Raw genomic sequence first — 72089 nt, forward strand, 5'->3', positions numbered from 1 at the left:
AGCACATTACTGCCATCCTGAAGATATATGATTTTGGTCTCAAGGGTACTGGGATAAGAAAGCAAGGATGTAATGACAGACATTTCAAGGAACATAAGACAATTAGATGATAAGGTTAAGAACATGGGGGGTGCGTTTTTTATATCCATGCTTCTACAGAGCACAGCACAGGGTCACATCAGGTTCATTTATAGTTCTGAAAATATATTTGGTTGTAAGATGAATATCTGACTTAAAGGATGGTTAGCATAACACCATTACATTGTCCAGAGTGACTTCGCTACATCTTTTTGGGCAGGGTCATCAGACTTATTATAATTTCGTGTATCTGAAAATATTTTTGTGAGGAGGGAGGTTAAACTTCTTGGGTAAAGGGTTTTAAAATCTTTTCATACAAGGCTATCATATATACTCCTTTGAATTTAGATTATTTATTCTTCTATGATGCCAGAAGGCACCATGAGCCTGAGTGATTTTTGGAAGGCGTAAAAAGTTGGAGTTGTCTCTGTCTTTTTTTTTGCTTTTTCCTGAGGCCCTTGGAAAGCCATGACTAATGAGTAGGGATGGAGTATTAGGAAAATTTTTGGAAGTAGGAGAAATCTCAAAGGCAAGAAGATGAATTAGAATATCGTAAAGAAAATTTCTTTTACTGTATGTCTATTTATTTTCTTATCCAAGATGTTACTTTTTTTTCTAAAATTAGATGCTATTTTTAATACAGCTTTGTGAAACCTGCCTTGTTCTATTTTTGATTCGTTTTCGTTAAATTTAATGTTAAACTTTTTACTTTTTTGAGAAAGCAAGTGGGAAAAAAACACATTTCCAAGACTTGTATTTGTTAACTTTCACAAATTGTGAATTAAGATATTATGTCCAAGAGTTGTGATCATCAGTTATTTCTTCTGTTAGAAGAAGAAAGGTGACATATATTTATTACATATCTAAATAATTATTTTTATATTCAGTTCTCTGTTACAGAAGTAAAACTGTCTGTTTTCATCTTTCTTTAAAGATTATATGTCCTTATCAATTTATTTTTAATTCAATACATGTGCTTTAATAAATGCCATTATTTTTGTTTCTTTTAAAATGGAATTATCATAAAGAGAATTTCTTTTTAACATTTTAAGAAATAAATTTAACTCCTAGAAGTATTTATTTTCAGGGCCTCATTGATGGTTGTTTTCAATACCAGTTCTTCAGAGTATTTATTCACTCCAGAGGAGTTCTTTTGAGAAAATAGACCAAGTCACATAGAAATTTTCTTCCTTCTCTGACTGTAAGCTGCCAGTGACCCTTCAGAACTCTTGGTCTCAGCGAATCATCACTTGAGAGATAGGTAAACTTTCTTCTGGAACTTCATTAAGGCATATTAATTTCATTTGAAGTTTTTATCAGACATTTGAATCTACTATATTCTTTGATTTTCATATCTTATAATTTAGTAAATCATTCAATTTATTGAAAATCTATAATGAACAAGGTCCCAGGGTGATAAAAGGATGAAAGAAACATGGCTTCTGCCCACTTCAGGCTTAATTTGAATAGGGGAGCTACTATAGACTGAATGTGTGTCCCCCCAAATTCATATGTTGAAATCTTAATCCCCATTATGATGGTATTTGGAGATGGGACCTTTGGGATGCAATTAAGTCATGATGGTAGATTCCTCATAATGGGATTAGTGCCCTTATAAGAAGAGACATGTGAGAGCTCTTTCTCTCTTTCTCTTTTGACCATGTGAGGATACAATGAGAAAGTGGCCATCTACAAGCCAGGAAGTGGGCTCTCACCAAACACCAAGTCTGCTAGTGCCTTTATCTTAGATTGCCCAGCCTCCAGAACTGTGAGAAATAAATGTTTGTTGTTTAAACCACCCAATCTATGGTATTTATTATAGTAGCCCAAAATGACTAAGACAGGAGCTAAGACATAAATATGGAGAATGCAGTGTTTTTTGTAGAGATATGGAAACAGCAGAAAGAAGCTTTGGATGGTAGATTGAGCAGAATCCTAATGACAGCAGAGTTTTGATTGACACTTTGGCTGGAAGAACAGTTTGTGAGTTATGGCATTATGAATACAAGCATGCTGGTAGAAATACAGCTCATATTCTAGCAATGGCTCGCAGTTTAGTTCATTTTGGTGATATTAGGTGTCTGAAGTAGAGAAGCAGGGGTTAAAGCTGAAAAGCTGTACTCACAAGGTATTGGTTTCAGAAGGTGATTGCAAGATTATGTAGTCTAACCTAATTTTATAAATGAGGAAAATGAGGGACACAATTGTTTGGTGTCCAGCGTGTAGCTCACATTTTCTTGAATTCCATTTTGCCTCTTCAGAGAGTGCTATCTAGGGGTCATTCTCCAGAGAGCCCTAATCACCTTGCCATGTGTTCACATTTGATTGGGTAAAAAGTGGTAATCACTAAAGATTTTTGAGGAGGAAAGTAACATGATCAGAGTCGTGCTGAGGAAAATTCCTCTGACAGCTCTCCGGAAGATGGATTAGGGTGGAGAGAGCCTGAGGGTGGGAAATAAGTTATGAGTTGATTTAACAGCCCAGAAGAGTGAAAAGAGTCTACACTATAATGATAACAGTAATACAAAAGATGGGAATATATATTTATACAGATACATTCTTTGCTTAGTGTTACCAATTGAATGTTTGTATCCCACTAAAATGAGTGTATTGGAACCCGAATCCCTAATGTGATGGTATTTGGAGGTGGGGCCTTTGGAAGATAATTAGGTCACAAAGGTGGAGTCCTCATGAATGAGGTCAGTTACCTTATATGAATAGACATGAGAGAGATTTTCTTTCTCTACTATGTGAGGTTACAGCAAGAAGACTGATCTCTGCAAATCAGGAAGAGGGCCCTCACTAGACACCAAATTTGCAGGCACCGTGATCTTGGACTTCCCAGTTTCCAGAAGTGTTAGAAATAAATGTTTGTTGTTTAAGCCACCCAGTCTATAGTAATTAATTGTAGCAGCCCAAGCTGACTGAGACACTTAGGGTACAGTTCCTGGATTTATTGTCTCACTGAGTATGGGATACCAGAGTGAAGGACCAGTGGACGATGAATCAGAAATTTGGAGTCATTTTGATTTTAACTAAGGCAGCACTATTAACATAAATAGGCCAATTCACTGACCTAATAAGAATTATGCGCACACACACACACACACACACACACACACACACACACAGAGGCAAACACAAAATCACTCCAAAAAGCTTTATTTCTATTATGGAGAAAGCATCTCTCAAAAAGCTGGATCAAGTAGACAAGCTAGAAATTGTGACATGGAAACATTTCCTCGGAGCCATCACCCATGAGGACTAGCTATGTTGTAGAGATATATCAGACAGTAGGTCAGGCACTCAGAGGTTGAAAGCTTGCCTCTCTCTTCCAGGGTGTAGCACATAACAAAAGGAATGAGTAAAAAAGAACCTAGGATGTATTCCAATCTGCTGGATTATAATTATTTTTAAAAAATTAGAGCTAAAAATACCCATAGCCAAACCTCATATTTTATATAATGGAAAGCAAAACAAACATACATATTTTATGTAAAATGACTGAATTTGGTAAGTTGGTCTATAGGGTGAAAAAACTTGTTCTACAACCTGTGTATCCTGATTCTTTGCCCAATTATCTTTTTATTGTTTTAGGGATTTTGGCTAGAAACACACCAAAGGCAAAATTGTAAAGAAAAATTTTATGAAATGTTAAAAACACATGGCAGGGCTTCCCTGGTGGCGCAGTGGTTGAGAGTCCGCCTGCCAATGCAGGGGACACGGGTTCGTGCCCCGGTCCGGAAAGATCCCACATGCCGTGGAGCAGCTGGGCCCGTGAGCCATGGCTGCTGAGCCTGTGCTCTGCAGCAGGAGAGGCCACAGCAGTGGGAGGCCCGCATACCACAAAAAAAAAAAAAAAAAAAAAAAACCACATGAAAAGTCTAGGATAGGATTGAGAAGTTATGTTAGGTACTTGGGCACTAATTTCTCAAGCTACATTGTGAAACATGTAACACCCATTTCTATGGTTCAAGCGACTATTCTCATTTACTCATTCTAGTAGCCTCTAGTTATTTTTGCTAAACTTCCTATTCTCCTACTTTAAAGGGAGAAAATAAGCCGTCTCTATAGTCAAAGCAGCTGTGTGTTCTCCTCACCCTTCCTACCTGGGAGGCCAAAACTTAAAAAGGCTGGTTTTGCAGAAGGCTTTTCACTTCCTAGTTGTATAACCTTAGGCAAGTTACTTGACACTCGCTGCCCTATTTTCTTCAGTTATAAAACTGATATGGTAATAATAAGACCAAATTATGGGGTTGCTTTAAGACTAAAATGAGTAATGCATTTAAAGTACTTAGAGGAATACCTGGCATATAATGTGTTCATTTTTTTCCTCGAAGTTAGCAAGCGTTCTGACTAGAACAAGGCATAGTTCTCTCCTCATAATGAACTATAGGCTATTTATTTATAGCTTTATGCATTATGTAGTTTCTTCCTGAAACACTTTTACTACTTTTATGCACACACTGTCATCATTTTTCTGCTCATAGCCAAGACTATCTGATAGAAAACAGATGCAAAAAAAGAGGGAGTGAAACCATATTTGCCATACTTACTTATGTCCCTTTTTAAGGTTTTGTAAATGACTGAGTGAGGAAGCAGGTAAATTGAAAATATTCCAGAGGCATGTTGTTGCATATTGGTGTGTATCACTCAAGATAATTAAGACACATATTCTTACTTTTCTTTTCTTTTTCCATGGACTTTTCAGCCCAGATCATTGAGACCTGGGTAAATATTCACTGTTCCAAATTATAATAAAAATTGGATGCCTGATGTAATTGTAAAAAGAACTGGAGAGCTAGACCTATCCTGTGATTCATAATGCAAACTATGCAGTGAATCAGGACTGATGCTTCTTGCGCGACTTCCCGAGAATTTATTTATATGATAGCTACTTAATGGGGATGTGCCAGATGTAATGATGAATGAATGGTACCTCCATTGAAGAAAGCTGCAGTAGTCTCCATTCACTATATGCAGTGGTATACTGTATATACCACTGTATGTACCATCTAAGCCTGCATGTGTTTTACGTCTAATTCCGTATTACTGAGGCAAAGCCTAGTAAACCAGATAAGGGGGCTTAGTGGTGGATTAATTGTATAGGGGAAGCAAACTAGGAAGTTATGTCTTTTTTGTGTCCTTGAGTTCTTTGTGAAGAACTGTGAGAGAATAATGAACATGCGGACTTAAATTCCCTAGTGGTATCTTGACCATAGCCGTGAAACATAACCTGTGGCAAGAAATAATTGAAAATGATGAAAAAAAGTCAAACATAAAGAAAAGTGAAATTTCTGGCTCCTGGATTAGGACTATGGAGGCATAGGGGCAGAACCAGGCAGATTATGCTGTTTGATTTTCAAAAACGCATGTTTTGGGCTTCCCTGGTGGCGCAGTGGTTGAGAGTCCGCCTGCCAATGCAGGGGACATGGGTTCGTGCCCCGGTCCGGGAAGATCCCACATGCTGCAGAGCGGCTGGGCCCGTGAGCCATGGCCGCTGAGCCTGCGCATCCGGAGCCTGTGCTCCGCAACGGGAGAGGCCACAACAGTGAGAGGCCCGCGTAGCGCAAAAAAAAAAAAAACATGTTTGGATGGGTTTAACTATTCAGGAGAGAAAAAAAAAAAAATGATGGTTTATGAGAAGAGCAAGCTATACAGATAGAAGCTACTTTTTGTAGGGGGAAGTTTTACCAACAGGTGTGCCCTTTGGAGGTAGATTTGGGCAGAACTAGGAGTTTCTATGTATTTTGGCCTTGGGCAGCTGAGCAGAAGTTTAACTGTTGGTAATACACACACACACACACTCTGCATCCCTATGTCAAAAAGAAACAAATGAACAAAAAACAAACCTGTTAAAAAGAACCTGCGTTTTTGTACCTTTTATCTTTCTTAGCACATCTTCCCTCCTACCCTTCCTCCTTCCCTCTCTCCCTTCCTTCCTCCCTTCCCTTCTGTTCCCTTCCCTTCCCTTCCTTCCCTTTCTTTCCTTCCTTTCTTGCATTTTCATAATCAGGTTGGAAACTACTCTTGTCTAGACCGAAAAACTTTCACTACTGCAATCATTCTACATGCATCGCCTCAGTTCATTAGTTTTAGACCATCTGCTGCCCTCTTGTGGCCATGTAATCCACCTACCTATGCCCCAGCTCTAAGCACTTAATGGTTTTTGTCAGTTGAAGGAAACGGTTTTGTCAGGCAGAAGAAACTGACATCTCAAACTATAACTAACTTACTTTTTTTCTGCCCCGTATTGCATCATTGTCTTCTAATGCAATTTGGCTCTAAAACACGTAAAACTTATACGTCAGTGATCATTTTAAAGACAACGTACAGTAAATACATCATGAAGTGAATTGTCTTCTGAGGAAATTCGCAAGTAATGCTTTTCAGCTTCTCATGTTGTGTCTTGGATAAGCCATTTTATATTAGCAGATAATGTCCAAATATAGAAATAAAAATCACTTACTGTATAGCAAAATATATAAAGTTGTAAAAATACTTTAAGAAGACCTTCAGGTAAATTCCTGACCAAAGAGATTTGATTAAACCATATCTTTATATAACACTTATAACAATTATAGCAAAAAGGAATTGTTTCAGGTAGAATTATTAATTATGTCTTTGTAATAAGTTTTGGAAATTTGGTTTTCTAGGAGATTCTTAATTTCAATACCAAGTAATACATGAACCAATACATTCATCTCTGAAGTCATTACACTTTATTTTATAGCCTTCTCTTTTATATCAAGATTCCAATGTTCTTTTTGGGTCAAAAGAATAAAGCCAAAGCTAAAACAAGGATAAAGAATCCTTTTATTAAATTTGATGTGCATGTCCCTGATATTCCTCATTGCACTTTTATTTTCAGCTTCTCATTATCATTACCATTTTAAATTAGGAGCAGAGATATTTAACTTATTCAATATAATGACTTAATGAAAACTAAAGAGCTGATTCAGAGTAGTGCCTTATACTCAGATACTCTGAATGCTCAGCAAAGCTGACAATTCCATATAAGGGGAACATTTTTTTTTTCTTTATTTGGACTGTTGTTTAAAGACTATATTAGGTAGGGCTTCCCTGGTGGCGCAGTGGTTGAGAGTCCGCCTGCCGATGCAGGGGACACGGGTTCGTGCCCCGGTCTGGGAAGATCCCACATGCCGCGGAGCGGCTGGGCCCGTGAGCCGTGGCCGCTGAGCCTGCGCGTCCGGAGCCTGTGCTCCACAACGGGAGAGGCCACAACAGTGAGAGGCCCGCGTACCGCAAAAAAAAGACTATATTAGGTAATTCAAATGTTACTATTAAAATGATTCCTAATTAAAATATTCAAGACGATGGGGAAAAGGAAACAAAGATTGAATGTTAAAATCTGGTGCTACTGCAGTGTTGGCAAGTGAGACATTGTCACTCTGAAACACCCAAGAGGCAGGTCAAGGCTGTGTTTAGAGACCAGCAAACAAGAACAACAGATTTTCTTTGAAAATAATATTAAACATGATTTTTAAAAAATCAGTATCTCTGTGGGAAAAATCAAAACCTTTGCAATTCCTAATACTTATTATATGATTTAGTACTGGTTATGGTTTGACTGTGTGTTGGATGCATTCTCTTTATAAAATTTAGGGTCTCTAAAGGTCTTAAACCAGCTCTTAGCATCATCATACCATATGATTAAACTGATTCTCTGGAGACAGAGAAAATGGAATAATGATTGAATGAGCAAAATATGGGCTACTGCAAATATTTCTAAGCTAACGGCTGTGATGTACTTAAACATGAATTACCAGTTAGTGATCACTGCATACAACTCTTTACCAAAGATATGTGCCCTTTCTCTGTAAGCCTATCATCAGCTCTGGAATGGGAAAGATAACTGTGATAGTATCTGAAAGTATGATTTTATACATATATGTAAATGTAAAGGTTTCCTGCAGAACTGAGTGAAGAGGGGAGACATTTTTCATCTGGATTAAACTTGACTATTCACTTACCATTTTAAAGTCTCCTATGACTTCTCTTCTTTACCATCAGAGCATAATCTAACCCAGACAATAGAGCCAAAGGGATTGTCTTAGGTTGCTTTAGAGAAAAGAGTAACTTTCCTAGTTATATACTTTAAACACAGAGCATTCCTCTTTATTAAATAAATGTGTTAAGTCTAACCTTATGTATGCAAAAAATAAATTTTTCCCATCTGAAATATGGTTAGTCTGTGCATAGTATATAAAATCTGCTGCAATTGTTTAAACAAAATAAACATGAGATATCTATTTCTTTCTATAAGATCATACTAACCTATTACTTTAACATTCAGTTTCACTAACAGAAACTAAATCCATCCCTAACCTAAAAGAAAATATTTTCTTTGCAAAGTATGTGTCTTGAAGAAACAAGCAAACAAACAAAAAGACACTAAGCAGGAAAAATTCCGGCCTGCAAACTCCATTCTCCACTCAGTAGGCACCCCCGGTTCAAATATGCGCATGATACCAAAGAATCAAGCTAGACCTGTTCTATGATTCACAATCCAAACTCTGCACTGAATCAGGATTGATGCTTCTTGTGTGACTTCCCAAGGATTTGTATTTATAAAATGAGCTATAGCTATTTTCCTCCACTACAAAGAAAAGATGTTATTTCTTACTGCCTTTCCTCAGGGCTTTATGGGACAAGAAAACAAGCAATTAAAAGCAATCACATGTGTAAAGTAGCATGTTATATGACTTGTCTCAAAGGTAAAGCAAGAAACTAAATCATTGAAAGTTGGAATGTGCTTGCATTATAAAATTAGAACTTCCGGGGCTTCCCTGGTGGCGCAGTGGTTGAGAGTCCGCCTGCCGATGCAGGGGACACGGGTTTGTGCCCCGGTCTGGGAAGATCCCACGTGCCGCAGAGCAGCTGGGCCCTTGAGCCATGGCCGCTGAGCCTGCGCGTCCGGAGCCTGTGCTCCGCAACGGGAGAGGCCCGCGTACCGCAAAAAAAAAAAAAAAAAAAATTAGAACTTCCGAACCCATTGCGTTGCTCAGTTTTCAAATTCATAAAATAAGAAGGATACTTGGCTTTCATTACAAATTTAGTGTGATTATTTGGAAATAAAAAATTTGAATTATGAATCACATGAAATCCTTCAAATGCAGATATTTCAAAATAGCAATATTGTCGGGCACTTTATGAGGCAAATTAGAAAGATAATGTCTCAAAGCCAAGATTTTGAAAAAAGCAATTAATTTGTATTAATTAGAGATATATACCAGTAAAAATATTGTTTATTATTCAGTACGCGTTGGAGGTTAGTTATTATTAGATTTTTATTAAGCATGTATTTATTAAGCAATAATATATATTTTTTCAACCTATGCTATTTTCTATGAACAAACCATGATTTGTTATCCGAAAGATACAGCTGTAACTGTGCTATTTTAGGAAAATAAATAAGATCACTTCCCTGTGTCCCCCCCCCCTCCTTTCCTCTCTCCCTCCTTCCCTTTCTTTCTTACTCCTTCCCTCCTTTTCTGTTTTCTTTTCTTCTCTCATCTCATCTCTATCCTTTTCTTTTCCTTTCCTTTCTCTATCCCACGAATTGCCCATGAGCACAGGCATGATGAATGCCTCATCCTGTGAATAAGCAGCGTTGATCTACAGCTGTATGCAGACTGCATCTTTCTTCTAAAGCTGCAAGGCACACATTTAAACTCAAATCTCAGAGACTGCAGCACCTAGATTGCAGTACAAATTGGTATGACCAACCAGACCCAGCAACCATCGATCTTCATTCTTCCTGCCACCCTGTAAACTGAAACCTTTTGTAGCAAGAGGTAACTAAAATTCTGAAGTCGACTTGCAATAAAGGAAAGCAGCAACTTTAAGATTGGACTGAAATATCTGACAGCTCTCTGAAACAAAACAAAAACAAAATGTACCCAGGTTTCAGTTACGCTCTATTTGGTTTCTTGTTAAATAAGTGCTGGCATATAACTCATTAGACACCTTATGGGCAGCGCCACAAAGATGTGGGCAGTACAATTTAGAGTAAATGGGAGGTGTATAATTCAGCATTTACGCTTCTGGATAAATCAGGTTTCAGCATATGGGATATTTGCCATATACTTCAAATATTCTTATTTCCCTAGCTGCTGGCTCAAATTTGAATTTAAACAGGCATATAAACAATACATGGGAAAAAAATCCCAAGTTTTTCTGTAACAATTTCCATTAATAATGAAACCTTGTTTGAGGCAGGAAGTAAAGTAAAACTAGAGAACTTGTTTCCCTGCTTAATTCCTTTACTTTGGATGTGGACAGGAGAACTGCATACAGGAGGCTCAAACCAGAAGATCACCCGTTTAGTCCATTCCCAGGTGATTCTAAAATATTTTTACTTACTCTTGGAGACATTAAGTGTTACTCGGGGACTGCATTTTTTTTTTTTTTTTTTTTTGCGGTACGCGGGCCTCTCACTGTCGTGGCCTCTCCCGTTGCGGAGCACAGGCTCCGGACGCGCAGGCTCAGCGGCCATGGCTCACGGGCCCAGCCGCTCCGCGGCATGTGGGATCTTCCCAGACCGGGGCACGAACCCGTGTCCCCTGCATCGGCAGGTGGACCCTCAACCACTGTGCCACCAGGGAAGCCCGAGACTGCATTTTTAATAGAGAGGGCTTCAGCAGATTCTCTTTACTTGGTATCTCATCATTTCTGACCTGCGGCTGGCCTTTCCTAACACGATGTGCCCAAACCCAGTGATCACATGTCTCCAAGAGTAAATTGACCTAAGTCTCTTAAATGAACAGGCAGGGGAATCGAGGTGGCTGCAAATTTTTCTTCTATCAAGAAAAACAAAAACAAACAAACAGAAACTAAAGTGTCTCTTATTTGAGAATCACTTCTTCTCCCTCTAAGGCAATCAGAATGTTGCAGAATGTGATTTCCATCCATAGTTATCAAAATGAGGTTCAAAATTAAGTATCAACAAGCAAAATAAAACAACTGTCATTTGCCAACTAAACTGCCAAAGATTTACAAATGAATAACTAATTTACTCAGTGCTAGTAATGTTATGATGGTACTAACATTGCTACCTGTAGTGGGATATTGGCAAAAGATAGTAGGAGCCATTCTCCTACCTGCATATATACCCCTGGCAACGTGACTTTGCAACTCCTCTCATCAAGAGGTGAAGTATATTGGCCCTCCTCTTGAATCTGGGCTGGGCTTGTGACTTGCTTTGACCAATAGAATATGGTAGAAGTGATGTTTGTGCCAAACGTAAACTTATTTTGATGTCTGCATAGAAAATCCTGGAAGGCTTTCTCTCTCTTTCTGCCCTTGGCGTGGTAGAGAATCACCTGTCACTGCTCCTTCAGATTGCTCGTCATTACCTTACTGAGTGATGGAGCCTGTTATTAAACCCATTCTCATCCTTCTGATCCAGGTTAAAAATATTGGTTTCTCCTATTTTCTCTCTGAGAGGCCGATTTCTATTGCTTCATTCCAGGTATAGCTTACTTTTTGAATAAACATTTTAACCAAACCCTATAATTTGTGCAGGGCCAGACTAGGATGGGATAAGTAAGGCAAGTGAGGCCCTTATCTCAGCTGCAAAATGTAAGGAGGCATCAAAAACACATTTATCAAAAAAAGTTACTGTTTAATGCAGTACTTCAAAAAACTGAAATTAATGCAAAAATTGAACAAAATAGCAAAATTTTAGGTAAAGACAGTATGAGTGCGAGACCACATAGCATAATCTTTGGACTAAGTACGTCTAAATTCCATGTCTTAATTTTGCCACTTTTTACTGTAAGACCTTGGAGGATTTATTTACCTTCTCCAAATGTGTTTTCTCATCTATATAATGTAGCTACTACTTTCATTGGGTCATTTAAAAAATTAAGTAAGATGAGCCATCCAAGTGTTTAGCATGTCCGTATCACGTTACTACTCAGTAAATGTACTGATTTCTCACTTTTTTCTAGGTGTGTATTTTTTCCTTTTGAAGCTTATCATTCACTGAACAAATCTTTTTTGAGTACCTGTCAATGTTCTTGGGATTGCTCTTAGCAGTGTTTTTGAAATTATGCTATAATGGTAAGCAAAAAGAGGCGTGGGCCTTGAGATAAACAGCTTACATTCCCATGGAAAAGATAGACATTAATCCAATAATCGCAAACTCACATTTAAATACACAGTGTGATAAGTATATAATGGAGGGATTATACGTAATTAGGCAATACTTCCTGCGTAAGTGCCAATCTGAGATATGTACACTAATAATGGAGAGAAAAGTAGCATTCCTAGATAGAGAATGGTCCTTTGCAAATGGTTGAATCAAGGAGTGCTTGAAGACATTGGGAGAGGTCAACAATGTCAGTTGCTCTAAGAATGTCCATTTCATTGGTCACCTTAGGGAGAGCTATGACTCTATGTTTGGCTTAAGTGAAGAAAGAAAGGGAGATGACAAATGGACCTATGAAACAGCAGTACTTCTATTACAGAGAGCAGTTTATTTTGTGGTTGTAGTTGTTTCCCCCCCCCCCACCCCCCAGGGTTCTAGACAGAGATAGGATAGGAAACAGAAGGAAGGTTTTTCTTTTGTTGATTGTTTGCTGAGGAAGGAGACTTGGTAATGTTTAAAAATCACAGCAGGAAGTTTTCATACCAGAGGGAGGGATTAAATACACAATGGAGAGGAAAAGTAATCAATTCAGTCAAATGCTTATGAGGGAAGAAGGGAATAAGTTTCAAATCACCATCTGTAGACAGGTGGAGAGGTAATAAATCCCCAGTTGTGATGCAGAGAAGGGTGGGATGGTTGCAGATATAGGTGATTTGTGGTGGGTTGTGCAGAGACAGAGAACAGATTTGCATCATAAAATCAGAGGTGTCCTTTTCTCATTATCACTCTCCTGTGATCATGTAGTGAGTTCAGTTTCAGATCCAAGTACAAGAATGCGATCTTCTGTATACCATTCTGCCAAGTGACCAGGGGCTTCCCTTGGTCTTCTAGTCATCCAGTGTGGAACTGGGAAGGAGACTCCCCATGAAGTAGTCATGGTGGCAAAGGAAAAATTCCTGGCATTTGTAATTGTATTCATTTTCTATTGCTGCTATAATAATTGACTACAAATGTAGTGGCTTAAATAAGACAAATGTATTATTTTACTGTTCTGTAGATTAGAAGCCTAACACAGATCTCACTAGGCTAAGATCAGAATGTTGGTGGGTTGCTTTCCTTTCTGGAGGCTCTAGGGAAGAATTTATTTCCTTGCCTTTTCCAGCTTCTAGAGGCTGCCTGCTCTACTTGCCTGATGATTCCCTTTCTCTGTCTTCAAAAACCAGCAATATTGGCCAGGATCCTTCTAACACTGCCATCTCTCTGGCTCTTTCTTTTAATCGTCTTATCTACTTTTAAGGACTCTTGGGATTGCTTTGGGCCCACCTGACTAACTCAGGATAGTCTCCCTATTTTAAAGTCAGTTGATGAGGAACTTTAATTGTTTCTGAACCTTAATTCCCCTATTCTCATGGATCATAACTTATTCACAGGTTCTGGGGATTAATGTTTGAACAGCTTTTTATTCTTTTTTTTTTGAAGGGGTGGTTATTCTACTTATCACAGTAACGTAATGGTAGATTGTCTGAGACTTTGGGTTCAAACTGTGCAATATTTTTTTTTCTTTTTTTTGCAGTCAATAAGAAATTTACTTGTTTTTTAAAAAAAAATCTAAATGCTGGCATTGTCCAGAAAAATTTAACAGGTTTGTTTATAATTGTTATAAAGTTGAACTGCTGAAACTTGTTCACTGAAACATTTTGACTTGCATTAATGCTTTATGTCCCCGCATTTATATTAAAAATTCGCACACAAATGAAAATGGAAAAACTGCCAATACCTGATTTCTGTCCCCTATTTTTCCACCTGCAATCATATACTTAGGTACCTTTTGACCCCACGGGGGGCGGGGGAAATCTAACGTTCAGAACTACCAATAATAGGAAGATAAATTTTTTTAAAGAATGAAGTTTCCCGTCGTAGTGGATTCTTAAGCACGTTCTCCACGTATGCGGCGTGCTAGCTGTATGTCTTTTGGCATAATTGTTACACGTTTGGTATGGATAGCACACAGGTTGGTGTCTTCAAAAAGGTCAACCAGATAGGCCTCACTTGCCTCCTGCAAAGCACCAATAGCTGCAGTCTGGAAGCGCAGATCTGTTTTGAAGTCCTGAGCAATTTCCCGCACCAGACGCTGGAAGGGAAGTTTGCCAATCAGAAGTTCCGTGGACTTCTGATAACGTCTAATTTCAAGGAGTGCCACAGTACCAGGCCTGTAACGATGAGGTTTCTTCACCCCTCCAGTAGAGGGCGCACTCTTGCGAGCGGCTTTTGTAGCCAGTTGCTTCCTCGGTGCTTTACCACCGGTCGATTTGTGGGCAGTCTGCTTTGTACGAGCCCTGGTATAGAGACCTCCTTACTTACCCCCCGTCTCCTTCAGGTGGAGCTCAGCGAGCTAGAGGCGGCGCTGGTGACAGAGAGCGACAGCGGCACCGCGGCGGCAGCGAACACAATTGAAAGATGGCTGACACCGAGTCTATCCCTCAGCACACCTTTTTCTTTCATGAGGTCTCTTGACGCAAGTGCTGAGAAGGCAGGCTGGTCAGCTGTCACAAACTCAGATCCAATATTTCCAGGCATTTAAATGGCAACAGTGGCAGGGTCTTTAAGATCAGTTATCTAGCACTTCTGAGTAGCAAACCCCTTCTCAATCAACTCTCCTGACTTGAGATCCTAGTCGTCTTCTCCACTACTTTCAGAACTTGCAGCCCCTCTATATTACTCCACAAGAACCCTTTGCCTTCTCTGGCAGTCTCCATAGATTACAAATCAGACTAAATGGTACTTAAATGATTAGAAAAACTGTCTTGCTCTTTCTTGAAACCTGTGAGAGCTCTGTCATTTGAAACCCAGTGATTTGGCTGTCCACAACTTACAAAGGAATAAATAGGGATAGGACATTGGCATTCTGATTCTGTCCTGGGGAAGTCATCATCCCTCACACCTATATCCAGAATGGGTTGAACAGAATGGGTTGAATGACTTCTTCTGAAACAGCAAACAAAAAAAAAAACAAAAAAACCCACAAAAAACCAAAAACCCAAATGTAATCTGATCCATCTTTTGTTAAGGGTCTTTCTTCTCTTTTTGACATATAATGTAAAGGATTTTGGGGGAAAGATTACAGATACCAGGAGGCTACTCAAAGTCATATTCAGGCTAAAATTGTCTATTTTTTTAATATCAAAGACTAATTATAGTAATTGATGCAATGCTGTGCTCTAAACTTACAATTTTCTTTTAGGAAACAGAATTATTGGCAAATACTCTAACCTCTCGTGGAGTGTTAGACTAAATTATCCTTAGAAATCATTGATACAGTACATTGAGGGAGAAGGGACATTTGCTCATCTACCTTTATTAAGCCTCAGGCCTTGGAATAATGTCCCCTGCATCCTGTGAAGCAGGACAGAAGACTTGATATGCTTGACTTTTAAATTAAAGAGACTCTTTAAAAGGAGAGGGAGGGTGGGAGAGAGATGCAAGAGGGAGGAGATATGGGGGTATATGTATATGTATAGCTGATTCACTTTGTTATAAAGCAGAGACTAACACACCATTGTAAAGCAATTAGACTCTGATAAAGATGTTAAAAAAAAACAACACATTTCGGAGGACTAAATAAATATACTTCTGGTTAAATGTAAAAAAAAAAAAAAAAAGGAGAGAATATGTAATGGAAAGCAGTTAGAGTTGAGAATAGGCCATAAAGATGAGCTGTTGGCTTCTGGAAGCAACATCTAGAGACTGTCAGTACTCAGGATTTGTATATGCTTCTGTTTAGAGTTTGAGAGGCAAACGTGGCCAGCAGAAATCTTTGGTGGGACTGCTACCCAGAGCCAAAAGACAAGGTTTATTTATCGCTCTAATGTATTAAACATTAATTTTTAATATCTAAGAAATAATTATTCATTCAAAACATTTTTTTAGGTTCCTATCTTGATTCAGGCTTTGTGGCAAGTGCCTAGAGATACGAAAAGGACTGAAACGTGTTTGAAGGTTAAGAACTTTGAAGGATAAATGTAGAAATCTAAAACATCATTGTAGTGAGATGTGTTTTGATGAGTTTTAAAAAACACCAGGAGACATTTGTCAGGCACATAAATGGGGATGGAGATGATCCCTCCACCCATGACTGGAGGGGTTAATTCCAAGCAAAGTAACTGACATTGGGAAAAGCCAGGGGGAGGGGGTGCAGTACACCCGTGTGCAATGTATTATAACAATGGCTGTTACATAAGATTCACGTGGAAGTAGGGACAGTAATTATTGAAACTGAAAAGATGGCAACTACCAGCATATAGAGGGTATTCTAAGACTTGTGACAGAGTTTTGAAATAAATCATTTGTGAATCAATTTTACAACTTGAACTTATATACATAGTCCATGGACTGTTTGCTTTGATACTTTCTTTAAGGCAACCCAGCTTTTCAATTGTATAAACTTATTTCAAAAATCTTGTATTAGTCCCATAAATAGAAAATTAGTACCTCTTGCTGTAAATTATAAATGGGAAGTAAGGTCTCAAAACTTCTTAAAATATCATCATTAAAGGCTAATCAGACACAATTATCTGCCAAGTAGAGTCTTAGGATTGATTGTTGGTGTCATTCATGGAATTAGCTTAAGATGGTAAGAGAAACCAATATTGAGAAGATAATGAAGTCAACGTTTCGTGTGATGCTTTTGAAAGGCCAGTGTTTGGGCACTTAAAAAGAAGTTCAGCATCAAAGACAGGCCTAGAAGTTTAGCTCAGGGTCACAACAGGTTACAGGAGGAAGCTGACGTTCCAAGAGTGGAGGACCATAAAGTTTTGTGAAGTTATAAATAGTCATTGGGCAGATTCATCTAAGTAATCAGTATTACCTAGACTAGAAAAGACTAAGAATATTGGTTTTTCTTTTTTGCTTTCCTTCTTTTTTTTCCCCTTGTTTCCAGTTCAGCATTAACCAAAATTATCATCCATCACCCAAGGCAGAATTGATAAGAAAGATAAATTTTTTCTTTGGGTCATACCCTTCTAATGTCACACTTCTGCTTCATGGTGATAACTTTCTTTTCTCCCTTCCTTTCTTCCTTGGTGTCCCAATTTCCATGGCTGGATTCTGTCTGACCTGGGACTGTCATCTGCCTTACCTGTATGTTGAAGTTGCCCTACATGTTCGGTTCCTACTCCCACAGATTCCTGTAGGAACTGCCTCATATCACGTTAGAAATAACGTTTGCCTGTATTACATATCTTTAAGGCCTCACTCCCTCTAATAATAAGTTAATCCTAGATGGAATAAGTATTTGAGAGTCATGGTAATATGATCATATATTAGTGTAAAAGGCATATCTTACATAAGCAAAACAAGAATATTTTAATGATGACTTTCTGGAGGCAGTATTTTTACTCTTCTGATCCAACCTATCATTGACATTAAATGCCAGTGAATTTCAAAACAAATGTTTTGCAAGAGGTCATGTTCTGCTCTTTCAGTCTGTGGTGTCAGAGAATTTCAGCCCAATTTGATACTCATTTGAGTTGTAAGATTTTCCTCTTTGACTAAGATAGTGGTTAATGAGTATGCTGGATCTGCTTCTGATACCATCAACAATTTGGGACTTGCAACAAAACAATGACAATGGAAAGAACGCTTGCTAGATTGAGGAGGACAAATCAGGGGATGAATTTTCCAGGCTAAAGTCAAGATTGTCAAGTAATGTAGAAGCAGTAGTCCAGAGGGCTTACGGCACGGTACAACATGTAACACGCAACAGTATCTAATAAAACAGACAACTCTTACGCTAATAGAAGAGTTTGAGGCTGGTGGAATTAGGCCAGATAAGAGTGCAATAGTATGTGAACTCGCCTATATACTGTGTCCCTTCTATATCCCGCACTATTTTAATTTTGCATTTGATTTGCCCTCATTTATAGGTTGCATTGTAAGTGTTCTAAAACTTTTCCTCTTTGGAATATCTTTACCTCACATTCTAAGATACTCTTTCCAAAGGCACAGCAAAAGTACCTTTTTTGCTATTTCCCCTGCAGCATTTGGCCCAGTGCTTTGTACATAGACTATACCCCATAAATTATGGTAGTTGGATGATTTAAGTAATTTTCTTTGTAAAGTACTAAAAAGTCTTACCCAACACGCTAAGTAGAGATATAGATGTGAGGGAATCAGTTTGACAATAGCCAAAGCCTGTAATAGACAATGCATTTTAAAAAACGTGATGCTATTGAATTTAGAATAAATTGGGAGAAATAATTCACTTTTATGGTGGATTAAGACAGTTCTGCTAATGAGACATACAAATGTTGATGATGTTCTTCTAAAGTGTGATTGGATAAAAGTAATAGAGTTGGCAATAAATCAGTTTTGAACAAGGAAAAATAACCATAAAAATTTAGTACAGCATAAATATATCTGTTACTGAAAAAGATTAGTTCTGAGATTATGACTAATATAGTCAAATATTTGATTTCAGGTTTGTTTTTTTATCTCTTGTTCTGAGATTAGCTAATGAATTTAATAAAATTTTATATTTTTATAAACATATTAAAAATTTTTTATATTTTTTATCCCAAGCAATGAAACTGCAACATGATACGAGATTAAAAATGCAGAGTCAGAGTTAAGAAAAATAATGGGAATCTCCAAAGACAGGAGACCCAGAGGCTAGTTTCCCCTCTATTATAAAGTACTGTGAGCTTTGAGGCAAACCATCTTTGGTCCAGGGGGTTTTGGATCTGTCTTCAGTAATAATGCAAAAAGATTTATTGACCTCCAAATTTATTCCAGGCAGTTTTGAGGCAGGTAGCCATTAACTTGAAATATTCTTAGCTTTAAAAGTTCCTTTCCGTATCTAGATTTTTATTATTTTACTACCTATAACTGTGGTTTATAATATTCTAACCTACTAAAGCTGTGTTTCGAAAGAAATGTGACACAGAATCACAATATATAAACCAGATCAAAGCAGTGAGTCAGGCGTAGGACTTATTCTCCATCTGTCTGATAATCCCTTCCAAACTTCCTCCTATACTAGTCTCAAAGAACTCTATGGTATAGTCAACTACAATCTAATATGAATTTGATTGACCTAGACTACACTCATCAATATTAGTTTAACAGAGAAAAAAAAGAGTAAATAAAGTAGATGTAATAATATGCAAATCCTTTGCTCCAAATCTACCAATGTTTTCACTTTGACCAAATCTATTCTCATCTTCTTTTTCTGGCCTTCAAGGTAGTCCAGAATTTGGCCTTACTTTCCCTGGGTTAACTGAATTTACTACTAATCCCCAGCCCTATGCTGAAATATTTATATCTGTTTCCTCTGCCTTAAGACGTAGGCACTGATTCCTGCTACAATACATCTGGTCAGATGAATCCATTGTTTTATGAATACCATCTCCGTTCTCTTCCTAATTCTTTTTCAGGATCAAGTATCAGTCCCTTCTTGCCTGACTTCTTCCAACTCTACTGTATTTAAAGTTTTAATAAATTAAGTACTAAATCGTATATTGCTTTGTGTTACTTGCCATTATTTCATGTATAGCTCTTTTGACTCCTGGACTATTCTCTTGATGGCCATGTATAATGAACTGAGAAAACCTCTTAATTTTTTTCTATCCTTTTAAAATAAATTTGCCTGCATAATCAAAACCCTTTAGAACTGCTAGAGTTTACATAGTGCTTGAGGCTTGCTGGTGCCTCCAGTTTTGAATAATGTTGCTTTTCAAGGGTTTTCCAACTGACCCCCAAATTGTGAAGATCATGACATGACTTAGAAGCGTCTGCTTCGGCACTGTGTACATTATCTTCTGCCTTCAATGCCGTATTCTTTATTCTTTCTGGAATATGGACTAAGACATAGGAATCCCTATGTCTATAGGGATAATCCAGTTTTCTTCACACTTTGCACACATCGTATACCACATTTTAGAGAAAATCTGGGTCTCCAAATCATGTTTGATTGAAGATAGTGTTAACATCCGAGAGAATCAGACTTGATGCACGGGACCTAAGAATGGAAATTTCTAGTTGATGCAAATGCTCTGAAATCAGAAAGAGAGAAGATGGGGACAAAGGTACCTACAAAGTTTGGAGAAGTTGGTTGAGACTTTAAGAACTGGAAGCTGGCAAGGGGCAGGCAAATGTCTAGGTCTCTAAACACTAGCAAGATTTTAACCTCCAAAGAAGGGCTTGAGTAAAAACCAGTAATGAGGGCAGGAATTTATATATTTGGAGTAGGAAAGGGAAACAGAGATGTAGAAGGACCTGTGGGTCTAGGGGCAAAAAGAAATCCAGGACTCAGACCCAGGACCTTCAAGGCTGAGTTTATAGTGGAATAACTAATTTAAATCACCAGGAACAGTATCTTCTTTATATAGATCCTGCATAATAATCAGAGCTTCTCTGAGCATTAGTAAGCTCTTGATGATTGATGATATGTGTTTGCATTTTTAGAACCTTAAATTAAACCAGCCAATATTATTTTTAATTTTTATCATTTCTGTTATGTTTATCTTTTAGTAGGATATTTGTATTTTCATCTTAAACATAGAAAATAGCATAATTATTTTATTTATTCTCCCAAAAAGCACATTTTTTTTCATTCTCTGTGTTTAGCAAATAATATGAATAATAATTTCGGCACATTTTTTATCCATGAAAGCCTAGGTACTGAATGTAATAGAATAAAATCCTATAGGCAATGAAGTGAATTTATTTATTTTATATGCAAGGAACACTGATGCTAAAATAAGTCTAGAATAAGAGCTTCAGCAATAGATGTGTCCCATTTAAATTTATTAAGAAAGAGATCTTCAGGTAGTGAGCAGACAGTGACTCTGCAGCAAATTTAAGTAATAATATTTTAATCTTCCAGTGTCTGATTTTTTTTTTTTTTTTTTTTTTGCGGTACGCGGGCCTCTCACTGCTGTGGCCTCTCTCGTTGCGGAGCACAGTCTCCGGACGCGCAGGCTCAGCGACCATGGCTCACGGGCCCAGCCGCTCCGCGGCATGTGGGATCCTCCCGGACTGGGGCACGAACCTGCATCCCCTGCATCGGCAGGCGGACTTTTAACCACTGCGCCACCAGGGAAGCCCCCAGTGTCTGATTTATTTTGAAAAATGTGTGACTTATTACTGAAAACACATCTTATGTAGGAAATAAGTGATTTTGTAAAGCAGCAGAACTTGGTTGTTTGGTTGCTTACTACTTGAATATATTTAAAATGCCTACATCATTTACAAGTCACCCTCAGATATAAAAATAATAAAATTATTATACACAATATAAAAAATATTTAGAATTGTTCTTGGGAGAGCGCATACCTATACATCATGGACAATCAACAACTAAATGCCAAAGAAATTGATGTTAGATAGAAAATTCCTAAGTTGAGCTACAAATACAAATTCAAGGGACAATTTTAAATTCCTAACCTGAGACATAAGATAAAACATTCTAAGTAAATGCCTTGAATGTTGTAATGGACACAGTGGTTCTACACCTCCAGGGATGATTTAAAATGCATTCACATCTTGCTGAGATATTATCTATCATATATAAGAAATTTAAGCCAAATACCTTACTTACCAAAAAACACCTTTTATGACAAATGTGAAACCGATGTGAAAATTCAAGGTGTCAGGAAGATTTTGCTCAGTAATGAGATAGTTTGATACCAACTATTGAAATAAATTAAAAAGATAGGAAAAGAAACTGTCTTAGGGTTTGAAGTCTGATGTTATTCAGAAAAAAATAAGTAAGTTGGGCAAAACTTTTGTTAATTGTAGTACTGAGCTGAGAGTCAACATTATAATTTTAATATTATTGACAACAAAAATTACCTTTCTTGTATATTGGTTTTGACATAGATATGGTACTCAGGTTGAAAGTTTAACATGATGAAACATAGTTTTTTTTTTTTTTTTTTTTTTTTTGCGGTACGCGGGCCTCTCACTGTTGTGGCCTGTCCCATCGCGGAGCACAGGCTCCGGATGCGCAGGCTCAGCGGCCATGGCTCACGGGCCCAGCCGCTCCGCGGCATGTGGGATCCTCCCGGACCGGGGCACGAACCCGCGTCCCCTGCATCGGCAGGCGGACTCTCAACCACTGCGCCACCAGGGAAGCCCCGAAACATAGTTTTTTATTTTATATAAGAAGCAATTGTAAATATAAAGCAAAATCTTGTACATTTACAAAAAACGGTGATGGTCCTGTGCGTAATTCTGACCTTGTTTAAGACTATCAGAGAAAAATCTGTGGACTAAACACAAGCAATGAACAAAGAAAGATTATAAACAATATGGAGAGATAGACCTTATGTTTTTATTCAATCTTCTTGATCAGATTATGGAAAGTGAATCCTTTTGTGAACTGTGTAGATGAAGAGTGTTGGCAAGGAACTGTGAAGACTTGATTATAGCTCTTGGGAGCTTTCTTTTTTCATTTGATAAATAAAGGTAACACATCATAAGATTGTCTTATCTAAAACGCGAGGCTGAAAAGAAAAGGCAGAAAAGAATTGACAGGGCTTGATCTGCTTCTTTTGTTGACTCTCTTACCCAATCATAAATTCCTTCGTAGAAACATGTAAAGGCATTTGAAAACTGGTAAGAGCTAAAACTAAGACGTGATTATTGCTATTGATGTTAGATGGGCAATGAATGCAAAATGTCTGAGTGTCTTTAAACAACAGTGTTTAGGATCACTAGATGGCAGATGCTTGGGTTCCTTATTGTCCTCAAGAAACTAATAGTGTTTGGATCTTGTTTCAACTCTTTTTTTTTTTTTCGGTACGTGGGCCTCTCACTGTTGTGGCCTCTCCCGTTGCGGAGCACAGGCTCCGGACGCGCAGGCTCAGCGGCCATGGCTCACGGGCCCAGCCGCTCCGCGGCATGTGGGATCTTCCCGGACCGGGGCACGAACCCGTGTCCCCTGCATCGGCAGGCGGACTCTCAACCACTGCGCCACCAGGGAAGCCCCTCAACTCATATTTTCTGATGATTAATTATTAAAAGTTATGTTTGTTACTAATGCAAGATGTTAAAAATAGAAAAAACTGTGTTTAGGGAATATAGGAACTCTCTGTACTATCTTTTCCATTCTTTTTTGAATCTAAAACTTTTCTATAAAATAAAGTCTACCATAAAAAAGTGATGATAAAATGTATTTTTAATAGCAAAAGATCTGAATAGATACCTCATCAAAGAAGATACACAGGTGACAAATAAGAATATGAAAAGATGATCATCATAATTTCACATCAGGGGATTGAAAAGTAAAACAACAATGAGATGCCACTACACACTTATTAAAATGAGTAAAATCCCAAACACTGACAATACAAATGCTGACAAGATGCAGAACAACAGACACTCTTATTTTTTACTAGTAGAATTCAAGATAGTACAGCCTCTTGGTATTTACCCGCAGGAGTTGACAACTTAGGTCTACACAAAAATCTGCAGACAAATGTTTATAGCAGCTTTATTCATAATTGCCAACATTTGGAAACATTCAATAGGTGAATGGACAAACTGTGACACCTTCATAGAGTGAAATATTCTTCAGCAATAAAAGAAATGAGCTATTAAGCCACAGAAAGATATGCAGGGACCTTAAATGCATACTGCTAAGCGAGTTTTTTTTTTAAACACTACATACTGTATGATTCTAACTATGTAGTATTCTGCATAGTATTCCAGTATTCTGGAAAAAGCAAAGCTATGGAGACAGTAAAAAGATCAGCAGTTGCCAGGAGTTTATGGAGAGGGAGGGAGAAATGAAAAGCACAGGGGATTTTTAAAGCAGTGAAATTACTCTGTATGATACTATAATGGTGGATACATGTCATTATATATAAGTCAAAACCCATAGATTATACATAAATAGTCCCAATGTAAACTATGGACTTTAATAATAATGTATCAATATTATCTCATCAAATGTAACAAATATATCACTCTAATGCAAGTAAGTGTCAGTAAGAGGGGAAACTGAAACTGTATGTGTGTAAGGGCAGGGGGTATTGGGGAACCCTGAACTGTCCAATTTTTCTATAACCCTAAACTTTCTCTAAAAAACAGTCTATTAACTTAAAAAAAGTGATGTTTATTATTAATAATTTTTCCCACTATCAGTTTCCTCTTCAAGTGTCATTGAATTCACAGTTGTACACTGAACCACTCATCTGAGAGCTATTATCAAGTCTTAAGTGGAAGCTTTGGCTGGATGTATTAAATATAACCTTAGGATATGAATGCTGCAAAAAATATTCTAAGTTATGAAGAAATATTTTTTTAATTAACAAAAGTTAAAGGAATTTTATTTCTCCCTTTTACACATCTCTCAAAATTACCAATTTCAGGGAAAAACGTAACAATGTAAATGTAGTTTTTTTAGCATACTGGCTTTTAAATCATGCCTATCTTATGTGAAGGTGAAGAGATCTTTGCTATATACCTAGAAATCATACAGTATGCACTGTTGGTATTTTTATGTGTAACCATGTTGATGAAACCATTTGTACTTCTATCTAATTACAATCTTGACTCTACAAATAAGCCTAATTCCCTCTATACCTAATTAGAAATTTCATACATTAGTATGAAACTGCTTTATATGTTATAGATTATTTCAATATAAGCAGATTTTATATTTATAAGAATACATAAGAATGAAAACACCCAGCTAACAAATGCAATATACACAAATATATCTATGACATGACAATTTACTATCTTGAAAATTTTCAAAAGCTTGAAAGTGTAGTATAGAGCATGAGGTTTTTAGGAATTTAGAATAATGACTATTTGTTGAAGCTTAAGGTTTTTCAGTATAGACTTCATAGAAAAAGCAGCTGTCCAGCAAGATCCTGACATATGAACAATAATGATGCAAAATAAAGTTAAAAACAAAATAGTAGTATTAAAGTAGTAGTTACCATTCATTGTTCACTTTCCAGCGTTTCAGCTAAACACTTTACATGCATTATCTTTCTGAATTGTCCCACAATGGTAGGAAGCAGGTAATAGTCACCTTGTTCTACAGGTGAGGACATAGGCAAGATGTGAAGTTTCAGGCACAGACAAGAGATTATTTGCTCAAGACCCTATAGTTACTAAGTGAGGGCCCCAGAGCTGGTACCCTGGAGCATCCTAACTGCTGTGTTTTCAGAGGAGGGATGAGCCATTCACCCAGAGTGCATGGGAAGAACTTATAGGAATGAGCTTACAGTTTCAATAAAGTAGATGCAAAGGACTGAGCGCGCTCCTGTTTAAGAGTAGAGATAAGAATTGTTTTGAAGGAAGCAAGTCTAACTTAAATGAGCATTAGAAGACAGTGTTAGCAACTGAAAGCTCTGACCCCTTCAACATTCCCCTTAGGCCTCTTCAGCCTGGTTAGCACGTGTGTTATATTTTCTTCTTTCTTCTTCAGCTCTTGGGAGTGTAGCAAATGAAAAGAGAGATAGACAGGATTTCTTAAAAGCCTTTCTAAACTCCTTCTCTTCCCTCATAGATTCCTTCTTTACCTCTGTCCTGAACTCTGTTCAGATCTACATTCAAATGCATTGATGCTTGTTTCTTAGATGACATCATTTCTTCTGACCTTTTTTGAATGATCTAGGAAGCGCATCCGTGCTCAAAGAATAAGAGTGTTAGAGTCACACCTTAGTAGAATAAGTTAACATTTTTTGAATTTACTAGAACTTCTGAGGTTTTTACATGAATAATTTTATTTAATTCTCTTACCTTTCATTATCCTTCATTTACTATTTGAAGTAAATAAGGTACAGAATGGTCTATTCTCTTGCTGAAGTCACACAGCCAGTAAGTCAAACTAGGATTCAAACCTAGGTAGCTTAACTCAGTAATTCACATACTTAACAGATAAATGAAACTGCCCCATGCTAGCATTGTATTTTGTTTTTTGTTTTCCTTTTTTTTTTTTTACCTCTTATATTCCACTTGTCTGCAAAAGCCTGCTCCATTATGCCTGCCAGTGCTGAATCAGTTAAACTAGTGTTAGCAAGTCTCCTAACTATGAATGTAGAAGAAAAATCTTAGGAGAGAACCTGCATTAGTTTTATCGATCTGCTTTTGCAGAATTGAAAACAAAAAGCCATCTTGAAGCACATCAATAGAATTATGGTTTCCCCTGTGAGAATTTACTGCATTGGTGTTCTGATTTGTTCTCTTCTAAAGAAGGAGCACAGAAAAAATTATTAGGTGCTAAAATAGGATGGCCCTGATGAATTATTGACAGCTCCACATATCTTTCTAGTGTTTTGTTTTCCTCAAGTCATGCTAACATTACTCATCCTGCACTTTAACAAATTATAAAAGGTTTATTCAAATTTACTTTTTTTTTTTTTCTTCAAAGATTGAGGCCCTAGGACATCAAAGGAGTATACAAATTACAAATCATTAAGTGAGGTTCTGGGATTAATATATATTTTAGGGTATAGCTTTTCTTTTATTTTTCTCCTCTACCTTAAATCTATCTCTGTTCATGGGAACACTGGCTATGACTATTATATATCCTAGTTATGCATTGACAACACTGAGTCTGTAATGGTGAAACACTACTGTTTTAAGAAAGACTTTCTGTGATTAAAATTACGTATATTAATGTGTATACTTAATATACACACGTGTAATATGTGTGGATTAAACATATAATTCATATACATGTGATATGTGTATGCACAAATATACACACAGATTGACACACACACACATAAACAAGCATGTACATACACAGGCATGCAAGATTTCAGAACCTAATCTCATGCCTGCCACAAGTCAAATGTCTTTGCACAAATCTGTTTTAGTCACTTTTTTCTTGAGAAACGAGTCTTAGGAAAGGTAACAATTACAGTTTCCACATGTTGTAATCAATCAGATCATCTCTAAAATATACTGTTTTTAAAAAGATCTAAAGAAGAAATAGCCCCTATATTAAAAGCAACAATAGCAACAACAAAAATGCTGTATCCTAAGTGTTGTGCTCTATTGTGGTTGACTCTATCCAGGACATCTTGCACTTTGTTACACTGCTTTGAGGAAGAAAAGTTAGAAGGCTTGTTTGCAGACAGCATGGTGCCTGTTAAATCACTTGGCTTCAATGATTTCCTCCTTACATGCTCATCTACACAGTTTGTCCGGCACTCACTGCTTCTTTGGGGCATTGTTTTCCTAGTTAGATTCTGGAAGTCATCATTTCTATTGGGAACAAAATATTAGGCTGAGGGACAACGCAACCACTGACTGAGGACCCCAGACATTCAACAAGAAAAGAGTGCCCCTCTTCCCATTTGATGATACAGAATATGCCAAAGAGAAGTGAAAGGAACACTGTTGCTTGATTAGAAAGTATTGAGAGGACTTGAGGTTTGGGAAGTTTTGTAACAGAATTTCTTTAAAGTTTTGGCTTTCTATATGAAATATATTTAATCCTTGATGTCAAGTCAACCACTCCATTTTAAGCATTAGAATACAATTGGAAATCTTCCATTGTTTAACATTTTCTGTATTAAAAAGAGCCTTATTGACTACAGTCAGAGACTATTTTTGAGAAGAGACTGTGAAACTACAAGTCCTTCTGAGTTGACCTTTTTGGTGAAGCAGTGATCTGATGCCACTGGCTGAGAGTAAAACGGTTATGCTTTGTGCTTTGAAAATGGGTTGTAAACGAAATGGGGTTGGTTTTATTAAATTACCTTTTCTTTTTTAACAAACACCATCTGTTTGGGCTTGGCAAGTCTCCCACAGGAAAAAGAGGAAAAAAAACAAACAAACAAAAACTAATGATATCCTGAAATACAAAAGAGAGTATGATTTTTCCTTCATAATTGACCCTTGTAATTTACTGAGGTTAGGTTTCTGGTTCAGAAACACAGCTGGTAAATTCACAGTGCTAATTTAATTATTCGTGCAAATGTTTGCACAGGTTTTTAAAAATTATTTGAAAAGCCATTTTATGTCTATAATCTTACTTAATTTTCCCAACAGAGATGAAGAATAATGACTTTAACATTCTGTCCTCCCATTTTATAGGTTAGGAAATAGAGGCAGAAATGTTGCAGCTTTTTAAAAGGTGATATGGCGAGCTAACGATAGAGCTAAGTCTCAAATGCAAATTTTCGGGCTACCAATCCCATATTATGTCCACTCCACTCCAGTCTCTAGACAAGCAAACATGACATGAGCCTCACTGGACATCATAAAGATGAGACCTTGGGTAATCTGGAGTGCAGAGTTGGAGTAAGAAGCATCAACTGCTCCACAAGTGTGGGCCGTGCATCACTTTTCCACTTCCCTCTGGGAAGGTAGGAAAGGTGAAGGGATAATGGCTAAGCAGGCTGCCTCCAAATAGAGATTTGCTGAGGCTACTTGATGGAAATAGCCTAGCCATTTTGGAATGTTTGACCAGTAGCCTGGATAATGGGAGGCACGAGAGTCAGCAAATGTAAAAATCACAGCTGCTCAGGATTTTGATGAGATGACTTCTTTCAGCATCATCAATTATTGGGGATAATCAGACTTCAACTCTGGGAGAAATGAGGCTGAAACCAAGTGAAAATAAGAGCAGACAGAACAACAGTTCAGATGAGAAGATCAGTCCATGGTGCTGTCATGATCTTGGTGACTGCTTGCTGAATGTATTATTATTTTTCTTTAACTTTGTGAGCAGCGTCGCCTAATTGTGGCTCTGCCTGAGGTGCTTAAACAACAGAGTTATTCATGAGCAGAGTTCAAAATTGCTGACATGGATGGTTTCTGTCTCTGGGTTTGAAACAGCTGATGGAGGCACGGTGAGGGCAGCCTCAGGCCAGGGGTTCTTTACTTGTGTGGGACTACTGGAGCTCTCCTTTGCCTTGAGAATAGGACTAGAGAATTCAAAGATCCATTGGCACCCAAGCTGACATTGTACTGATTCCTAATCTCTCTAAATTAAAAATGTGACAATATTTGAAATTAAATTCTCCTTTGCCTTTCTGAGTGCTACTCCTGGAAAATTTCAAACATGACAAAGATTGAAGTCCTGGGTGACCAGGGCGTGGAGCATTCTCAGGGAAGATGTATTTTGTCTGGGTCTGCTGGACATCCTCAGCTGGCTATGGTTCTAATTCTCTAGAGCATCCGTAAAGTAATCTTTCTTTAAGTCCTTTGCTCCTCTTTCTAAATTCTTTAATGAGCAACACAGAACTCGGTAATAGTGCTTGAAATAGCTCCGGAGGAAGTAAAATGGTTTATAGGAGTGCAACCTCAACTTCAAGGACAAAAGTATATTAATTAATAGGAACGTATTTCAAAGTTCACTTCCAAAGCTTGCCATTTCATTACTGCCTTGGCCAAAGTACAAAGTGATGATGGTCTTTATTATTTAACTCCAACGGAGCTGCCATAAAGTGTTTCTGATGTTCTTCTTAAGAAAAGAAGTAGATTATCCTGCAGTTTTTTTCAATCCACTCCTTTGAAAGACAAAGTGCTACCCTTCTTTTCTGCTGTTCATTCTCTGGTCCTTTTTCTCTATCCCCCTTCTCCCTCCTTATTTTTCTCCCTCAGTCTCTTCACCCTTCCCCACTCCAGTTTCTCTCCCTTAGACCTTTCTTTTCTTCTTTATATCTTTGTGATATCCACTATGCATCATTTAGGATCGAGTAAAGGAAATGCCATGTTTTTAAATAATTACAATATGAACTGGAAAATAGAGAGTCACAAAAGGAAAGCACATAGAATGCAATGTGTTCAGAGAAGAGAGCAATTCCCTTTAGCTTGGTAATGGGGAAAGGAAAGATCAGTAAAATTTGATGGATAGAGGTTCTCTGAGTTGAGTCTTAAAGCATGGGTAGAATTTGGCCATGTGGTCATGTCAAAGCAAAGGAGCTGTATGAACAAAGGCACAGAGGTGGGAAAAGATTCAGTAGTTGTAGTAATTCAGTATGTTTAGCTGAATATTAAATAAATGGGAAGAATGGGATATGAGGATGTAAGTCAGAATTAGATAATGAATAATTTTAAATGCTACATTGAGTAATTCAAAATTTATTCATTAAGTAAAGGAAACAAATTTTCTTTTTTGAGAAGATCAGTTCTGTGGCACATGAAGATTAATATGGTAGTGATGTGTAGGATGGTTTGAAAGTTGACTGTTGTAATAGCTCTTGTTAGATTAACATGATCCTCTTTTCTATTTAATGGTTGTTGCATGTTGGGTCTCCTGGAAAACACAGAGAGGTTTATTAGGGAGTGCTCTTGGGATCAACACCTGCGGAAGGAAAGGGAAGGGAGTACAGTTGAATCAAGAGAGAAGTTTCCCAAAACACCAAGGGGAGCTCTAAAGCTGTCATGGCTCTTTACAGTTAGGCCAGGCATAGAATATGGGCTGCCCTGGGAAGGGGCCATGGCCTCAGGCAAGGTGACTGGGCAGTGTAGGTAATTCCTGAAAAAGCTTGAGAGCTGAGTGCTGTCTGAACAGTACTTGCCATAGCTGAAGGAATAATTAGCTGAAGGAATAAATCCTGTTGGGAAACCTGGACGGCACATCACAGAATTTACTACAATTGACTCGTTTCCCTCTTAATGTCTAAGGTTTGTCCCAACAGAATTTTGAGTATTCTTTTCTCAGCACACTTATCACATTCAATATTTCTTACAGGCTTAGTTATTCATCTTTGCAACTGGAAGGTAATCTTTGTGTGGGCAAGAATTGTGTTCTTTATATCTCTGTATTCACAGCATCCGGGATTACAGGAAATAGTTGTTCAAGATATCATTTCTGAACGAAAGAATCAAAGAATTAACTGCTTCCTGGTCTGTTAATTAAAAAGATAATTCTTTCACCATTTTTAATCTTTTTAGGGGAAGTCTTGGTTTAGTCAGGCTACTTTGAAACCTACACTGGTATCTATCAGGCTCTTCCTAATCTCTGAAACTGGTACTCATTTCTGAAGTTGTTAACCATTGCTGCCAATGGATATTCACTGTTGTTCTAAGATACTGCTACATATTAAAGCTAATCGAATGAATCAGCAAAGTGCAAGGAGGATCCCATGCTGGAAATTATTTGAAGACACAAATGAGGCAAGGAATGATTCCTGTACTCTTGAGTTTACGATATTCTTGGTAACTCTTATAAAATTTAATTGACTCAGGAATAACCGCAAAGCCATGTACAATGAGTACTAAGTAATGCTGAATAATTAAGGGAGAAGAAAGCATAGAAAGAAACAATAATAAAAATGAAGATAGTTTTGGGAGAAAAGATATGGCATTTGAAAATAGAGCCTCAGAGTTCTTTAACCCTTCTTGCAAAGAAAGATGGAGTCTGTGTCTCCTCCCCTTGAACCTGGACAGGTCTGTGACTACTTTGACCCAAGAAAGTATAGCTAAAGCAACCATTATGTGACTTCTGAGGCTAGGTCAGAAAAGTTTTTACAACTTCTACCTGGTTCTCTTGAAACACTAGCTCTACAGAGGTTCTGTTTCAGGAAACTGTCAAAACTCAGCTCTCATGCTGTCAAAGAGTCCAAACCACATGGAGAGGCCATGTTTCAGTGCTCGAGTCAACAGTCCCAACTGAGGCACACTTATGAATGAAGGAGACATCTTGGAAGTTGTACGTCCAGACAGCTGTCACAGCCTCCCATCTTTTGACTCTTTCCAGCTGAGTCCCCAGAGGTTGAAAAGCAATAGTTCATTCTGTTGTACTTTTCCGGATTTGTAACCTACTGATTTTGTAAGGTTAAGTAGATGGCTGTTGTTTTATGCCATTAACTTTGGGGTGACTTGTTAAACAGTAAAGATAAAGGTAACAAAAGGCTTTCTGAGGAATTGTATTTTTTAAAAAGTTGTCTATTCTCATTGTGTTCTCAAACACTGTTGAAGCTGCTCTACCACTTTTGGATACGCCATACGTTTTTAAGTTTCTATTGTTCAGAGGAGTAGGTGATTGCAGTGGGTTGACTTGCTCAGCAAAACTTCCTCATATTAGTAGACAACAAAGGTGACAATTATTATAATTCATCATAAATGTAATGATATATTTTGAGAGTTTCCTTTGTGTCAGGTATTATGTAGGTACATTATGTAAATTATTAATTTAATTTTGATCCCTATCTTATCCCTCCAAGGTAGGAACTATTATTATATTTTATACATGAATACAATGAGGTTTAAATACCACATAAGTAATTAGCCTGAGGACACTCATTCTTCCCATTCAGAGAGACCTGGGAAGTGAATCTAGGTTGGGTTGACAAAATCCAAACAAAATCCAAAGTCTTAACTGCAATGAAATAGGGCTTTTATCCTTGAAATAAAGTAGAAAAATATACAAGAGGAAGATAGTGTGAAATGGCTTTTGCTAGTACTGCCCCGGTATGGGAAAATAATGATTGTGTCATAATATCTTAGTAACTTTTTATACACTGATGTGAAATATGGTGCAAAAAACTCTGGCTTGATTTCTCCACAATATTTAGAGTAAAAGGAGCATCTTGAATTACTACATGTGCTGCATAAATTCAAGAAGATGATCTGAAAAGAATTCAGCCAAGCAGTGGCCCTTGAAAATAAAGATTTCTCATAAAGTAAAATGAATTATTATACTTGCCCATTGCACTAAAACTCTAATATGACAGTAACCAGAAAGCTGAGGGAAAAATATCATTTCAAGTAGGCCCTGTTTTGTGGCTCTGGACCCACGGATTGATTTTATATGCAGGTTTAACACTCGGCAGCTGCCAAAAGGCATCAGTGCAGTAGCCCATTCAGAGAAAAACAAAATTTGAAAAGAGGACAGCCAGCAAGGACATGCTGTAAAAGGCAAAGGACAAATATGAAAAAGATCTCCTGGCCCGTGCTCTCAATCTGGACATTTACAATATTTAAAGATAGAAGAGAAGACAGAGGAAAGGCTAATATCAAATTTAAACATGAAATAGAGATCAGCAGCTCATTAAATCTTACGCATTTCCACGAGAACAGGAGCTGAAGAGAAGTAGCTGAAATTATACCATTTAAAGTGCAGATGATGTGATTCTAGGAACTAAATATATATGAGAAGTGATGAGATCCCACAATGATTTGAACAAAGCCCTGTTTTAGAGATGGCTTGAGTCTGTAGGAGGGAAGCAGTAGATTACTGAGATGATCACTCTGGATAATTTTAATGCCTTTGTCTTATGTTAAGATGTTATAAGGTTATGGTGTTTAGGTGTTCAAGAATTATGAAGTACCAGTATTGAGCAGTTGCTGTGATCTTAACTTGGAATCTAACGGAGCTTTCACAATGTGAATCATGAAATTCAGCATTCATGTATGAATTTATGTCTCCTCACTTCTCAAGGTAACTCTGTATATAGCTTCAGGAAAGGACTACCTTTCTTTTAAAATGGAATCTGCCATGAGATAAATTTAGATTTAGATGCAAGACTTTGGAAGTAATAGAAAATTGAATACACAGTTATTCACACTTCTATTTCTATAATTCAGAAGGAGTATCCCCATTTTTGTTGTTAGTTTTATTTAACAAGGTATCAGCAATAGCTTTAAGAAGAACTAATTCAAAGCAACTGAAGCTCAAGATAATAGAGGACTTAGTGTGTGACTGGGCAGAGTGTTAGTGCACTGACCAGGGCCATGTGCTGGAGCAGGGACCACTTTCTGTGACAGGTCTGATGTTCACAATATGGCATCCTGGTGGTATACTAAAGTGACATTAGGAAAGGGACTGTGGAACCTCTGGTATGGCTTGGATCCCACCGTGCTCCACAGGTTTCAGTAAAGCTTGACAAAACATGCTGTCTGCATGCAGGTTCAGATGTGCTTAAAGGTCTAAGTGTTCTGAGCTCTTCAGTGACTCCGGAGCAAGGTGAAGTGGGAATTACAGATTTTCTTTTAGTGATTTCTTGTTTGGAATTTTTTTTATAATATCTATATACTTGCTGCCAATCAGTTCAAAATTAGCTTAGAAGGCCAAAAAGGTGTCTCAATATTTGAATCGATACAGCATATTTATTGAAAAATTACAGTACTTTCCAAAGAAGGTGAGCAACATGGATTTTGGGTGGTAAATAAAAAATGATACTAACTTCAAACATTAGACTATATTTGCAGGGTGGTGGTAGGGGAAGCCTCCAGCAGAAATACTGAGTTCAACACATCTCTTTTTTTTATTGCAATCCTAGATCAAGGCAAGAGAAAACTCTGATAGCAGAACAATGCATTCTAAGACTGAGTTTATCAAATATGTGCCTGTCTGGCTACTAGTAATGGCCCTTTTAAACATATGACCACAGGTGAAATTTCCAGGTGGATTCCCCCCAGAGCTTTCTTAATTTTAGTTAGCAATAAGCAAAGCAAAAATATTCTTGTCCAGTGTCTGGCAACTCTGTAAAGTGATAAACTGAATAATTTAGAGGACCTTCATGAGTGGCATTTTATTCTTGTCTTTATTAATACTACAAATAATTGGTATGTTAGTCCCTATTCTACTGAATTTAATCTGTTTCAATTTATTATAACACTATGCACGGTATTTCAGCTGATTTTAGCATTCAAGAAAGCTCTGTTGTACAAACTGGACAGGGAAACCATTTTTAACACCCTTATAGATTTCATATGGAAAGGGTTGAGTTCATAGGGAATTCACTTCAAGTAGCCACTGCAATCACCCCTTGTTTGTAGTCAGTGCTTTGGAAACAGGGCTTAATAACATTTCCTTAAAAATTCAAGAGTTCATGATTTATGTTAGTAATCTTTCCTCTGTGTTAAAATTCTGATAGGCAGGATACTTTTTCTAAAAATCTTTGCCTTCAATTTTAGTCCTGTTCTCTTTTTGCTTTCTATCCTGAGAAATAGAGAAAAAATTGTTGTCCACCACCACTTACACAAAATCTCAAACTCTACCTGAAAAGAGAATACACTTTGGAGGCTATAGAAGCTGAGATTGACCTCTGTCCTAAAACTATTTCTCAACCCATATACACTCCTGCTTCCTATATATTCATTTCCATGCTTGTATTATTAGACTCTTGACAAAATAGAGCCCACTTAAAGGCTCAATCAATATTGAAGAATGTGTTTAGACAATACATCTTATTTATTCACATTTGTATCCTTAAATGAAAAATACTACAAAAATCTCAGTCTTGAAGACAGCTATATGCTGACTAGAATTATGTTCCAGAAATTCTGAGATGACATGGGCAAGGATCCTCAGCTCAAACTTCAGGAATGTCTGTACACTCAGCAACTGCACAGTTATGTTCCTTCTCACTATGTGTCTTCACTCATGTTATTCTTATCTACAACTTTCTCACCATTTTCTTTTTGTCTACACAAATCCCACCCAGTCCAAAGGGCCTGTCTCTAGTTCATCTCCTCCTAGAGTTCTTTTCTAATTTGCAAAGTATCTGTTAACTTTCTCCTCCCCTGAAATTTTGCCAGTAAGCCCTTAATTATGCAAGGTGTTACGTTGTTCCCTTAAGGTGTTTCTTTCATATGAATCTCCAAATAAACTCTGAAACTCTTTGAGAGTTAAGACGATGTCTTAAATGTCTCTTGTATATTCACAGCAATTAGCATAATGTTAAGCACATTATAATAGGTTCTTATGAACGCTTGTTGATCGAGTCACACAATCAACTGCTTTCCTGAGTCCCACAGTTGATTTTTGCAGTTAAATATTGTGAGACAGAGGGCACTACCGTCACTTGGTGTTTCAGAAACTCCTAGGCAGAATTCAGATTCTAGGACTCCTTAAGACCAAGTTGCAGTTAGGATTTGGAGGATAGATACTATTAACCTCAATTTGTAGCTCTGTTTTTAACAAGCAAACAAAAAAACAAACAAAAAGTACCACTGTCTTTTCAGACTTTCATACCCAAATTTTGACTGTAAAATGTTAGCAGCCCAAACTTTCTAAACAATCCGATAGACTGATCTTAAAATTTCCATCATTATATTAGCATCGGTAATCTTTGAGAATTATATTCTTTTCAATATGATAATACTGTTAACCTCCAAATTCTTTTGTATCTCGTAATCGAAAGGTTCTAAAGACCCATATTACTAGTTAAAAATCCTGGTGCCAAGAGAGTTCATGTAAAATAATTTCTTTCATTCCATTTTTTTATTGCAATTAGTTGGTATCTGAAGAGAGCTAAAGTACTCAATAAAGGCTGTCCCATCCAATTTTATAAACACTAGATTAGACATTTTTGACAATTCATGTTTTCATAACTGAATGTAAACTTCAGAAGGGCAGGGCTCTCAGGTTTTATACTGACCTATCTCCAGGGCTTACTCAGTCCCAGAAATAACACAAACATTTGTTTCATAAATGTTTACTTATATTTCTTTGAGATTCCAATTATATTCTCACTTTGTGATTTTGTTAGGCAAAGACAAAGTCAGTAAATCTTGGGAGACAATGACCACGTATTCCCTCCTGCCTTAAGATGATTTCAACTACATTTGTTACTTCTGTTCTCTGCCAATCTTGGATGTTGCCTTTGAACAACTAATAGTTTTTAAAATAATGTAATTTTGAGATTACTTCAAATCTTACGCAAACCTGATTTTACGTTTCATATTAAAAGTTAAAGGTTTTTTTTTTTTTTTTGAGTTACCTGCATTGCAGCATGTAATCTTCCACCAATTTTACTTTCTTTTTCAACACCTGTGCTATAAACTGATGCCAATAAAGGCCAACATATTGTCTAATGAAGGCCAACATATTCCAAGTATTATTCGGCAATGAAACCACAGCAATTAACAAATGCTTTCAATATTCTTTATAGAACTGCATAGAACTTAGTAAGCTGCCTTTTAACTTGTTCCTCTTCAGAATTAATGACTTTGGTTTTTAAAGGCAATACATATATTTTTCTCTGCTTTAAATTCTTATTTGAGTAGGAAATTCATCACACCCAGGAAGATAATTGCACAGTGTCAATGGAGGAGTATCAACACTCCCCATATTCTCTCTTACCCACTATACCCAAGACATGTCAAATAAAAAAATGTACTCTAAATAAAAAGAGTACACTTACCATACAACTATAGTTTCAAACACACTTTCTAGAACTTCTCTTACATGTAGATTTCTCTGCCTAAGTTCTTATTTAGAAATGCTAGAGTTTCCAGCGGGAACTATGTACAAGGATTGTGCAGTCATTGATTTGTAATAATAATAATAATAAATACTTAACTTGTGCTAAGCATTATGCAAAGCAGCTGGCACATATAATCACATTTTAAATTTTACAGTGACCTTTAGGTATTACTTTTAACTGTGTAAACTGAGACTTAGAACGGTAAAGTATAACGTGCCTTAGGTCATAGAATTATTGTGTTATAACTAGTGGTTGGAATTGGAAGCCAGTCTGTCTTACGATAAATCTGTGCATTATACTATATTGCCTCTCTCTGTTCTGGGCAGTTGTTTTACACATCACCAAAAAGGGGATGTGGAAAATACATGTTGCTCGATTACTCAATTGGAAAAAGAAATTGGATAGACAAATATTGTTAAAAGAGAAGAGATATTTAATAGTTTTATCTCTCAGAAAAGAAGTATCATCCAACATATAATTAAAGGTGATTTAAATAGTAGCATAGATTTAAGAGATTTTAGAGATTGGAAAATGATCATAGTTATTTATTCATTCAATCAGTAGGTAGTTTGAGTGTCTCTTAGGTGCAACCACTGAAACAAAGCACTGGACATACAGTAGGATATGCTCAAAGCAGAGATTTCTTTAGTAAAAATTATAAAGAAGTCATAAAAAGCAGCACATCACATATTTACGTATAGGGACTGATGGAAATACTGCATTAAAGCTTTCATTGCAGTTTTACACATTATGGAATTATGTATTGCTAAGGAGGGACAACACATCGAATGTATCATATAATGTCACTGAATGTATTGTGCCTCACAATGTAATAGCAATATATAATTTGTTACATGTATTTATGTGTTTTTGGATTTTATGGCCCATCTCCATGTTCAAAAATTTTGCTCAATCCACTTATTAATTCTAATAATTTGAATGTAGATCCTTTTGATTTGTAAAGTATACATGATGTTTTCTGATATAATGACAGTTTTAAGTCTTACATTAGAAAACTTGTATCTTTTATTCTTGTACTTCTGCAGTGACTAGAACATTCAGTACAATGTTCGATGAAAGGGATAACAGCAGACATTGTTGGCTCATTATTGATCTCATAAGCAGAGATTTTTTTTTTTTTTTTTGGTGGTACGTGGGCCTCTCACTGCTGTGGCCTCTCCCGTTGCGGAGCACAGGCTCCGGACGCGCAGGGTCAGCGGCAATGGCTCACGGGCCCAGCCGCTCCGCGGCCTGTGGGATCTTCCCGAACCGGGGCATGAACCCGTATACCCTGCATCGGCAGGCGGACTCTCAACCACTGCGCCACCAGGGAATCCCAAGCAGAACATTTCACTATTAACTAAAACATTTGCTGTGGGGTATTTGTAGATACCACTTACCAGATGAAGAAAAAGTTCCTCACTATTCCTAGTTTGCTGAGTTTTAATCATGGACCATTTTTAATTTTATCACTTTTATCATTTTCTGTCTGTTACATCGATTGTATTCTTGTTCTCTACTTTATTAATGTAAATGATCAGCAATCAGTTTTACATACTTGAAACACACTGGACTGTTTTTGTGGCTTAAATTCTTGTTAATTTTCTGGGATTCAGTTTGCTAATATTCAATTCACTTAAAACATTAATTGACATATTTAACATATAATATTGTGTAAAATTAAGGTGTACAGCATAGTGATTTAATACATTTATAGATTTATAATGTGAATGCTAGTGTAGTGATAATTAGCACCTCTATCACAGCACATAATTATCATTTCTTTTTAGTGGTTGTGATAATTAAGATCTGCTGTCTCAGCAAGTTTGATGATTATAATATGATATTATCGCCTATATTCCCTATACTGTGCATTATATATATAGGACTTATTTACTATGCACTGCAAGTCTGTACCCTTCAACAACTCTCTTCTATCTCCCCACCCCTCACAGACCCTGGTAACCACCATTTTACTATGTTTTTACAAGTTTGACTTCTTTTAGCATCCATATATCAGTGCTGTCATACAGTATTTGTCTTTCTCTGACTTACCTCACTCAGCATAATGTCCTCAAGGTCAGTCCATGTTGTTGCAAATAGCAGGTTGTCCTTCTTTCTCATGAATAATATTCCACCACATATATATATATTCATCTGCAGACAGATTGTTTTCCATATCTTGGCTATTGTGAATAATGCTGCAGTAAACATTAGTGTGCATATATCTCTTCAATATTATGTTTTCATTTCCTTTGGGTATATACTCAGAAGTGGAATTGCTAGATCATATGGTGTTTCTAGTTTCAATTTTTTGAGGAAGCTCCAAGTTTACATTTCTACCAACAGTATACAAGGTTCCCTTTTCTCAATATTCTTGCCAACAAGAATGTCTTGTCTTTTTGATGATATATATAGCCATTCCAATAGGTGTACGGTGGTATTTCATTGTAGTTTGGGTTTGCATTTCCCTGATGATTAGTGATGTTGAGCATCTTTTCACGTACCTGTTGGCCAATTGTGGAAATTCAATCACAATGATCAGAGCAGAAATAAATGAAATAGAAACTAAAAAATATTAGAAAATAATAATAGACTAAAAGATAATTGATGAAACTCTGTAAGTTTTTTGAACAGATAAACAAAATAGACAAACATTTATCTAGAGACTTACCAAGGGAAAACAAAAGTACTTCAATAAATAAAATTAGAAATGTAAGAGGAGACATTACAGCTGATACCACAGATATACAAAGGATTGTAAGAGACTACTATGAACACTTATATGCCAACAAAATGGACAACCTAGAAGAAATAGAAAAAATCCTAGAAACGTACAACCTATCAATACTGAGTCATGAAGAAATAGAAAATCTGAACAGAACAGTTCCTAGTAAGGAGATTGAATCAGTAATCAAAATGTTTCAACAAAGAAAACTCTAGGACCAGATGGCTTCACAGGCAAATTCTGCCAAACATTTAAAGAACTAATACAAATCCTTTTCAAACTGTTCCAAAGAAGAGGAAGGAACACTTCCAAACTCATTTTATGAGGCCAGAATTACCCTGATACCAAAACCAGAAAAGGCCAGTATTGCTAATAACGATAGATGCAAATATCCTCAACAAAATATTAGGAAATCAAATTCAACAATACTTTAAAAGGATTATACACCATGTTGGAGAGGAATTTATTCCAGGGATGCAAGAATAGTTCTGTATCTGCAAATCAAGCAGTGTAATACAACACGTTAACAAAATGAAGGATAAAAATCTTATGATCATCTCAATAGATGCAGAAAAGGCATTTGACAAAATTCAACATCCAGTTTTGAGAAAACCTCTCAACAAATTGGGTATAGAGAGAACATATCTCAACTTAATAAAGGCCATGTATAACAAGCCCACAGCTACCATCATACTCAAAGGTGAAAAGCTGAAAGCTTTTTCTCTAAGATCTGGAGCACGAAAAGAATGCCCACTCTTACCATTTATATTCAGCATAGTAGTAGAAGACCTAGCCAGAGCAATTAGGCAAAAAAAGGAAATAAAATGCACCCAAATCACATAAGAAGTATAATTCTCTCTATTTGCATCTGACATGATATTATGTGTAGAAAATCCCAAAAGTTCCAGGAAAAAAAAAAAAAACTGTTAAAACTGATAAACAAATTCAATAAGTTGCAGGATACAAATTTTGTCAATAGACAAAAATAAGTTCTGTTTCAATACACCAACAATGATCTATCAGAAAGACAAATTAAGAAAATGGACCCATTTACATTACATCAAAAAGAATACAATACCTAGGAATAAATGTAACCAAGAAGGTTAAGATCTGTTCACTAAAGACTATAATCAATGAAATAAATTAAAGAAGGCCCAAATAAATGGAAAGATATCTTATGTTCATGGATTGAATGTATTAGTAATATTAAAATCTACTGAATCTGAAACTACAGATTCAGTGCTACCTCTATCAAAATTTCTATGACAATTTTTTCACAGAAATAGAAAAGAAAAAAAAATAATGCTAAAGCTTGTATGGAAGCACAAAAGACCTTGAATAACCAAAGCCATCTTGAGAAAGAAGAACAAAGCTGGAAGCATCACACTTCCTGATTTCAAACTATATTACAAAACTGTAATAACCAAACAGTATAGTATTGGAATAGAGACAGACACATAGATCAGTGAAACAGAATAGGGAGCCAAGAAATAAACCCATGCATATATAGTGAGTTAATTTAAGACAAAGGAAACAAGAATATACAATGGGGAAAGGACAGTCTCTTCACTAAATGGTGTTGAGGAAACTGGACAGCCACATGCAAGAGAATGAAACAGGACCCCTATCTTATACCAGGCACAAATATCAGCTCAATTTAGATTAAAAACTTGAACTTAAAACCTGAAAACTTAAAAATCCTAGAAGAAAACATAGGTATAAACTTCTTGGCATCAGTCTTGGAAATAATTTTTTTGTATTTGAAAATAAAAACAATGGCAACAAAAGCAAAAATAAGCAAGTGGCACTACATCAAATTAAAAGCTTCTTCAGAGGACTTCTCTGGTGGTCCAGCAGTTAAGACCCTGTGCCTCCAGTGCAGGGAGTGTGGGTTCCATCCCTGATTGGGAAACTAATATCCCACATGCCATGCAGCACGGCCTCACCCCACCCGCCCCCCCCAAAAAAAGAAAAAAAAGTTTCTGCAAAGGAAACCATCAGCAGTATGAAAGGACATCCTACAGAATGGGAGTAAATATTTGCTAGTCATATATCTGGCAAAGGATTAATATCCAAAATATATGAAAAACTCATATAACTCAATAGCAAAAAAAAATTTTTCATGAGCAAAAGAACTGAATAGACCATACAAATGGCCAACAGGTACATGAAAGGGTGCTCAACATCACTAATCATCAGCCAAACTCAAATCAAAACCACAATGAGATATTATCTCACACTTGTTAGAATAGCTATCATCAAAAAGAGAGGAGATAAGTGCTGGCAAAGATGTGGATTATAGGGAACTCTTTTGCACTGTTGGTGGGAATGTAAATTGGTGCAGCCACTATGGAAAACAGCATGGAGGTTCCTGAAAAGGTAAAATATAGTTACAATATTATCAAGAAATCCCACTTCTGGTATATATCCAAAGGAAATTAAAACAGGACCTCAAAGAGATATCTGCAGTCCCATGTTCATTGCAGCATTATTCACAATAGCCAAGATATGGAAACAACCTAAATGTCCACCAATGGAGGAATGGATCAAGAAGATGTAATATATATTACATATATTATACATGTGTATATATATATACACATGTGTATATATATATACATGTATATATATACATGTATATATACACATATATATACATGTGTATATATATATATATACACATATATATATGTAGTGGAATAATATTCAGCCAGAAGAAAGAAATCATCCTGCTGTAAAGATTATATACATAAAGACTATATAAGGTAGATTAAGAATCATAAATTAAGGATGAATTTATAATAGTAACCAAAATCATTAAATGTCTAGGGAAAAATACAGGAAAATAAGTTCCAGAGTTTGACACTGGAAGCCTCAAAGCTAATTAAGGGAAACTTTCAAAGATTTAAATAATGGAAGAGACATTCTATGTTCATACATTGGACAACTCAATTTTATAAAGATGTTAATTTTTCTGAAATTTGTATATACTTTCACTATAATTCCACTCACATACATTTATCAACCCTACATTTTAAATGCATCTAGAATTTGCCTTCTTATCACTACCTGCTTTACTAGTACATCTTAGTTGAGTCCACCATCATATTTTGCTTGGACTGTTGCATTGACCCCTCAGCTGGTCTTGTTGCTTCTGCTCTTGTTCCTCTACAGTATCGTCTCATCACAGGATCTACAGTGACATGTCTCTCCCTGTACAAAACACTCCAATGTTTGCCAAATTGTTCAGAGTAAACACCAGTACTTATAAGGACCCTCAATGACTTTCCTGATCTACCCCTATCCCTACTACCTCAGATCTCATGTCCTACGACCCTCTCCCTATCTCACTGCAGCAGCCCAAATGGTTCTTCCTCTGTATCTTGAACATTCTTGGCACGCTCCATATCAAGATCTTTGCTGTTGCAAAGTGCTTTACCCCTTGCCTAGATGGTTTTTCCCCAGTTAGCCACAGCTTGCACCTTACTTCCTTCAGGCACTTAGTGATTTCAGGCCCACCTGATAACAGCATTTAAAAATGCAACTATCAACAGCAGGATCTAGAACAGGGCCTGACACACAGTAGCATTCATTCATTAATGTAGTCAGTAAATGATTGTTGAACATATCTGATATACCTGTACTATGGCTTGAAGGATGCCAGCATTGAAAAGATTCAATCTTTGCTTCAAAGAAAGTGTCAAGTAGGGATATAAACATAACAACTAACATTTATATAGGAGCTGCAATTTACAAAATATCTACAATTTACATACTTCTTACATTTGAGCCTCCCAAACAGCACTGTGTTGTGGAGAGAGCAGGTGTTTCACAGATATAAAATTGGAGAGGTTAAATAATTTGCCCAAGTGGGAAAGCCATGTCTCAAAGCCTGGCTTTCTGACTTTGAAACTCTTTTTTTCCTTTGGTCACACAAGACTGAATTATCTTTGGACTTTGGGGAATACAATAGAAGAGTAAATAAAGTCTATGCCTGTAATAAAATTGAAATCTTTGTGGGTCATAGCTGTGGCATGAGAAACAAAATGAATCCCATGACACTCAAATATCCTCAGGTTAGTTTATAATCTATAAAATGGGAGTCACGAATACACAATTACCTTAGGTGACATTGAGAAGATTAATGAGGCTATGTTTATGAAAAATCTTTAAATTATAAAGGGAAAAACATTATCTTCAGAAAAGGAACTATTAATAATCCATATTTTTCTTATACACAAGCTTAGCATATGGTTTTGTGAAAGGAAATCCATGACTGTTTAATTCTAACTTTGAAACTTACCATTATTTAAAAAGTAGTGTGTGATTTGATTTCTAAATATTGCTTAAGTTTTTTAATAGAAAAGGAAAGATAAACATATTTTCCAATGGAGTTCAAATTTGTAGACCATCCACCCTACTATTAAGAGACGAAAACAATTAAGAACCTCTAAATTTTTAAACTCTGCGTGGCAGCTGAACTTTTGAAAAAAAGAATGAGAATGGTATAAGGAAGAAAAATTAAAACAACATGGAACAAAATTAAAAGAGAGCTATTTTATTTCTAATCTCAACTGGAGAAATTCTAAGGTTAAAAACGATTATTAATATATAGAAATGACATTTAGTTAATAAAAACTATAAAGTGACTAAGAAATTAGTCTCCTTAGGAACATTAATTTCATCATGACTATGCTTTTTTATAAGTAGATTTGTAAAAAAGTGATAAAAGCAGTATTTATATAAAAAAGAAAAATATTTTCTAAACTAGACACTGCATAAAGGACTAGGGAAGCATTTACTGAAGTAATGGTTAACAAAGTTTAAAATAATAGTAATTAGACAAGCATTGGCTTTTAAGCTTACTAAAATATAAAAATTGATTTAGGTACATATTTAAAATTGATACATCATATACAGCCACTACAATTTACTTTTGTAAGATGTATGGAAAATTAAGATAATGCAAAGAAGATTACAGATTAAATGTCAATGTTAAAAAAAATATTTTTTTTACAAATTTAAGTTACCATTTGAGGGCATTTTATAATATCAATAAATCAAAGTTAATTTACCTCTCCTACAGGAGTTTTGTCAGATTTTCTTTTTGGGAAATAATGCTGGTCATTTTTCACTTTGATGCATTTACTTAAAAAAAAGTTAATAATGATATTTAATATGCTAAAATAATCTTTTAGAAATTATAGTCATATATTCAGAATGCACATTTCCCCACATATTTCATATTACTTTATTTTTGTATGATAGATAACAGTACAATACTATTCCAATTAAATAGGTTTCTGGTTATTTGAAATGGCAAAGAAGGAAGTTGTGACAAAGCAAAATGGGAATGTTAAGTTTATGTGTCAACTTGGCTAGGCTGTGGTGCCCAGTTGTTTGGTCAAAGACCAGTCTAGATGTTGCTGTGAAGTCATTATTTAGACATGATTAATATTTAAATCAGTAGACTTTGAATAAAGTAGGTTACCCTCCATAATGTGGGTAGGCCTCATCCAGTCAAAGGACTTAAGAGAAAAGACTGAGGTCCCGCAGAAAGGAAGGAATTCTGGAGACAAACTCAAATTCTGCCTTCAAACTCAAGACTGAAACATCAACTCTTACCAGAATTTCTAGGTCATAGGCCTGCCCTGCAAATTTCAAACTTACCAGACTCACAATCACATGAGCCAATTCCTTAATCACATACACACCCACACATATTTATATACATGCATGCATACATCCTATTGGTTCTGTTTGGAGAACCCTGACTGATACAGGATTTATACCCATACCCCACCCCCCAAAATAACAAACACTAAATTCTATAGAAACCATTCTAGTATAAGAACAAACAACAAAACTTCAGACAGAATTAAAGAAATAGTGGGGAAAGGCACATGGTTGGTCTCCTCCTGTATTTTTTTAACTGGAGTAAAAGCTTTGATATACTGTGCCTTGAAATTTTACTTGAAGAATTACTTGGATTTGGCTAGAATGAAAATAACCACATTATTAGTGCTAAAAACTGGCTTAAGACCATGACTTAAAGCATAAAAAAAAATCAAAATAGACTCTTAATGGATTAGACATAAAGAATTGGGAGAACATTTAGAACAGTAAAGAGATTGAAAGTCAGTAGTATTTTTATGAGTAAGATTTGATATTACCTCCCAGAAAAGAAGGTGATAAATCTTTTCAACATGATTTCAGAGATAGATGGTTGGAATTCTAGAAATATTTATGCAAGATGGAGGTGGTGTTCTAAGCAGAATGGATACGGACTGGATTTTACAACTTGATACTACTGTAAGAGAACAGCTTTGATTAACTAAATATTTCTTAATCCACCACACTAAGAGAAACATAAAAGTCTATAGACAGAGCACTTGAGAAATACTTAAAGGAGGATGAAACAAGTTGTCTAGGTTTCTGCCGTGGCATCTCAGTATCATTCTTTTTGTTCATTCTTGAAGATAACCACTCAAGAATGAACTTGAGGAATATTTTGCTTCTATAGCCAGTCAAATAAAATAATAATTAAGATCACCAAATGAACTTTACAACTGAAGTAATACTGTAAAAAGGATGGTGACCAGATCAGTGAACACTAGAAAATGTGATCAGACTATAAATAAAGGATTTTGTTTCATCATAAGCACAGACATTTTTCAGAACCATTTCTGCCTGTGAATGCGTTGGAACAGATAAGGGGTTGGACGGGAGTTCTTAACATTTTTATTTCTCATAATTCCTGTGCTGGTCATTTGCCTATTTGGTCACTAGTCTATTTTTCCAATTGCCTTGCTTTGCTTTGTATCACAGACCATCCTGTTTATAGACTTCTGGTTACATTCAGCAAGTTGTAGGCATTGGTGGGTGTGAGAAGGGGATAAATCAGGGTATTTCTCCCTCTCTTGCCTTACCTACAGTAACATTTCTAGCAGTGATTATGTGTCCATATTGGTTCCAGATTCTGATAGAAAGCCACTGTTCCATGGTTCCAGCTCCTGCCAACAAAGCAGTGGATTCTAATGCCCATTAGACAATCCTTCTTGCTCTAGTTATGCTACTTCCTCTTACTGTCCCTGTTGCTCTAGGGATAGTTGACGTCTTCGTGCTGCTGCTTCATGGTACTCAGTTTGGTTATTCAACCTTTTTATCACTTGCTTAATCAATTCTCTATGTTAAATTTTCTCAGTATGAAAGAACTAAATGGGTATCTTTTTCTTATCTCATATAGTTCTTAAAAGTGGTCACATAATTCTCTCCTAAGAGAACAGAATTTCTCCTAAGTCAATTTAAAAATTGAACTTTCTGACTTCTCAACATCTTTCCAAAAATTGTCATAACATGTTACACTCTGGGTTGTCAAGTGCAACCCAAAGAACTCATATTCTTATTGTTGTTCATGACATTTTGCATTCTATTGCTTCTAAAACAAATACTTTTAACATTACTCTCCCCACCCATACTTTTTTATTATTTCAGTTTTGAATAGGGAATTTAAAAATTATTGTTGACAAGGTGTAGTCACAACTGGGACCTTTCTATTTTTGTTATGGATCTTAGTGTTCTTGGTGTAACTAATTACTTTGGAAATATCCCTAGGCTGCGTGTAAATGCCAGTGTTTAGGAGAAAATTTATAAAGACATTATATCTTCTAATTGAGTTCTATTAAACAATATTTCACTATAAACCAAGTGAATACCTCCAAGATTCCTTATTGCACTGCCCTTGAGATCTTTGCCATGGGCCCACCTTGAAGGTAAACTGGAAAACAATAACTACATTCTAACAATTAAGTCATCTGAATTATCACAGATTATTTTAATGGTTTACTTAGAGGACTTATCTACAGAAAGGCTCTCTGTGTGTGTATGAAGTTCCAGGATTTATTCTCTTGATCTGTATGTGGCTCTTTACTCATGTTTTAAACATTAGTGTAGCCCACAGTATCCTCAAAAGTGTCAGAAATCTGGCCACTGTGCTGAACTGGACTTGGAGTGTAACCCAGTTAGACCCTAGGGAGAGAATAAATATTAAAAGCAGCGTGCACTAAAAAAGAAGCCTGTTGGGAGAAGAGCAGCATTCTGTTCTGCTTGGATCTGAGCTCAGTGATCCAGATGCAGCAGAGTGACCTAAGAGCTCCCAAAACAATTCTCTAATTTCCAGAGTGAATGGCAGCTAGGACTTCAAACTCAGAAAATCATAGTTTACATGTGCAGAAAATGCTGAAACATTGGCAGATAACATAACGAATATATGTGTACTGAATGTACTTAAACATATGTTTGAAATTTTAAATTTAAAACACATTACAGTAAGAAAAGCAAACAAGCATATATATGTATGTATATATGCATATATGTGTGTGTATATATATATATATATATATACTAAGGCATTCTTATCAATTTACTTTTGAGTTAATCTCAGTATATTCTCAATATTTAAGAGTTCTCTCAATCTGTTTTTTATGACATGTACTCAGATTCTACAACCGTATATAGCATGTGTCAGAAAGCTATAAGTTGATGCAATATGAAATTCAGAGGAAATGAAAGATTCATTTTCATGTTTTTCTCCAAATGCTCAGAGTCCTTTTCTTACTTATTGACCCTTTATTCAGCACCAACATTCTTCTCAACAAAGTAGCAGAATCTCCAGACTTTTATAAAAAAAAAAAAGCCCTTCAGATATGATATTTATTTTATAACACAAAAAGAATCAATAAGAGCTCTTTAGGATTAGAAGATTCACCAAATACTGGAGGGATTTAAAGGAGAGATTTTTGTTCCATTCTGCTGCCAGAAGGTCAGATTCAGTTTGATGCCATACTCTTGTTTTTGTTATGGTGGTTATCTCAAAGCTTTTGCGTAGTTGTAACTCAGAAGTGGAATTCCAAACAGCAAAGGAATAGTGAAAAAAGAGAAAGTTTCAAAAGAGTTCTAAAGGCTTCTATGAAGAAAGATTTCTCACAAAATAAAAATGAAAAATAAAAAGTGAAACTAGGGTAAGGAAGTCTTAGAGGAGTTTTGGCTTTTGAGATATAAGTACCACAGGAAAAACTACTTTGTCAATCTTGATCTAAATTTAACAGGCAATATGCAGGTGGTAGAGCATTTTATCAACTACCTGTGGGTAATGAGGCTTCTCTTGACTACATATGAGTTTTCAGATCTCTAATTACATGCCAGAAATTTCATACCTAAATTGGAACTAAAATCTGTTATTTTACTTGTTATCAGTGATAGCTCGGTAACTAAACCTTAAGGAGGAATTTACTTATATTTAAAAAAGTGAAATACAATTGTTAAAGTTTTTTTTTTTTTAGTTTATAAAAACCAGGTAGCATAGAATCGATAATTTGCTTGTTACAGGGTTTTATTTAGTGTTCTGTTGACCCCTTAGGAATTATATTTAGTATGACATGAAGAGATCTGAACAACACTGCTTAGGTTGGATGTTGTTTAAAACTATATTTTTATAACAGCCATATGGCATGACTGTCCCTAGGGAGGTAATTCTCTTTCTAATTCCTTTATGAATTGCTATAGTTTCGTGATAATGAAATAATATTACAGTTCTCAGTACACTCAGCAAAAGTCAATATGTCCTATTGACTCAGACAACAATGTAGTGGGATCCAGATTTATTATCTGTCAGGGTCAACCTTGCTCTACACAGCAGCAATGTTCTGAGATCTTCCTGTAATGATAGCACAATGTACCAACAGAGTTATTCTGTTTCATTTGCCTATAATCTCACATGTCCAAAATGAAAGTTGTTCTCTTTCTCTAAATAAATACAGCACAGCGGCTGAGAACATAGCTCTAGAGCCACACTGTCTGAATTTGAATCCTGGCCTTGCCAATATCTAAACTGGTGACCTTGGGCGAATTACTTAGCCTCCTGCAGATTCAGATTCCTTATCAGTAAACCTGGAATAATGATACAAGCCACCCCCAGCATTGTTATGAAGATTAAATTAGTTGGTGTGTTCAAACCAGTATTACTACTCAGTGAATAACGGCAGCTGTATCCACCTTGTCTTTCAAACTAGGAATTTTAGGGTCATTCTATCTTCCTCCCTTATCTGACCATGATCACACTGTAACAGTTCTTTTCCTTTTTAATCTGTCAGAATTATCTGTTTCATTTCTTTCCCCATTGACCTTGAAATTGAGCTCTTACAATTGAGGTTTCTGTTCCATCTTTTGCATTCCATTAAAGTATTCATGGAATTTCCAAGCTTAAATCTGTTCACTGGTTTCCTGTTGATTGGTGCAGTGGTTGTCAGATTATTTGAAAAAGCTTTATATCTTTATTCAATGGAAAATTTTCATGGGAGTCCAATATGTACAAAAAGATAAGCAATGAAATGCCCTAGTAGCAGTGGGAAGTGAGGGTGGGAATCTTCCCATTCACTCTGCATATTACCTCCTCTTGGTTTTTGTTGGCCTTCAGGCCTGATAATCTTTGCATCTCTTCACAACCCCATCGTCACTACTCTCCCTTTGTCAAATACTCTCCTTTGTGGACTCATTGAACTCATAGTTTTTGTATAATTTATTCTATTTTAAAAATTCTGATATTTTATAATATTTCTAGTATTATGTGACATTTACTCACTGCTATTTGTATTACTATTGTCTTTCTTTAACTGGAGTCTGCATTTTAAGAACATGCATTGAGTTTACCTTTCTTGTGGTTTTTAAAACTGCTAGCAAACAATTATGTATACAACAGATACTTACTAATATGCAAACAATAGATCAATTATGTTTCATATTTTCTGTTTTCTCCTTACTTAGGCCAAGAGTACGCTGTCTCTCTCTCTTTTTTTTTAATACATCTTTATTGGAGTATAATTGCTTCACAATACCGTGTTAGTTTCTGTTGCACAACAAAGCGAATCAGCCATATGCATACACATGTCCCCATATCCCCTCCCTCTTGAGCCTCCCTCCCACCCTCCCTATCCCACCCCTCTAGGTCATCACAAAGCACCGAGCCAATCTCCCAGTGCTATGCTGCTGCTTCCCATCAGCCAGCTACTTTACATTCGGTAGTGTATATACATCAATGCTATGCTCACTTCGCCCAGCTTCGCCCTCCCACCCCATGTCATCAAGTCCATTCTCTATGTCTACCTCTTTATTCCTGCCCTGCAACTAAGTTCATCAGTACCATTTTTTTTTTTAGATACCATATATATGTGTTAGCATATGTTATTTGTTTTTCTCTTTCTGACTTATTTCACTCTGTATAACAGACTCTAGGTCCATCCACCTCACTAAAAATAACTCAATTTCATTACTTTTTATGGCTGAGTAATATTCCATTGTATATATGTGCCACATCTTCTTCATCCATCCTCAGTCAATGGACATCTAGGTTGGTTTCATGTCCTGGCTATTGTAAATAGTGCTGCAATGAACATTGTGGTGCATGTCTCTTTTTGAATTATGGTTTTCTCAGGGTATATGCCCAGCAGTGGGATAGCTGGGTCATATGGTAGTTCTATTTTTAGTTTTTTAAGGAACCTCCATACTGTTTTCCATAGTGGTTGTATCAACTTACATTCCCACCAACAGTGTAGAAGGGTTCCCTTTTCACCACACCCTTTCCAGTATTTATTGTTTCTAGCTTTTTTGATGATGGCCATTCTGACTGGTGTGAGGTGATACCTCATTGTAGTTTTGATTTGCATTTCTCTAATAATTAGTGATGTTGAGCATCTTTTCATGTGCCTCTTGGCCATCTGTATGTCTTCCTTGCTGAAATGTCTATTTAGGTCTTCCACCCATTTTTTAACTTGATGGTTTGTTTTTTTGATATTGAGCTCCATGAACTGTTTCTATATTTTGGAGATTAATCCTTTGTTGTTTCATTTACAAATATTTTCTCCCATTCTGAGGGTTGTCTTTTTGTCTTGTTTATGGTTTCCTTTGCTGTGCAGAAGCTTTTATATTTAATTAAGTCCCATTTGTTTATTTTTGTTTTTATTTCTTTTACTCTAGGAGGTGGATCAAAAAAGATCTTGCTGTGGTTTATGTCAGAGTGTTTTTTCTATGTTTTCCTCTAAAGGTTTTATAGTGTCTGGTCTTACATTTAGGTCTTTAATCCATTTGTAGTTTACTTTTGTGTATGGTGTTAGGGAATGTTCTAATTTCATACTTTTACATGTACCTGTCCAGTTTTCTCAGCACCACTTATTGAAAGGCTGTCTTTTCTCCATTGTATATTCTTGCCTCCTTTGTCGTCAATTAGATACTCATATATGCATGGGTTTATCTCTGGGCATTCTATCCTGTACTATTGATCTATATTTCTGTTTTTGTGCCAGTACCATACTGTCTTATTCTTTGGGGGGGTGGGGGGTGAAGTAGAAAAGAACAGCTTTATTGCTTTGCCGGACAAAGGGGGCCACAGAGGGCTAATGCCCTCAAAACTGTGTGTCCCGACCTGGAGATGGTAGTGAAGAGTTTTTTTTTTTTTTGAATTGTTGAATTTTATTTTACTTATTTTTTTATACAGCAGGTTCTTATTAGTCATCAATTTTATACACATCACTGTATACATGGCAATCCCAATCGCCCAATTCATCACACCCCCACCCCCACACCACTACCACTTCCCCCGCTTGGCGTCCATACGTTTGTTCTCTACATCTGTGTCTCAATTTCTGCTCTGCAAACTGGTTCATCTGTACCATTTTCTAGGTTCCACATATATGTGTTAATATACGATATTTGTTTTTATCTTTCTGACTCACTTCACTCTCTATGACAGCATCTAGATCCATTCACGTCTCAACAAATGGCCCAATTTCATTCCTTTTAACGGCTGAGTAATATTCCATTGTATATATGTGCCACAGATTCTTAATCCATTCGTCTGTTTATGGGCATTTAGGTGGCTTCCATGAGATGGCTATTGTAAATAGTGCTGCAATGAGCATTGGGGTGCATGTGTCTTTTTTTTTGCGGTATGCAGGCCTCTCACTGTTGTGGCCTCTCTCGTCACAGAGCACAGGCTCTGGACACGCAGGCTCAGTGACCATGGCTCATGGGCCCAGCCGCTCTGCGGCATGTGGGATCTTCCCGGACCGGGGCACGAACCCATGTCCCCTGCATTGGCAGGCAGACTCTCAACCACTGCGCCACCAGGAAAGCCCTCATGTGTCTTTTTGAATTGTGGTTTTCTCTGGGTATATGCCCAGTAGTGGGATTGCTGGATCATCTGGTAATTCTATTTTTAGTTTTTTAAGGAACCTCCATACTGTTCTCCATAGTGGCTGTATCAATTTACATTCCCACCAACAGTGCAAGAGGGTTCCCTTTTCTCCACACCATCTCCAGCATTCCTTGTTTGTAGATTTTCTGATTATGCCCATTCTTACTGGTGTGAGGTGATACCTCACTGTAGTTTTGATTTGCATTTCTCTAATAATTAGTGATGTTGAACAGCTTTTCATGTGCTTCTTGGCCATCTGTCTGACTTCTTTGGAGAAATGCCCATTTAGGTCTTCTGCCCATTTTTTGATTGGGTTGCTTTGTTTTTGTAATATTGAGCTGCATGTGCTGTTTATATATTTTGGAGATTAATCCTTTGTCCGTTGATTCATTTGCAAATATTTTCTCCCATTCTGAGGGTTGTCTTATCGTCTTGATTATGGTTTCCTTTGCTGTGCAAAAGCTTTGAACTTTCATTAGGTCCCATTTGTTTACTTTTGTTTTTATTTCCATTACTCTAGGAGGTGGATCAAAAAAGATCTTACTGTGATTTATGTCAAAGAGTGTTCTTCGTATGTTTTCCTCTAAGAGTTTTATAGTGTCCAGTCTTACATTTAGGTCTCTAATCAATTTTGAGTTTATTTTTGTGTACAGTGTTAGGGAGTGTTCTAATTTCATTCTTTTACATGTAGCTGTCCAGTTTTCCCAGCACCAGTTATTGAAGAGACTGTCCTTTCTCCATTGTATATCCTTGCCTCCTTTGTCATAGATTAGTTGACCATAGGTATGTGGGTTTATCTCTGGGCTTTCTATCTTGTTCCATTGATCTATGTTTCTGTTTTTGTGCCAGTACCATATTGTTTTGATTACTGTAGCTTTGTAGCATAGTCTGAAGTCAGGGAGTCTGATTCCTCCAGCTCTGTTTTTTTCCTCAAGAGTGCTTTGGCTATTTAGGGTCTTTGGTGTCTCCATACAAATTTTAAGATTGTTTGGTTTACTTCTGTACAAAATACCATTAGTAATTTGATAGGGATTGCATTGAATCTTTGATCGCTTTGGGTAGTAGAGTTATTTTCACAATACTGATTCTTCCAATCCAAGAACATGGTATATCTCTCCATCTGTTGATATCATCTTTAATTACTTTCATCAGTGCCTTATAGTTTTCTGCATACAGGTCTTTTGTCTCCCTAGGTAGGTTTATTCCTAAGTATTTTATTCTTTTTGTTGCAGTGGTAAGTGGGAGTGTTTCCTTAATTTCTGTTTCAGATTTTTCTTCTTTAGTGTATAGGAATGAAAGAGATATCTGTGCATTAATGTTGTATCCTGCAACTTTACCAAATTCATTGATTACGTCTAGTAGTTTTCTGGTGACATCTTTAGGATTTTCTGCATATAGTTTCATGTCATCCACAAACAGTGACATTTTTACTTCTTCTTTTCCAATTTGTATTCCTTTTATTTCTTTTTCTTCTCTGATTGCTATGGCTAGGACTTCCAAAACTATGTTAAATAATAGTGGTGAAAGTGGACATGTATTTCTTTTTTCTGATCTTAGAGGAAATGCTTTCAATTTTTCACCATTCAGAATGATGTTTGCTGTGGGTCTGTGGTATATGGCCTTTATTATGTTGAGGTTGGTTCCCTCTATGCCCATTTTCTGGAGAGTTTCTATCATAAATGGGTGCTGAATTTTGTCAAAAGCTATTTCTGCATCTATTGAGATGACCATATGGTTTTTATTCTTCAATTTGTTAATATGGTATATCACATTGATTGATTTGCGTATATTGAAGAATCCTTGCATCCCTGGGGTTAATCGCACTGCAATATGGTGTATGAACTTTTAATGTGTTGTTGGATTCTGTTTGCTATTATTTTATTGAGGATTTTTGCATCCATATTAATCAGTGATATTGGTGTTTAATTTTCTTTTTTTATAGTATCTTTGTCTGGTTTCAGTATCAGGGTGATGGTGGCCTCATAGAATGAGTTTCAGAGTTTTCAGAGTTTCAGAGTTTCAGAGTGTTCCCTCCTCTGCAATTTTTTGGAAGAGTTTGAGAAGGATGGGTGTTAGCTCTTCTCTAAATGTTTGATAGAACTCACCTCTGAAGCCATCTTGTCCTGGCTTTTGTTTGTTGGAAGGTTTTTAATTACAGTTTCAATTTCATTACTTGTGATTAGTCTGTTCATATTTTCTATTTCTTCCTGGTTTAGTCTTGGAAGGTATACCTTTCTAATAATTTGTCCATTTCTTCCAGGTTGTCCATTTTATTGGCATAGAGTTGCTTGTGGTAGTCTCCTAGGATGCTTTGTATTTCTGCAGTGTCTGTTGAAACTTCTCCTTTTTCATTTCTAATTTTATTGATTTGAGTCCTCTCCATCTTTTTCTTGATGTGTCTGGCTAATGGTCTATCAATTTTGTTTATATTCTCAAAGAACCAACTTTTAGCTTTATTGATCTTTGCTATTGTTTTCTTTGCTTCTATTTCATTTATTTCTGCTCTGATCTTTACGATTTCTTTCCTTCTGCTAACTTTGGGTTTTGTTTTTTCTTCTTCCTCTAGTTCCTTTAGGTGTAACGTTAGATTGTTTATTTGAGATTTTTCCTGTTTCTTGAGGTAGGCTTGTATAGCTATAAACTTACCTCTTAGAACTGCTTTTGTTGCATCCCATAGGTTTTGGATCATCGTGTTTTCATTGTCATTTGACTGTATGTATTTTTTGTTTTCCTCTTTGATTTCTTCAGTTATCTCTTGGTTATTTAGTAATGTACTGTTTAGCCTCCATGTATTTGTGTTTTTTACGTTTTTTTCCTTGTAATTCATTTCTAATCTCATAGCGTTGTGGTCAGAAAAGATGCTTGATATGATTTCAATTTTCTTAAATTTACTGAGGCTTGATTTGTGACCCAAGATATGATCTATCCTAGAGAATGTTCTGTGCACACCTGAGAAGAAAGTGTAATCTGCTGTTTTTGGATGGAATGTACTAAAAATATCAATTAAATCTATCTGGTCTATTGTGTCATTTAAAACTTCTGTTTCCTTATTTATTTTCATTTTGGATGATCTGTCCATGGGTGTAAGTGAGGTGTTAAAAGTCCCCCACTATTATTGTGATACTGTCAATTTCCTCTTTTATAGCTGCTAGCAGTTGCCTTATGTATTGAGTTGCTCCTATGTTCGGTGCATGTATATTTATAATTGTTATATCTTCTTCTTGGATTGATCCCTTGATCATTATGTAGTGTCCTTCCTTGTCTCTTGTAACATTCTTTATTTTAAAGTCTATTTTATCTGATATGAGTATTGCTACTCCAGATTTCTTTTGATTTCCATTTGTATGGAATATCTTTTTCCATCCCCTCACTTTCAGTCTGTATGTGTCCCTAGGTCTGAAGTGGGTCTCTTGTAGACAGCATATATATGGGTCTTGTTTTTGTATCCATTCAGCAAGCCTGTATCTTTTGGATGGAGCACTTAATTCATTCACATTTAAGGTAATTATCGATATGTTTCTTCCTATGACCATTTTCCTAATTGTTTTGGGTTTGTTTTTGTAGGTCCTTTTCTTCTGTTGTGTTTCCCACTTAGAGAAGTTCCTTTAGCATTTGTTGTAGAGCTGGTTTGGTGGTGCTGAATTCTCTTAGCTTTTGCTTGTCTGTAAAGCTTTTGATTTCTCCATCAAATTTTAATGAGATCCTTGCCGGGTAGGGAAATATTGGTTGTAGGTTCTTCCCTTTCATCACTTTAAGTATATCATGCCACTCCCTTCTGGCTTGTAGAGTTTCTGCTGAGATATCAGCTGTTAACCTTATGGGAGTTCCCTTGTACGTTATTTGTTGTTTTTCCCTTGCTGCTTTCAGTAATTTTTCTTTGTCTTTAATTTTTGCCGATTTGATTACTATGTATATCAGTGTGTTTCTCCTTGGGTTTATCCTGTATGGGACTCTCTGTGCTTTCTGGACTTTGGTGGCTATTTCCTTTCCCATGTTAGGGAAGTTTTCAACTACAAAGTCTTCAAATATTTTCTCAGATCCTTTCTCTCTCTCTTCTCCTTCTGGGATCCCTATAATGTGGGAGGTCTGTTAGGCCGTCTTCATTTCTTTTCATTCCTTTTCCTTTATTCTGTTCTGCAGCAGTGAATTCCTCCATTCTGTCTTTCAGGTCACTTATCCGTTCTTCTGCCTCATTTATTCTGCTATTGATTCCTTCTGATTTAGTTTTCATTTCAGTTATTGTATTGTTCATCTCTGTTTGTTCTTTAATTCTTCTCGGTGTTTGTTAAACATTTCTTGCATCTTCTCAATCTTTGCCTCCATTGTTTTTCCGAGGTCCTGGATCATCTTCACTATCATTATTCTGAATTCTTTTTCTGGAAGGTTCCCTATCTCCACTTCATTTAGTTGTTTATCTGGGGTTTTATCTTGTTCCTTCATCTGGTACATAGCCCTCTGCCTTTTCATCTTGTCTATCTTTCTGTGAATGTGGTTTTTGTTCCACAGGCTGCAGAATTGTAGTGCTTGTTGCTTCTGCTCTCTACTTTCTGGTGAATGAGGCTATCTAAGAGGCTTGTGCAAGTTTCCTGATGGGACGGACTGGTGGTGGGTAGAGCTGGCTGTTGCTCTGGTGAGCAGAGCTCACTAAAACTTTAATCTGCTTGACTGCTGATGGGTGGGGCTGGGTTCCCTCCTTGTTGGTTGTTTGGCCTGAGGCAACCCAACACTGGAGTCTGGGAGGGCTCACGCCAAGAAGTACTTCCCAGAACTTCTGTTGCCATTGTCCTTGTCCTCACGGTGAGCCACAGCCACCCCTCATCTCTGCAGGAAACCCTCCAACACTAGCAGGAAGTCTGATTCAGTCTCCTATGGGGTCACTGCTCCTTCCCCTGGTCCCAATGCACACACTACTTTGTGTGTGCCCTCCAAGAGTGGAGTCTCTGTTTCCCCCAGTTCTGTCAGAGTCCTGCAGTCAAATCCTGCTAGCCTTCAAAGTCTGATTCTCTAGGAATTCCTCCTCCTGTTGCTGGACCCCAGGTTGGGAAGCCTGACATGGGGCTCAGAAACTTCACTCCAGTGTGTGGCCTTCTGTTGTATAAGTGTTCTCCAGTTTGTGAGTCACCCACCCAGCAGTTATGGCATTGATTTTATTGTGATTGCGCCCCTCCTACCGTCTCATTGTGGCTTCTCCTTTGTCTTTGGGTGTAAGGTATCTTTTTTGGTGAGTTCCAGTGTCTTCCTGCCGATGATTGTTCAGCAGTTAGTTGTGATTCTGGTGCTCTCGCAAGAGAGAGTGAGCGCACGGCCTTCTACTCCGCCATCTTGAACCCAGTCCATACTGTCTTGATTACTGTAGCTTTGTGGTATAGTTTGAAGTCAGGGACCCTGATTCCTCCAATTCCATTTTTCTTTCTCAAGATTGCTTTGGCTATTTGGGTCTTTTGTGTTTCCATGCGAATTTGTAAGATTTTTTGTTCTAATTCTGTGATGAATGCCATTGGTAGTTTGATAAGGATTGTGTTGAATCTGTAGATTGCTTTAGGTAGTATAGTCATTTTCACAATATTGATTCTTCCAATCCAAGAACATGGTATATTTCCCCATGTGTTTATGTCATCTTTGATTTCTTTCATCAGTGTTTTATAGTTTTCTGAGTACAAGTGTTTCACCTCCTTACATAGGTTTATTCCTAGGTATTTTATTTTGTTTGTTACAGTGGTAAATTGGAGTGTTTCCTTAATTTCTTTTTCTTATTTTTCGTTGTTGGTGTATAGGAATGCCAGAGATTTCTGTGCAATAATTTTGTATCCTGCAACCTTACCAAATTCATTGATTAGTTCTAGTAGTTTTCTGGTGGCATCTTTAGGATTTCCTATGTATAGTATCATGCCATTGGCAAATAGTGACATTTTTACTTCTTCTTTTCCAATTTGTATTCCTTTTGTTTCTTTTTCTTCTCTGATTGCTGTGGGTAGGACTTCTAAAACTATGTTGAATAAAAGTGGTGAGACTGGACATCCTTGTCTTGTTCCCGATCCTAGTGGAAATGCTTTCAGTTTTTCACCATTGAGTGTGATGCTTGCTGTGGGTTTGTCATATATGGCATATGTCATATTATGTTGAGGTAAGTTCCCTCTATGCCCATTTTCTGGAGAGTTTTTATCATAAATGGGTGCTGAATTTTGTCAAAAGATTTTTCTGCATCTATTGAGATGATCATATGGTTTTTATTCCTTAATTTGTTAATGTGGTGTATCACATTGATTGATTTGCATACATTGAAGAATCCTTGCATCCCTGGGAAAATCCCACTTGATCATGGTGTATGATCCTTTTAATGTGTTGTTGGGTTCTGTTTGCTAGTATTTTGTTCAGGATTTTTGTATCTCTGTTCATCAGTGATATTGGTCTATAATTTTCTTTTCTTGTGTTATGTTTTTCTGGTTTTGGTATCAGGGTGATGGTGCCTTCATAGAATGAATTTGGGAGTGTTTCTCTCTCTGCAATTTTTTGGAAAAGTTTGAGAAGGATAGGTGTTAGCACTTCTCTAAATGTTTGATAGAAATCGCCTGTGAAGCCATCTGTTCCTGGACTTTTGTTTGTTGGAATATTTTTAATTATGGTTTCAATTTCATTACTTGTGATAAGTCTGTTTATATTTTCTAATTCTTCCGGGTTCACTCTTCGAAAATTGTACCTTTCCAAGAATTTGCCATTTTCTTCCAGGTTGTCCATTTTATTGGCATATAGTTGGTTGTAGTAATCTCTTATAATCCTTTGTATTTCTATGGTGTCTGTTGTAATTTCTCCTTTTTCATTTCTAATTTTATTGATTTTCATCATCTCCCTTTTTTTCTTGATGTGTCTGGCTGAGGGTTTATCAATTTTGTTTATCTTCTCAAAGAACCAGATTTTAATTTTATTGATCTTTGCTATTGTTCCTTTCATTTCTATTTCATTTATTTCTGCTCTGATCTTTATGATTTCTTTCCTTCTACTGACTTTGGGTTTTCTTTGTTCTTCTTTCTCTAGTTGTTTCAAGTGTAGGGTTGGATTGTTTACTGGAGATTTTTCTTCGTTCTTCATGTGAGATTGAATTGCTATATAGACTTCCCTCTTAGAACTGCTTTTGCTTCATCCCATAGGTTTTGGGTTGTCGTGTTTTCTTTGTCATTTGTTTCTATGTATTTTTTAATTTCTTCTTTGATTTCTTCAGTGATCTCTTGGCTATTTAGTAGTGGACTGTTTAGTCTCCACGTATTTGTGTTTTCTGGGGTTATTTTTTGGTTTTTTTTTTTTTTGCGGTATGCGGGCCTCTCACTGTCGTGGCCTCTCTTGTTGCGGAGCACAGGCTCTGGACGTGCAGGCTCAGCGGCCATGGCTCACGGGCCTAGCCGCTGCGCGGCATGTGGGATCTTCCCGGACCAGGGCACAAACCCATGTCCCCTGCATCAGCAGGTGGACTCTTAACCACTGCGCCACCAGCGAAGCCCCATATTTGTGTTTTTTACAGTTTTTTTTTCCTGTAATTGATTTCCAATCTCATAGCATTGTGGTCAGAAAGGATGCCTGATAGGATTTCAATTTTCTTAACTTTTCCAAGGCTTGATTTGTGACCCAAAATGTGTTCTGTCCTGGAGTATGTTCCATGTGCACTTGAGGTAGGTCTCTAGGTAGGTCTCTGTACCCGCTGTGTCAGCCGCATCTCTGCATGTTTTCCTTTCACCAGTGTCTTTTCCTGAAGCTGGCCCAGAGCCCATGTGTCCCTGCAGGCCAGCTGGGGCACAGTTTTCCACAGGCACACCTGCAGCGGCCGATGCAGCTGGAGGAGGCCTTGGAGGGGCATCACACTTGGCCCGCCTGGACCCACATGGCCAGAGGAGGCCCTTTCAGGGGCAGTACCTTGGCTTCCAGGACGTGCACGGCCCACAGAGGCCTCGTGGGGGGTGGTGCTCAGTTCTGTAGGGACCCATGTGGTTGGAGGCCTTGGGGGCGCTCAGGCTCAGGGACCCACAAGACCGGAAGAGGCCTTGGCAGGGTAGTGGGGCTCCGGCCGTGTGGGACCCACATAGCCGGAGGGGGCCCCGGGAGGTGGGGTTTCAGGCCCGGGACCCCAGCAGGCTTGCCAGAGCCCTAGCAGGCCAGGGAGACACTGGCTGAGTTCCCCTCCAATCCCTGATCCCCCAAAGGTCCCTCTCCATCCCTGCTGATCCCCTCACTGTGAGTGGGCCCCTCTGAGCTTGGGAATTTCTCTCCACTCCCAACCCCCTCTCAGGGGTCCTGGTCCCATCCCACCTCCACTTTTCTTTCTCTCCATTCCCTCCCATGTCCTACCTGGTTGCACAAGGATTCTTCCCTTCCCCTAGGTGTCTGAGGTCCCCCACCAGTGCCTAGTAGGTGCCCTAGTTATGAGGAAATGCAAGCTCCACATCCTCCTACTCCTCCATCTTGACTCCACTCCCTGAAAATTTGATGAATTCATTTATTAGTTTTAATAGTATTTGTGTGGAGATTTTAGGGTTTTCTGTGTAACGTATTATGTCATCTGCAAATAGTGACAGTTTTTCTTCTTCCCTTCCAATTTGGATGCCTTTTATTTATTTTTCTTGTCTGAATGCTGTGGCTAGGACTTCCAGTACTATGTTAAATAGAAATGGCAAGAGTGGGCATCCTTGTCTTATTCCTGAATTTAGAGGAAAGGCTTTCAGCTTTTCAACATTGACTATGAAGTTAGCTGTGGGTTTGTCATAAATGGCCTTAAATATTTTGAGATATGTTCCCTCTATATCTACTTTGATGGGAGTTTTTATCATCAATAGATATTGAATATTGTCAAATGCTTTTACTGCATCCATTAAGATGATCATGTGATTTTTATCCTTCCTTTTGTTAATGTGGTGTGTCACATTGATTGATTTGCAAACATTTGAACCATTCTTGCATCCCTAGATGTATAATTGATTTATAATATTATATTAGTTTCAGGTGTATGTCATAGCGATTCAGTATTTTTATAGTTTATACTCCTAGTTGGATTTTCCCTTTTCTGTAGATTCTTACTTCTTTTCCACTTATAGAAGACCTTGTAACATTTCTTTGAGGGTAGGTTTAGTGTTGATGAATTTGTAGTTTTTGCTTGTCAGAGAAGTTCTTTATCTCTCCTGTTCTACATGATAATCTTGCTGGGTAGAGTATCCTTAGGTTGCAGGTTTTTCCCTTTCAGCACCTTGAATATATCATGACACTCCCTGGCCTGCCAAGTTTCTGCAGAGAAATCAGCTTATAGCCTTTTGGGGATTCCCTTGTGTATGACTCTTTGTTTTTCTCTTGCTGCCTTTAGTATTCTCTATCTTTAACTTTTGCCATTTTAATTATGATGTGTCTTGGTGTGTGTCTGTTTGGGTTCATCTTGTTTGGTACCCTCTATATTTCCTGTACCTGAATATCTTTTTCTTTAAGTTTGACAAGTTTTCAGTCATAATTTCCTCAAATACATTTTTGATCCCCTTCTCTCTCTCTTATCCTGGGACCCCTATAATGAGAAAGTTGGTATTGTAATATTATACAGAAGATCTCTTAGACTGTTTCTCTTTTTTTTATTTAACTTGATTTTCTTTTTGCCATTCTGATTGGGTGATTTCCATTATTTTATCTTCAAGATCACTTATGTGTTCTTTTGTACCTCTTAGTCTGCTATTCATTCCTTCTAGTGTGTTTTTATTTCAGCTATTAAATTCTTCATTTCTGATTGGGTTTTTTATATTTTCTAGTTCCTTATTAATGTGTTCACTGTTTACATCAATTCTCTTTCCTAATTCCCTTAACATTTTTATTATCAATGCTCTGAATTATTTATCTGGTAAATCGTTTATTTCTGTTTTATTATTTATTTTTTCAGGGTTTTTCTCTAGCTTTTTCAATTGAGAGTAGTTCCTCAGCCTTTTCATTTTGCTTAACTTTCTCTGCCTCTATGAATTTAGGTGAAACAGTCACCTATTGCAGGCTCGAAATGGTGTTCTTATGTGGGAGTATCCCTGTGCAGACTGCATATACCCGATGCCTTTGGTAGGAGAGCTGGATTTGACATGAATGCAAGTCACATCTTTCCTCAGAGTGTGCTGGCACCTCTCACCTTGGTAGGGGGTGCAGCGAGAGATGGAGGGGCTAGAGCTGGCACTGGGTGTGAGCTGGGACTTCCCCTCTATTCAGTGGCCATCACCACCCTATCAAGGGTGGGGTCTAATCCCAAATTGTTGAAGCAGAAACCCTGAGGATTGGGCCCAAGCTCTCTCTGTTCCCACTAAGTGTGTTTTTCTCTTTTCTTACATTAGGACCCTAGTTTTAGAGTTGGGGGGAGTGCTGAAGCAAGTGGGGCCCATGTGGACTCTTAGCTTGTGTAGGCCACAGAGTTATGATGTGCTGCCTATCTAGGCATCTGTGGCTCTACTCAGAGTCAGTCTTGGGTGTAAGTTCCCTTTTTCTCTTACAGCCAATCAGTGACCCAGCCTCCTACACCCCCACCCTGTTGTGGAATTACTCTGCATGGCAGGTGGGCCTGCATGACCTTTTGGTGTATATTGGGGGTGAGTAGTGGTGGAGTGGCTGCTATCAGAGATCTGGGCTGTTTCTGATGTGGTGCTTCTGTAAGCGCCAACAATGGCCACTGCTGCCCCACCCAGGCTCCACCCTGGGACCAGGTCATCTCTGTGTCCCATGACTGAGTCTTTTCCCTAGTTTTGGCCGCCCCAGATCCAGTGCCACACCTACATCGAGTTAGTGGAGCCAGAGCATTCCCTCTGCTCAGGCTGGGGCATGCTGAGAGGGTTATAGGAAAGCCAACAGCCAGCTGCTGGAGCAGATTTCTTTCCTCCATGCCTGGGGACAAGCCAGGAAGCAAGAGCTCTCTGCAAATGGATTCCAGGCTCCTCATAGCCCTTCTGTTAGTCTCAGTGGCCCTCCAACCAGACAAGGGAGCTTGTGTCCCCCATGTAGAACCCCGGGACTGGAGTACTCAACCCGTGGCTTGGACCACTCACTCCCTAGGGCAGGTGTCCTCCCATGTAATCTCCCTTTTCCTCCCAGTCCCTTCCCAGGGGCACAGGTCCTAATGTGATCACTTTTATTCCCTTCCTACCCAATTACATGTGGATCTTTCTTACAGCCTTTGTTGTACAGGAATCCTTCTGCAAGTTTCCAGTTAGTTTTCAGTTAGAATTGTTCCACATGTAGGTGTATTTTTGATGTATTCATGATGGGAGGTGAGTTCTACATCCTCTTATTCCTGCATCTTGATCTGAACCCCTGTTTTCATCTCATTTTCAGTCACACGGAACAGTCACACTATGGAGAGGTATGTGCTTTTTCAGCAGACAAATAAGACTAGCCTTCATTCTAGGAAGAATTCTCTCTGGAATTCCATTTAACCTTGTGTGTTTCATCAGGATGCTATGAAGGCCTATTAGGGCCTATGGTATGACAAATTGGGCATAATGACCTCAAGGCTCTGCTCCTTACAGCAAGGACATGCCTCTGTGTTAGTCTGTTGAGAAGGATAAAATGTCTTTGGTGTTTAAAAGGAAAGAAAGAAAGAATAGAAAAGAAAAAAAATCCCTCCTACTTTTGCATAGTATGTCATAAGACAAAGTGATAGAATATCTCCAATCTTCCATACAAATGTTCTTTGCCTGACTTATTGACTTTTCACCTTCAAGATTATTAAACTCAATTTTACTTGCTACCTAATTCTGCCACTGCAAAAGAGTTCATTCTTAGTCAGGTTTTTTGAGTCCCTAAAACTCTTGGGGGATTTTATATCTAATAAGAATATCCATTAAATATGTTTAATGAAAGTTGACAGCTAAGTATGATATATAAAGTATAATTTTTTTTCCCTCCTAAGGAAACGGTCCAAGATTGACACAAAGTAGATCTCCAGGGTTCAGGAAAATTCTGAAAGACTAACAGAAGACTCCACCAATGCTAGGATGTCATAAGGATATGATTTTAATAGAATAACCATAGTTGAAATGCCGTCGTCTTAATAAATTTAGAACAAGCCAAAGCTTTGACAACCTCTTTCTTTTTATTTTTCATTTGTGCCTGGAGGTGCCGTATAAATCTGCACAGGTCTCTGCATATCATTTTCAAGAGAAATTTAACAGGGAGGTACACATATCAAGCAGAATTTAAGATCAGGAATGTAACTTTTATGAACTTAATAATGTCATCATTTGTTTGAAACCAAGTTGTTCATTTTCTGTTGCATAGATTTCATTCTGACCTTAATAAGAGAATAGCATATTCCTCTGTGTGGGTGTGGGTGTTTCTGAAGCTGTAATATTAAAAAAGCATAAATCAAAGTTGTTTTGACAGATGAACAACACAGTTTTGTAACAGGATAGAAACTAAAAAAAAGAAAAAAAGAAAGAAAGAAAGACTGAATAGCTGATAAAAGATGAGTTGAACTAGGAGGATTGATGTTTGAGCTGAAGGCAGCATTAAAGATTAGATGCTCATTGGCTTTTCAGCAAGCCCGGTGACTCATTCTACATAAATGAAGTTTGTGATATGTAATGAAAAGCTTTCTATCTTCACTACAAGCAAATTAGCAGGTATTTTGTGGTAAGAATATTAATGTTTTCTTACATTTGTTTCTAAGCAGGAACACATTAACAGAGCAGGTTTGAAAAGAATTTCACTTTTATAACATCAGGTGCTGAAAGTATTAGAACAAGGTCACCTCTGTAAAGTAATGAGGGAAAATTAGGTTATAAACATGCAGTGCCTAAAAATATATTCAGTCTACTATGCAGAGTGAATGCAATATAGAGTTTCCCCAAATTGCTAATTTTCTTTTACTCCAAATTATACTCAGGCCACAAACTGAATCCAAAGAGTTAAATAATAAAGCAAGACAGGAGGGAGGAGGATTACTGGGGCTCATAATAGGCAACCAATCCAAATCAGTAGTGTTCAAATGTCTGTACATATACACAAATCAATTCATAATTTATGAATCAGGACTTTTGGAATGTTTTATGCAATAAACCTCAGAGGTCCATATTTCTGTTTGGGAGAAAGCAGAAAAAGGCAAATGAAAGACAAAGGCAAAGCACTGCTTATTTTGGGTGACTGTTAAAACATAAAAGAAAGTTGAGTGGTTGCTGGGAATACTATCATGAGTAAGAGCTAGAAGATAAAATGACAATAAAATTCTTGAAAAGTGGGATAATACGGGTGGGAATGATTCTATTCCTTTTATGAATACATATAAGAGACAGGATGGGTAATGTGTATGCAGAAGTCTCACGAGGTCTAGATAATCAGGTCTTGGGAAGGATATCATCTTATATAATGGACCGTTAAGGTACCAGTGTCCTGACTTTTGAGATTTGAGTAATCATACTTGTAGCTTTTTCCAGACTAGAAATAAACAAGCTAATATAATTTTTCACCTTGCCCTAAGTATCATCAACCCACATACCTGACCTCCTATCTCCTGGGCCATAGTTTTGCCTTATTATTTATTTCTGCAACTAAATTAAGGCTTGTTTTGATTCACTTCATTTTGCCCAAATACGGTGAGACTATAGGGTGATTAAAATATAAGAAGGCAACCCTGACCTCAATCTACAAAAATCCTTCAGAGTATAATATAACAATTTAATTACTTAAGCAATTACCTGTAAGCAGAAAGGTGAAAGGAAGAGTGTTTTGAAAAGCAGTTGATAAAATTTTTGTTGAATTAAAAATTTATTTTAGTAAGAATTTAATTGTAAATGAAATGAATTGATGGCTATGATAGCCACTTCTTAAAAAATTCATGGACCAGAGTCAGTGACTGGTTCATAATGGTTGTATCCAACATGGAACTTACTTAGTGTGTCTGGAATTTAGATGGTTAAATTTGTTGGCTTAATAAAGGACTAAATAATCTCATCCAAACTTTTTATTTTACAGGTAAAGAATATGAGACTTGGAAAGATGAAATGACTCATCCAAATTCACAAGGTAATTACAGAGTTATAAAAGACTTGAACCTAGGTCTTTATATTTATTTCTATTTATTTTATTGACTAATGCAGCATGCTTCTCAAGCCTGGAAGGGGTTTGGTATCAGTAATGTTCAGGCACTACTCCAGGCCAATTAAATCTAGAATCTCTGGGGAAAAGGTGTACCATGAAAATTTTTATAACTCTTTTCATGATGTAATGCACAGCCAGGACCGAGAAACACTGGGCCATTTGGAGATTCCATTAGAAAATTTTACAATTCCTTTAGTCCAGGACTAAAGTGCTATTTTACCCAAGGTAATTTTGAGAGAAAACACTTATCAGGGTCCATTGAATGATTAGCATAGAAAGTGCACTGTATATGTCTCCAGTGTTTCTGTCATGTATTCAGTTAACAGCAGGACATGTATCAAGGAAAAAGCCAGTGTTAAGGTAACACAGATCTCGTGTTTGAAGCAATCTTGAAAATGAGAGGTCTGGCAAGATGAAACTCGGAAAATAAATCAATGCTTGTCTAGAGGTTATAGAGTAACTTGGGAACTATTTGAGCTCTAGTGATTACAAGATCAGAAGATTAAAAAATAACCCTGAGGGTGTGCTTTAGGAACCATTCCCTCTGGAGATATATCGGAGATTTATGATTGAGTTGAAATTATTTTTGATTGGAAATAAGTCCAACTCAGGAAGAACATTAGAGTAAAGTAGAAATGGTGGGAAGAACGTTGTCAGAGAGAATATGTTCTTTATTCACATTCTAAAGCCTAACCATTTACCACTGAAAGAATAGGAACCACTTAATAAATTAATATGACAATTAATGGGTAGGCTAGCAACCAAAAAAGTACTTACTATATTTAGGACAGGTTAAGTGATGGGATCAGACAAAGATCAAGGTAGTCCTGGAACTCAAAGGTTTAGATATGACTCAAATATGACAAATGTTTGAAAAGCTACATAGAAAAAGAAGAGATAATTTATGATCTAATGCTATAATAGATGATCAATTATAAGGCACTTATATAGTCAAATGAATGTTTAGAAAAGAAGCACTTTTGGGGGTTCAGAGGCAAAGAGAACAGAGGTTCCCAAATGACCATTTTCAGAAAAATTTTAAATACCTTATAACATGGAGAGTATAGGTCTTTATTTTTCCATTGCCTGGGTTTTTTTTTGTTTGTTTGTTTGTTCGTTCGTTTTAGTTTTATTGCTCAGTATTTCCCACTTAATCTAGGTCTTAAGGCTGGGGGTGGGGGAGAGAAAGGACATTAAGTATTGAAACTAGCCTTTCTAACCTAGCCTTCCCTAACTTTATACAAGAGAAAAGATGCACGTGGTTGCTTCTCTATTTATCATATTTACCAGTATAATTTCCTTGCTCTCTCTTGTTTAATTAAAAACTTCCTCTGGGGCTTCCCTGGTGGCGCAGTGGTTGAGAGTCTGCCTGCCGATGCAGGGGACACGGGTTCGTGTCCCAGTCCGGGAGGATCCCGCATGCCGTGGAGCGGCTGGGCCTGTGAGCCATGGCTGCTGGGCCTGCGCGTTTGGAGCCTGTGCTCCGCAACGGGAGAGGTCACAACAGTGAGAGGCCCGCGTACCGCAAAAAAACAAGACAAAACAAAACAAAACTTCCTCTGTCTATATGAGATGATGCATGCTAACTAAACTTATTGTGGTAGTCATTCCACAATGTATGTAAGTCACACCATTATGCTGTACACCTTAAATGTGTACAGTGATATATGTCAATTATATCTCAGTAAAATAGGAAAAAACAAAAACTTTCTCTAAAAGAGGTATAAATTATTGCAAACACTTATAAATCTGATTATATTTTAAAAGGTAGTTATTATTTAAAAGTTTCACAATTTTGTCTTTTAAAGAGGATTCCTGGAGAAGTTAATGGTGAATTGAAAGAAATATAATGTGATTATAGCACTGTAACATATGGCTGTTTATTTGCTTATTCATTTATTCAGCTAGTCTATAAAAGTGGATTGAAAATAATAAATAAGTACCACTATGGGCCAGATATTGTGATAGCTCTAGGGTAAAGATGAAACTTGATCTGTCACTGAATGGAGCAATAATATTGCGATTGGGAAGAATATAGGCCCAGAACTAAGTAAAATGCAAGACATTGTGTTAGTGTCATAAGAGAGGTAAAAATATTCAGCATCTATCAAACCTGGTCTTCTTTCAGTGTTCCTTACTAGAGAGAATGGAAACCATTCAGTTTTGTATGTCAGATATGTAGGAAGTAATTAATATCCCACTGTACCTCAACTTCAATTCTTAGCCATTGGCAAGTTGTCCATAATTCATATTCAATTTTTTTCTATTCTTATGGCTTTACTCCATTTCATGTGTTTCTGCTCAAGTTAAACTTAGGTTCATCTCTTGCCTGCACTAATATAAATATAGTTAAGTAGCCTCCTAACTAGTCTCCTTACATATGCTTCAATGAGAGTAATCTTTTCAAAATGCAAATCTGGTCATATCACCACCCTTCTTAAATTTCATGAGGGTAGTTTCTGTCTCTGCAGTTCATTATATCTCTGGCATCTAACATATTGTCAGATACCAAATAGATGCTCAATAAATAATCTCAATGGATAAATAAATGAATTGTAAAGTTGGGAGAAATATCTTGATGTAAGAATTCTCAAAATTATGAAACTTTAACCCAAATGAGAGACACTATTCTGCCTATCATATAGGGTGTTGATCACACAGAAAAGCTTCCAGAACTTAGATTACTGACAAAATACCATTAATGATATAATGTGTCCTAAGCATATATGCTTATTTTATAAATATGCGAATATATAGATACATCTGTGTGTATGTAGATACATCTAAATGTATATGCACAATATATATATTGTCCACCTAAAGGGAAATAGATGAAAATTATGTCACAAAGAGTGTTATTGGTAGTGTAATAAACCCTTAGTGAAACAAGAAAGAAGTTTTCCTATTTATAGTGTAGAAGTCATTTACAATTTTGGCCATTTATTATATATTTCCTGTTCCCCGAAGAGCACCCCGATTTCCCTCAGTGAACAACCCTTCTGCCACTTTCAGGCCTTGCTGATTTGATGGTTGTTGACTACTTTCTCGTTTCTGGAATTAGGCATTGCGTTCTCCTGGTAATTGTTGAGTAATTGTTTCAGGGAGGGGTGACTGACCCAATCAGAGCTAGTGAGTTGTAATTAGATATCCACTGGGAATAAAGAACTGGAATTTAGAGGCTATAAAGCTGAAGCCATTGCATCCATTTTGGCACCACAAAGGAAATTCCTACCAAAGAGTGGAGCCAACATAAAGAATGGAGAGCTAAGTGTTAAAGAGGGATCAAGTCCTGGTGACATTATGTGAGCTCCAAGATCTTGGTAAGTCTGAACCAGGACTATTCTGTACATGAGCTAGTAAATTCCTTTTGGAATTAACTTGTTTGGGTTGATTTTCTGCCACTGGTAAACAGGAGATCCTTATAGTATCATGTAGCTTCCATGTTCCCTGGGTGGCTGGGATGAAAGAGTTCATCCCAGGCAACTGGCCTCATCCTTGAAATGTGATAGATTGTATTCTGGCCAGGGATAGAGTTTCTTAGTAAGTCAGATAGGCTACAGAAGTGTAGGCTGTGACCACAGAAACTAGCCTCTGCCTTACAGACTGTGACTGTTCAATGGCGCTTGTCTAGTTTTGCTGGTAATAGGTTGCACCTGTTACTAAGAAATGTCTCATGGCCAAAGAAACTTCCAAAGTGAGCACCTGCACAAGACAAAAAAAAGTGACAAAAATTCCAAACTGGAAAAGCATGATTCTGCTTAACAGAAAACATTGATTTTATGACTTAATTATTGAGTAAAAACTCAAACTAGGACCTCTGTGCACATTCAACTCTGAACATTCAACTCTGAGAAGCAGAGACCGGTTTTAGAGGGAAGGACTTTAACATTTTATTATGTATTTTAGGTAAAAATTCAATCCCCCATTTAAGTCTCTAACTCATTCTTCCTTTTATTATTTTACCTTGCTCCTGAAGAGAAAGAGGGGCCAGCTGGGGGCAGTCCATGCTGTAACATGAGGACCAGTGGAAGGTAAGAAATGGTCTGACAGCTGCTGAGCTAATCCTAGTCAGCTGTCTTTGACACTCAAAATGGTGAAAAGATCAGCATTTATGTCACCATTTCCACCTGTAAGTGGTTGTTTATGGGTGAAATGGTGTCTTAAGAGAGCCCTTTGATCAAAGGAATTTGGAACATGGATGGATAAGGAAGAAAACAAGGCTGGTGTGAAAGAAGCTGGGCTGATTGTTAACTGCTCCATTATGGTGCAATGCTTTCTTAGAGATGCTCCTGCCAATATATCCTTTAGACTGCTATCAGCATGAAGTTTGGAAGCCTTATATCTGATCGTATATCTCATCCTTACTTAAAGTATTGGGGATAAGTGAAATGATAGACATTATTGCTGTCCTCATGGGTCTTATTCTCGATATGTAAATGAAAATCAAAAATAACCTGAACCAAGGCCAAGTGTGAAATACAGGAAACGTATAATATAAAATCAGAAAAGTGGGTGTTTCAGTTGGGGAATTTTTCATGAAAGAGGTTAGATCTAAACTGTGACTCAAAGGAGAGTGGTGAATATATACACTGAGAAGAGAGAAAAGGATTTCTGGTTGAACCCTTGCATAAACAAAGCTCAGGGGAAAACAAGTAAAATGTTTCTCAAATGGGGAAGGTAAAGAAAAGAACTTGTAAAATAATACCT

At 37.1% G+C, this 72089-nt stretch overlaps 1 protein-coding gene across 1 annotated transcript; it reads right to left on the minus strand.

The window, feature by feature from the left end:
• Window positions 1–14105: 14105 nt before the first annotated feature.
• On the minus strand, window positions 14106–17394 carry LOC115852064 (histone H3.3A-like). Its single transcript, XM_030854485.2, has 2 exons — window positions 17328–17394; window positions 14106–14545 (listed from the first exon to the last, which is right to left on the minus strand). The coding sequence occupies exons 1-2, from the start codon at window positions 17392–17394 to the stop codon at window positions 14121–14123; spliced, it is 492 nt and encodes a 163-aa protein (XP_030710345.1). The 3' UTR covers window positions 14106–14120.
• Window positions 17395–72089: the final 54695 nt, after the last annotated feature.

The sequence above is a fragment of the Globicephala melas genome, chromosome 2, assembly GCF_963455315.2.
Source record: "Globicephala melas chromosome 2, mGloMel1.2, whole genome shotgun sequence".
NCBI classification, from domain to species: Eukaryota; Metazoa; Chordata; class Mammalia; order Artiodactyla; family Delphinidae; genus Globicephala; species Globicephala melas.

Excerpts from the sequence above, each read along its gene's own strand:
- LOC115852064 (XM_030854485.2), bottom strand. The coding sequence starts at position 17,394 with ATGAGGCAGTTCCTACAGGAATCTGTGGGAGTAGGAACCGAACATGTA. Across the intron at positions 14,546-17,327 it reads AGGGCAACTTCAACATACAG|GAGGTCTCTATACCAGGGCT; the intron begins GTAAGGCAGATG and ends GGGGTAAGTAAG.